General features: G+C 38.7%; 3 protein-coding genes and 2 long non-coding RNA genes across 10 annotated transcripts; 1 reads left to right on the top strand and 4 right to left on the bottom strand.

The window, feature by feature from the left end:
• The first annotated feature begins 28641 nt into the window (after nucleotides 1-28641).
• LOC113308609 (multiple inositol polyphosphate phosphatase 1-like) lies at nucleotides 28642-33482 on the top strand. 4 transcript variants are annotated; one of them, XM_026557071.1, is made up of 12 exons: nucleotides 28642-28833; nucleotides 29599-29686; nucleotides 29810-30115; nucleotides 30214-30372; nucleotides 30587-30727; nucleotides 30879-30935; nucleotides 31684-31774; nucleotides 32102-32206; nucleotides 32329-32519; nucleotides 32643-32684; nucleotides 32780-32867; nucleotides 33059-33482. In XM_026557071.1, the coding sequence occupies exons 1-12, from the start codon at nucleotides 28700-28702 to the stop codon at nucleotides 33127-33129; spliced, it is 1473 nt and encodes a 490-aa protein (XP_026412856.1). In that variant the 5' UTR covers nucleotides 28642-28699; the 3' UTR covers nucleotides 33130-33482. The 4 variants fall into 4 exon arrangements, with proteins under 4 accessions (XP_026412856.1, XP_026412854.1, XP_026412855.1 ...); XM_026557069.1 differs by having other exon boundaries at nucleotides 28643-28833; nucleotides 31636-31774; nucleotides 33059-33481; XM_026557070.1 differs by having other exon boundaries at nucleotides 28643-28833; nucleotides 31636-31774; nucleotides 33054-33481.
• An 88-nt stretch (nucleotides 33483-33570) lies between these two features.
• LOC113308712 lies at nucleotides 33571-34618 on the bottom strand. The gene is made up of 2 exons (XM_026557171.1): nucleotides 33956-34618; nucleotides 33571-33820 (listed from the first exon to the last, which is right to left on the bottom strand). The coding sequence occupies exons 1-2, from the start codon at nucleotides 34614-34616 to the stop codon at nucleotides 33759-33761; spliced, it is 723 nt and encodes a 240-aa protein (XP_026412956.1). The 5' UTR covers nucleotides 34617-34618; the 3' UTR covers nucleotides 33571-33758.
• Nucleotides 34619-36226: 1608 nt separating this feature from the next.
• LOC113313820 lies at nucleotides 36227-36954 on the bottom strand. Its single transcript, XR_003342057.1, has 3 exons — nucleotides 36828-36954; nucleotides 36689-36709; nucleotides 36227-36561 (listed from the first exon to the last, which is right to left on the bottom strand). It is a non-coding gene; the product is annotated as an uncharacterized LOC113313820 (long non-coding RNA).
• Nucleotides 36955-43573: 6619 nt separating this feature from the next.
• On the bottom strand, nucleotides 43574-46150 carry LOC113308666 (protein DETOXIFICATION 29-like). 3 transcript variants are annotated; one of them, XM_026557130.1, is made up of 7 exons: nucleotides 45882-46150; nucleotides 45261-45795; nucleotides 44559-44904; nucleotides 44228-44466; nucleotides 44003-44121; nucleotides 43799-43885; nucleotides 43574-43711 (listed from the first exon to the last, which is right to left on the bottom strand). In XM_026557130.1, exons 3-7 carry the CDS (start codon nucleotides 44639-44641, stop codon nucleotides 43643-43645), a joined length of 597 nt encoding a protein of 198 aa, XP_026412915.1. In that variant the 5' UTR covers nucleotides 44642-44904; nucleotides 45261-45795; nucleotides 45882-46150; the 3' UTR covers nucleotides 43574-43642. The 3 variants fall into 3 exon arrangements, 2 of the variants coding, with proteins under 2 accessions (XP_026412915.1, XP_026412914.1); XR_003339972.1 differs by lacking the exons at nucleotides 43574-43711; nucleotides 43799-43885; nucleotides 44003-44121 and having other exon boundaries at nucleotides 44337-44466; XM_026557129.1 differs by lacking the exons at nucleotides 43574-43711; nucleotides 43799-43885; nucleotides 44003-44121 and having other exon boundaries at nucleotides 44329-44904.
• A 589-nt stretch (nucleotides 46151-46739) lies between these two features.
• Nucleotides 46740-47506, bottom strand: LOC113308026. The gene is made up of 3 exons (XR_003339446.1): nucleotides 47357-47506; nucleotides 47223-47243; nucleotides 46740-47095 (listed from the first exon to the last, which is right to left on the bottom strand). It is a non-coding gene; the product is annotated as an uncharacterized LOC113308026 (long non-coding RNA).
• Nucleotides 47507-71769: the final 24263 nt, after the last annotated feature.

The raw sequence follows: 71769 nt of genomic DNA, 5'->3' as shown, positions 1-71769 counted from the left end.
ACAAGATATTGTGGAATCACAAACGATGAGACGAAGATGTTTGTGATCACGTTTTATATTGCCTATCAGAGAAATTAATCTCAAGAAAATATTAAAGAAGATAGTACTCAAACGATAGAATCGGTCAAGATCAGAACACGCAACTACAAGAGAAATAGTTGGGTCTGGCTTCACAATCCCAATGAAGTCTTTCAAGTCATTAACCTACAAGGTTTAGGAAAAGTTAAGGTTAAAGGAGAATCGACTCTAGCTTATGCAACTAGTAACATACAGAAGTGTGGGGATTAGGTTTCCCAGTTGCTAGAGTTCTCCTTTATATAGTTTTCAAATCAGGGTTTGCAATCCAAGTTACCTTGGTAACAAAGCATTCAATATTCACCGTTAGATGAAAAACCTGATTCAACCAAGCTAATATCTTTCAACCGTTAGATCGAACTTAGCTTGTTACACACAAATGAAATGTACCCTCATTTAGGTTTATGAACCATACCCAAACGTGTACACCCATGTTGGCTCAAGAATGGTCAACCGAAGTTATCCATATGATAACTCTCATATCGACCATGTTCATCTTATCCATAACTAGTTCAAATGACTCAAATGAAACTAGTTAAAGAGTCGTTCAATTGCTATATTCTCATAGAAGTATACAAGAACACAATCGAAACAAAATCGGTTTGATTCCCTCGAATCAATTCATGAACATTTTAGCCACGGTTTGCAAAGATTGCATTCCTTATTATATAAATGTTTAAGTTCATGTACACAACCGATTTTAGAAAGTAACCCACTCAAGTACGCAAACGGGTACGCATACTTGAGTAGCCGGAGTTGAGTTTGGTTACGCCAGTACGCGTACGGGTGCGCATACTTCAACATATTCCAAACTCCAGCAGATTTTCACGGACGTGAACTTTCCGCCGGTATGTGTACGGGTACGCATACTTGCCCAGACATCAGTAACCATACTTCAGGTTCCCGGTTTTGGACTTGTACACTAATTTGATTAACACACTATGCTTATATCCAAACATGGTTACATGATTTTAAACTCTTTATTTCAATCATTGAAACTTTCTTAGAGGACGTTATATAGTTGTTGTTCACAAACTATTTTTCGTCAAAGTGGTTTTCACGTTATTGAAATTATCATAATGAAACATTCCAAGACAACACCAAATGATTGTATCACACAAACCATGTAAGATGTGACTCGACAATTTTCAAATGATCTTATTCGGACTTTTGTCACAAACGTAAGATGAATTCGGCCGAAGCGAAAGCTTGCCAACACATATTCCGAGAAATATACAAGTGAGATAAACTCATCTCGAAATCTCAAATGTGTATAATAGAAAACTATATCGTAACACGACTTATGTCTCAATATAGGATATAGAGTAGAAATAGACTTTCCAAGTGATAGATAAGTTTCAGTCTCCACATACCTTTTGTCGATGAAGTTCCACAAGCTCCCCTTAGTAGTTCTTCGTCTTCAAGAGATGAACGCCGTGAAGTCTAAAGCTCAACTACACAATCTATGTCCTAGTTTCGATACATCTAAATAGGCTAGAAATCACTCATAGTTTTGATCACTAATACTGACAAACATGCTTGAGATAGCAACACATGCGAGTTCGACCGAGCAATGCTCTAACACAAACCCATATGGAGACCCGAACATAATTGAAACTTTAGCTTCATGCTAATTTACTTTTATACCAAACACAATTGAAACTTTTATACATTAATTGAAGCATATGAAATACATTAAACATCGTTCAAAACATTTTCAACTAAACTTTTTTTCTATACAATTTACGCTTAAGCAATACAAGTAAACAGTGCAATCATTAAGCTACTCATTTTTAGCTTCCACTTCCAACTTCCATAAATCTGCAAGGAATGTCAATTGGGGTGAGATGACAGCTCAATAGAATGCATTCCCTTTCTCAAAATAATACATGAAAACATGCCAACAAATCAAAGAGAATATTTACAACCAGAGTCTACATTGAAACTTCAAGGATTTAAATATATATATATGTTCATCAACTAAACTCACAATCTATCAAATCCTCTTAAATGCACGAGTATCCTCGGTTCGTGCCTCGCCTATCCGTGTATCCTCGGCACGGGACCGCTAAACTCACTTGCACGAGTATCCTTGGGTCGTTCCCCACCTATCCGTGTATCCTCGGTACGGGCACCGCCATTGAAACAAGTATATCCATTCATTTATAAATCAACAATACTTTTGCACGAGTATCCTTGGGTCGTGCCCCACCTATCCGTATATCCTCGGTACGGGCACCGCTGTCCGAACTAACATATCCATCCAATTTTTTTTGATTTTTTTATCATACAATAACCATATTGATATTCCAAACCATTTCATCAACAAGTTATAAGTTCACAACTCAACTAACGTTGTAATTCTTTTAAGCATTTCAACAAACACACTAACTTCAGAATTTTATTTTATGAGGTTCATAATGATAACTTGATACGATCGTCTTCAAACTTTAGATAAATATTCCTGATACCATCATGTATAATATATCCAAATTTTACATTAAACTAACGGCTCAATCAAAAGATATTGATTTTACAAACGCATCACAAAATCTAGGTAGATAACATCATTTTACCAAAATATTCACCATAAATTCATATTAGTCTCAAATTAAGAAAATCCAAATCACAATGAAAGATAAGACCTTTATCTATAACTTTTGTTAAGACTTAAAATCATTTTAACATGATTAAGACTTCCTAAGAATATCAAAACCACAGCAAATCGAAACTGTCCATAATTTCAGAAATCATAATCCAAACTAAAAGGAACATTCAACGGTGAATTTGCGTAGGAAAATTCTCAAATTTTAAAAAGAGATACCTAATCATGTTATATATCCACAGGAGAAGTCTGATCATCAATAAGAGATATATATTTATTCAATTAAATTACAGAAACCTAACAATACAAAGGCATACGAAATAAACATCAAAGATAAACACCAAAAGAGAAAGGGTTTCACATTCTACCTTAATTTCATTAAGCCTCTACTGATTTTCTTAATCCTTCTTCTCCAAAAATATCTAACTCCATCTTCCTCTCCTAGCTTTCTCTCTAATTTATGTTTGTAACCCCATTTCTTTTCTCCCGCTTTCCTTTATAAACCATACACTAATTCCCATATTAATACTACTCCTATTAATAATAATGCATCATATTTATTATTTCCTTATTTATTTTTATTTTTCTTTTCATTTTCTATTAATCAAAATGTTTATTTTATTATTTATTAGCTATTCTATTTCCACCCTAACTTGTACCCTTTCTTGTTCAAACAACCTAGCTAGACTAAGGCAAAGGAAACATCCTAAACCACATGGTTAGCTAATTTGGGTATAACCCGAACCGAAACCGTAACTAAAATTACTGGGTATTACAACTTCATCTAACCAGAGTGTATATCTTGTTTATGTAAATCAGATTCAAAGATTTATCTAACGGTGGATATTGATTGCTTGGTTCCAAAGCTATCTTAGCTTAAACCTAAAGCAACCTATGCTTTGAATGTCTATAAAAGGGGAACTTCAAGTAACTGGGATCTTTGAATCCCGACACTACTTTTTGGTATGTCCTAGTTGTAACTAGAGTCGTCCTCTTCCTAACCCTTTTAGGGTTTAGCGACTACAAAGACTTCATAGGGATTCGTTAAGCCAAGTCCGGTTATCTTTCCTTGATAACTCGAGTATCCTGATCTTGATCGATTGTTGAGTTGCTCACTCGATTAAGATATATATAAATCATCAAAGTTCTCCTCGTCTCAAATTTTGTTGATTCCACAAGTTTTATACTTGTGAGGTGAATAATAATCTAGGCTGCACTTCGGGTTTCATAAGTCGGGATTTTGGGGTTAGCTAGACTTTGTCTATTGCTATTGATTTTTAAACCACCTTGATCGAAATATTTTCGATCGTAAAGGAAATCATATACAAGCTTAATCTCTGGGAGGAAGATTTGGTTTAAAGTCTTCAATTGAGTTGAAGAAACTCTTAGTTGGTATGACGTCAGTTAAGCGAATCAATTGCGCGGAGTCCTGCTGGTATTCAAGAGGCGTAAAGAACGCGACTGTACCTTAATCAATGGGAGACTCGATTAGGGATCAACTACATTCCAATCCGAAGTTAATTGGTAGTAGGCTAGCGTCTGTAGTGGCTTAATACAATTTGGTGTTTAATCTGGACTAGGTCCCGGGGTTTTTCTGCATTTGTGGTTTCCTCGTTAACAAAACTTCTGGTGTTTGAGTTATTTCTTTTTCCGCATTATATTGTTTATCTTTATAATTGAAATATCACAGGTTGTGCATTAATCAATCATAATAGATACATCCGACCTAGTTTGTTGGATACGACTTGATTGATTCTTGGACATTGGTCTTTGGTACCGTCCAAGTAATCTCTTTGTGATTAGGTTCACGGATTTGATTCCGTAAACATTCTAATCGCAAGAGAGAGAGAGAGATAACTCTATATACTATTCCTTGATTAAGTTGAACTCTCAGAGTTGTATTGAGTTTGTCCATACAGATCACCTAAGAAAAAGTTGGTGATGTATTTGGTAGCCCGCGTTTTCATTTGAGATACATATTTCGAAGTCTTCAAAATGAAACGTGTGTGCAGTTGTTGATGGTGGTTTTTAGCTTAGGGTTAAAATCGTAAAACCGCAAATCTGATATGACGTCACTATGACCATTAGCACATTTATTGAATCGATCAGCATGCCTACGTAAGAATTACTGGGGTACCTTTTTTTTACATGGGTCATGTTCCACGGCAGAACCCTTAACATTGACTGACATCATCTATGCCAAACCCTAATTCTCATGCTACCGTGACAAGGCATGCCAACCATGCCAGCCGCACCACTGTGCCAATGGCATGCCATGCCAGCCATGTCTCTGCGCCAAGGCATGCCAGCCGCACCACTGTGCCAATGGCATGCCATGCCATCCGCACCACTGTGCAAATGGCATGACAACCACCTTGTCGCGCCATACCATGCTGGCCTTCCCTATGCGGCTACCAAAACGAAGGCGTGCGACGATCAACGGCCACCCTTCCATCTTAGATGCAAATCTTAGCCGTCCAAGGTCGCCAACCAACGCATGGTAACCTTGTCCCAACGCCAAAACCTTAGTTTTGGCCACGCCCAAACCGCGCCAAGGCATGCCGGCCATGCCACATGTGCCACTGGCATCACAGCCACCTTGCCGCGCCATACCATGTCGGCCTTCCCTATGCGTCTACCAAAACGAAGGCGTGCGACGATCAACGACCATCCTTCCATCTAAGATGCAAATCTTAGCCGTCCAAGGTCGCCAGCCAACGCATGGTAACCTTTGGCCCAACGCCAAATCCCTAGTTTTTGGCCACGCCTAAGCCGCGCCAAGGCATGCTGGCCATGCCACATGTGCCAATGGCATGCCAACCACCTTGTCGCACCATACCATGCCGGCCTTCCCTTTATGGCTTCCAAAACGAAGGCCTGCAACAATCAACGACCACTTTTTCATGTAAGATGCAGATCTTAGCCGTGGTTAACAACTAAAGCATGGCAACCTTTGGCCTTAGTTTGGTCGCGCCTAAACAAAGCGAAAACCCTAATTTTGGCCGCGCCTAAACTAGGCCATATTAAAACCTTACCGATCATGCTTTCATGCCACTGGCTACCAAATGAAGGGTTGCAATAATCAACGACTACCTTTCCTCTTAAGATGCAAAATCTCGACCGTCGAAGGTCACTACCGAGCCGGCAAGTCTCCCAATCTCAACTTGCCAGACAACAACAACATGCTACATGTTTTCCACGAAAACACTCGAGACATCAACACATGTCACAAACTGGGGGATGCTCATGGGGTATTGGTTTGGCGGTTTACAGCGTGCGGCGTACACTACGCCCGTTATAAGACAGTGTCATAAGGATGAGGCAGTTAGTAAATACAGGGAGTAATGGTGAAACACTTCTTTTATGGAACATCAATTCCAGGCGTTACCGGTTACCACCTCCTCCCATTTACTCATCCATTTTCCATTTCTTACAAGACCAGAGTACGTTTCACTTCGACTTGTATAAATAGGTATTACCTATTTCCACCGAACAACAAGTTCTGGTCAGGAGCATACAACACTCAGAAAATATTTGCTAGCTTTCCATCTGTTAGCTTCCCACTTTCTGATACAAGTCGAAACAACTACTCTTCCAGAATCAACTATTCTGGTCTCAACACTCTCTTCGCTTCCCTCCCCAAAACCAACCCTTCTCCTTCACTTTGTGACTGAAGCAATCTGGAACGACCATTTCTTGGTTCAAGATGGATTTGTACAGATTGATCTCTCGAATCTAAAGTACTCCCTTGCAGTACATTGTTTAGGGTTTAAATTCGTTTCTCACCCACACACCCGAAATTACCAAAATCAGCAGAAATCGTTTTCACCCTCAAACAATTGGTGAACACAGTGAGAGGTTGATCTTTCGGTCACGATGTCAATTTTCAATCCTCGAGCTCATACCTCGACCCAGACGACAGGACAGTAGGATCAAACGATCCGCTCAGGAATCGACGACTCAGCAACAAGGCGGCTCGATTACCAGTCGTGAAACGACAAGGGTCGACTGGGGACTTCCGAGGGGTTAGAAGCGTACGATCCGCCCAGGTATCGGCGACACGACAAGGAATGATTAGGTACTTTCCACAATCATGACGATGTTTCCCACGAAACTCGGTCTTACATCCGGAAGATTCCTTTTTCACCAGAAGATCCGAAAAACCGAGTAAGTCTTGCTAGACAAAATACATGGTCTACTACCTCAAGTCTTCACAGGGGAAACAAAAACCAATAGCCATATTTTCCCGTGCTTCATGCTTTCTACTATCGCACAACATTCATAATTTCATGACTCTCCTGGGGTACTCATGACACTTATGTTCATAACCAAAACATCATTATTCAAAAACGATTCATTCTAAATAATAATTCAAAACCCTCAAGGTAACATTTTTCTATCAACCCAAAAATCCAGGAAATCAAAACCATAAACTAGGCGTTTCATTTGCCTTTCGAATAAAAAAACCTAAAATAAGAAGTTCAGAAGACATAAATGCGTTCAAAGAAATTTTTTCAACAATGACTTGCTCTTCTTGGCAAGAGCCTCCTTCATGCTTTGGAGAGCCTCCCTCTTCAACTTCAGATTCCTGGACAAATTTTCGACTTCGACTTCCGCTTCCTGCTTCTTCACCATATCCGCAGAAGGACCTTCGACTGTTTCGGCCAGCAACTTTTCAACCTCAGAGAAACCTTCAACGAACCAAGGAACATTGGACTTCAAGTTTACATACACGTCACGATGGAACCTCCAGCTCGAGACTACATCCTCAGAAACACTATGACCGGTCACGTTGCACATGTCGTCAATCGAAGACAAAGCTTCCTCCACACGCTTAACCAACGCAAATCGACTAGTGATTTTCTTGGTCGTGGCAATATGTCTGTAGCTTTCCATATCTTAGTGTATAGCGCCGCTTGTTTGGCTGGCACGCCAAATCCACCGATCAACACATGGTCCGGATAAGGAACCGGGTATGGAGGGTTGAAAGTGGTGCCCGCGAATGCATCAGCGACCGGCAAGGGATTCCTAACGACAATTGCACCTGCGGCCACTGGAGTACTCTCCGTTGTCTGAGTCACAACGACGTTTTCATCTTGATCATCATCCATTTCAAGGTCGCCCGGTGCGGCTGTCACAGTTGGAGACAAAGATGTATCTCCACCAGTCTCCGTCTCAGGGCCATCTTCAGAAACGACTTCTCCCTATGATATCACGGATTAGATATTTTCCAAAGGGAAAGGAAGAGGGGAACGAAGAAAAAACAGAGACTCACTGATTCGCTTTCAGACCGACTAGATGAAGATTCAACACTATTGTCGGAAGAAATACTCTCGCCATCACTGGACTCTGAACTTTCATCCTTCTTGGGTTCTTCATCACCATGGATTGGCTCAGCACCGCCACCCTCCGTATCGAGAAACGATGTTTTCTGACTGCTTGCAAGTTTGGTAAAGGCGTTCACGCTGCTGAGACCCTAGGTAAGATACAAAGACGGATACTCAGAAAATAAACAAGGATATACGCGATCCAACTAAAATTAAGAGGAAAATCATGCGTACCCGCATATTAGACGAACTGAAAGTCGGTAGGGATGTCGAATCTGACTGGGAACCATCTGCATGGCTTTTAGACCTTCGCTCCTTCACTTGGGGACTCTCTGCATTCGGGATAACAGAGTTTCGCTTGGTCGAATAAGGATCCCTCAGAAGTGGGTGCTCCGCTAAAACCGCAGGAAAAGGCTTACCGCGACGGTTTTCTACCACATCATTCACGAATCCGTGGATAGCGAGAAACTTATCCTGCCAAAATATGTTATATTTGGAGGTTGTTGATGGATTTCGTTCCGCGAGCAGAAAAGGGATACTTTTACCCGACACAAGAACACTAACATCGAGAACAGTTGGAAACGAGTCTTCTGGAACAACCGGCTGACGAACGAGTGGGACCCCTTGGTCAAAACCCATATGCCGAGACGCCTTATCGATATTGTAAGAGACTGCTTTGCAAGATTCTCGAAAGAAAGAAGGCACATGACCGGGCGTGCAGCTTCGCATGAACACCATCTCTCCAACACTCATATCCTCTTTATCAGAAGACAAAGACATGCTCGGAGCAGGAGCAAAGGTATTGATCTAAGTTATGGATGCATGCACCGGAGTCCATGGACGAAAATTGACCGTGTGCGAGTTGTCAAGGAATCCAACCAGGTTCGAACCAATCTTTGGGCGCCTATTCGACCAGCGGAGTATCCTAGAGCCACCCCAAGACTCGGGAAGTAAGGCCAACGATTTTGGAGCATACCTTTAGAAGTGCTCCCATAGCCACGCTTGGAGAAAGGCGGCATGAATATACGAATCCACTTTCATGTAGCCATTTGAAGCGCACATGTCTGCAACCAGCAGATCCAAGTGTGTGTACATAGAACCAAGAAAAAAGCCGCCAACAGGGAGAACGACACCTTTTGCCAATTTTATGGCAAACTTGATAAGTTCCTGTCTTATCTCCTTCTTACCAGAGCCGTCATCGAAAATATCTCTGGATAACCAAAGAGCCAAGAACGCCGCGACATGAAGCATACTATTCTTCTGATTTGGCTCCAGCTCATCAGGAAACCACTGAGACACCCACCATCCATAGAAGCACCTCGTCTCGTTTTCTTTCTGAACGAATCTTTTTGATTTCGCAAACAGATCGGCGCGCATTTCTTCTTCATCTGCGGACAATTTGACATCGAGGTTTCCTATTACGGGAAGGTTCAGCAGTACGGCCACGCTCTCTAAGGAGATAATAATTTCACCCCACCTGCATATGGCCGTGTGAGTGTCCAGACACCATATGGAAATAAAAGCAACCAAGCCTGGAATATCTTTCCTAATTTGAAGCACTGCGGAAGCCGCGACATCATCAATAATCTGCGCCTTGGTCAAACTGGATTTTACACATTCCTGGCGCATCATGAATCACATCCATTTCTCAAAGGGACGCAACATACTCACACATATTTTAAAGTCAATGGGAGAAGCAGAATACTCTTTCCTCTGAAGACAAAACCTTATTACACCTTCTGGCCGAACCGACCGGGCCTCTCTTTCACTTTCCGGACCAGTCAGAAGAATCGACACATACTTGGGATGATTTTTCCTAATTGTGGCGGATGATGTAAAGAACTCATCGTCTATGTTTGTCTTGGAATTTCCAACATCTTTCGGTACAACAGAACTTTTCTCAAGTGACATCCTAACGAAAATTCTCTCATGCTACTTTCACCTTCGAAATAACTACAATGGAACAATACGAAGAGAAATTATTACGGAAAGTGCATGGAAATTATTTTATCAGACACGGGAGATCCATCCTGGACGTAAGCCAATTTGTTGCCAAGTTATAATGCGCATAGACAAAGAAATGGGGACTGACAGACCCTGCATCACCACCTCATGCCATGGTCGTACCCTGCAGCGGGAAGTTGGCACCCGGCTGAGAAGGGGCGCCCCACTATGGGAACCATGCACACGGCCACACCAGGAAAAGGGAGGAAACCCTAGAAGGTAGGTTTTCAAGGAAAGGAAATGACAGTTACTAGCTCATGCATGCCTACTTTGCACAGTAATTGGGACGACCAACATTACTACGGTATTCACGCCTAAATGTTACTACAAGTTCATGCAAAGCATATCTACGGTTAGGATTCATACCAACACAAAATAACAATATTTCTACAAGTTTATGAAAAAGTACGACTATGGCTAGGGTTTTCATTAACACAAGAAAACAAGAAAAACAAGTTAAAGAGGAAGTGCTGGTAGACATACCTGGGATTCGCTCGTCCGCTTTACTACTACCACACGGCCAGAACACAAAAAAAAAAAACAAAGGCGTGAAATAAAAGGAGAGGCCGACCCCCTTTTATAGGTGTAACACTTGGGAGTTTGGATAAGAAAAGGACTTCCTATTTGAGTCAAGTAAGGAAAAGAGACAATCGGGCCCGCAAAGACAAATCACCACCGTGCCAAGCCGACCGCGCCTTACCTTGGCCCCACCATGCCAAGCCGTCTGCGCCATTGACTTGGCCCCACCATGCCAAGCCAACAGCGCCTTGCCTTGGACCCACCACACCAAGCCATCAACCAAGCCCATTCTCACACTCGCGCCGTACCAAGTCCAAGCCAACACAATGCCTGCGTCTCCCCTTCCAAGATGCACCAACACCAAGAACTCGCCAAGCCAGCATCTCAGTATTCCCTAACTCAGCCAAGATGAGGCATGGCCAGACTAAGCCGACGATTTTCATCTCACCACTTCACGGTCTACACCTCAAATAGGATCTATGCAAGCCGCCAAACACGAGGATCATGAACTCTTCCTACCTCTCGAAAAAGGTTAGTCAGACCTTCTTGACCGTCTTTCCACGCCTTATCATTTCGATTTTTGTCCTTGCCTGTCACCATCTTATGCTTACCTCGCAACAAAGCTCATGTTCCGAGCTAAGTAGGGGTCTTATTGTTGATGGTGGTTTTTAGCTAAGGGTTAAATTCGTAAAACCGCACATCTGATATGACGTCACTATGACCATGAACACATTTATTGAATCGATCATCATGCCTACATAATAATTAATGGGGTACCTTTTTTTTACATGGATCATGTTCCACGGCAGAACCCTTAACATTGACTGACATCATCTATGCCAAACCTTAATTCTCATGCTACCGCGCCAAGGCATGGCAACCATGCCAGCCGCACCACTGTGCCAATGGCATGCCATGCCAGCCACGTCTCCGCGCCAAGGCATGCCAACCATGCCAGCCACACCACTGTGCCAATGGCATGCCATGCCAGCCACGTCTCCACACTAAGGTATGCCAACCATGCCAGCCGCACCACTGTGCCAATGGCATGCCATGCCAACCACGTCTTCGCGCCAAGGCATGCCAACCATGCCAGCCGCACCACTGTGCCAATGGCATGACAACCACCTTGTCGCGCCATACCATGCCGACCTTCCCTATGCGGCTACCAAAACGAAGGCGTGCGACGATTAACGACCACCCTTCCATCTTAGATGCAAATCTTAGCCGTCCAAGGTCTCCAACCAACGCATGGTAACCTTGGCCCAACGCCAAAACCCTAGTTTTGGCCACGCCCAAACCGCGCCTAGGTATGTCGGCCATGCCACATGTGCCAATGGCATGACAGCCACCTTGCCACGCCATACCATGCCGGCCTTCCCTATGCGGCTACCAAAACGAAGGTGTGCGACGATCAACGACCACCCTTCCATCTTAGATGCAAATCTTAGCCATCCAAGGTCGCCAACCAACGCATGGTAACCTTGGCCCAACGCCAAAACCCTAGTTTTGGCCACGCCCAAACCGCGCCTAGGTATGTCGGCCATGCCACATGTTCCAATGGCATGACAGCCACCTTGCCACGCCATACCATGCCGGCCTTCCCTATGCGGCTACAAAAACGAAGGTGTGCGACGATCAACGACCACCCTTTCATCTTAGATGCAAATCTTAGCCGTCCAAGGTCGCCAACCAACGCATGGTAACCTTGACCCAACGCCAAAATCCTAGTTTTGTCCACACCCAAACCGCGCCAAGGCATGCCGGCCATGCCACATGTGCCAATGGCATGACAGCCACCTTGCCGCGCCATACCATGCCGACATTCCCTATGCGGCTACCAAAACGAAGGCGTGCGACGATCAACGACCACACTTCCATCTTAGATGCAAATCTTATCCGTCCAAGGTCGCCAACCAACGCATGGTAACCTTAGTCCAACGCCAAAACCCTAGTTTTGGCCACTCCCAAACCGCGCCAAGGCATGCCGACCATGCCACATGTGCCAATGACATGCCATCCACCTTGCCGCGCCATACGATGCTGGCCTTCCCTATGCGGCTACCAAAACAAAGGCTTGCGACGATCAATGGCCATCCTTCCATCTAAGATGCAAATCTTAGCCGTCAAAGGTCGTCAGCCAACGCATGGTAACCTTTGGGCCAAAGCCAAAACCCCAGTTTTTGGCCACGCCTAAGCCGTGCCAAGGCATGCCGGCCATGCCACATGTGCCAATGGCATGCCAACACCTTGCCGCGCCATACCATGTCGGCCTTCCCTTTACGACTGCCAAAACGAAGGCCTGCAACAATCAACGACCACTTTTTCATCTAAGATGTAGATCTTAGCCGTCCAAGGTTAACAGCTAACGCATGGAAACCTTTGGCCCTAGTTTGGTCGCGCCTAAACAAAGCCAAAACCCTAACTTTTGGCAGCGCCTAAACTAGGCCATATTAAAACCATACCGATCATGCTTTCATGCCACTGGATACCAAACGAAGGGTTGCAATAATCAATGGCTACCTTTCCTCTTAAGATGCAAAATCTCGACCGTCGAAGGTCACCACCGAGCCGACAAGTCTCCCAAGCTCAACTTGCCAGACAACAACAACATGTTACATGTTTTCCATGAAAACACTCGAGACATCAACACATGTCACAAACTGGGGGATGCTCATGGGGTATTGGTTTGGCGGTTTACAGCGTGCGGCGTACACTGGGTCCGTTATAAGACAGTGTCATAAGGATCAGGCGGTTAGTAAATACAGGGAGTAATGGTGAAACGCTTTCTTTTATGGAACATCAATTCCAGGCGTTACCGGTTACCACCACCTCCCATTTACTCATCCGTTTTCCATTTCTTACGAGACCATAGTACGTTTCACTTCGACTTGTATAAATAGGTATTACCTATTTCCACCGAACAACAAGTTCTGGTCAGAAGCATACAACACTCAGAAAATATTTTCTAGCTTTCCATCTGTTAGCTTCCCACTTTCTGATACAAGTCGTGAAACAACTACTCTTCCAGAATCAACTATTCTGGTCTCAACACTCTCTTCGCTTCCCTCCCCAAAACCAACCCTTCTCCTTCACTTTGTGACCGAAGTAAGTCTAGAAGGGCCATTTCTTGGTTCAGGCCGGATTCGTACAGATTGATCTCTCGAATCTAAAGTACTCCCTTGCAGTACATTGTTTAGGGTTTAAATTCGTTCTCACCCACACACCCGAAATTACCAAAATCAGCAGAAATCGTTTTTACCCTCAAACAACAGTACATCAGTATTATCCCACCAAACAAACATCAATTTATTTTGATACTTATTCGCATCAATATAGTACATAGTACACAGTAAACTAATGGAATTTATTGACAATAATTTTAGGACCATGAGGTAGCTTTTGATAAACTTTTTAAACTTCGTACCTCATGGTTTTTGAGCAGCGGTATCTTGCTCAATTTTTGTTGATAGATGAACCTGAGATCTGGCGAAATCCGGACTGGAAAGTAGGTTGAAACTATTCTATTCATTCGAACTTGATTGTGTCATTGACAAGTAGTCCGGTTCTATTATTAGGTGTTTTTTTTATTTCTTTCTCACCTAATAACTTGAGATTGTGATATTTATATTGAGAAATTTAGAGAAGTAAAATAAGAATTCGAAGGATTTCTGGTTCTATTATTAGGTGTTTTTTTTTTTATTTCTTTCTCACCTAATAACTTGAGATTGAGATATTTATATTGAGAAACTTGGAGAAATAAAATAAGAATCGAAGGATTTTTAGTGATTTTTTATTTTGTTGAAAAGATTTAGTTTCGCGTGAGTTGAATGTTCAAAGGAAGGTATTATTCATAATGTTGAAAAACCTTGTCGTTTTTTGGCTGTTGTAAAATAATTGATTTCGTTGGAACTTGAGACAATTATTGAATATTGAGACCATCGTCTTGTGTATCTCCGAGATTCTCTTTTCCCACTATGAGTAATCGAGTTTACCCGCCCATGATCAAGTGTGTAATTTTTCCAAGTCCCGCACTAGACTTGCTCTAAACAATCTATAAAAAAAATATTCAAATGAAATAGCCATGTAACGTCAGTCCTGGTGCTTGTGCTAATTTGGCCAAGGCTCTTAATATGAATATTTTTTCTGACTCTATTACTTATTTAAGAGCTCCCCTCCTACTAGGACTGAATAAGTAGAAATCTTTTAATCCTATTGTTCAATCGTTTGAATTTCGATCGAATAATAGGAGTAGTTATTCACTAAATCAAGCTGGAAGAACCGTTGTAGTTACGTTTGTACTTAACTCTCTTCCAACTTATCAAATCGGTGGTTTCAAAATCCCCAAGAATTTAATTTCAAAATTAGACTCTCTTCAAAAGAATTTCTGGTGGGGCATAAAGGAAACAAAGGTATTTGTCCCATTTCTTGGATGAGTCTGTGTGTTTCTAAGTCTTTAGGTGGCATGGCCTTTAGAAATTTTGAAAATTTTAATCAAGCTTTAATAACAAAACTGGCTTGGAAAGTTTGTAATGAGTCAGGTGATCTTTTAGTAGATGTTTTGAAAGATAAGTACTCTAAAGATTCTGAGTTTTTGCACATTGAGAAGCTTAAAGATAATTGTTCATAGATACATAGAGATATCTATAAAGGTTTGGAAACTGTTAAATCTAACTCTTGCTAATCTGTTAGATATGGAACTAAGATTAAAATCTGTTTAGATAAGTGGGTATAAGAACTAAACATCCTTCAGAACCTGTTATGAATGCCAATCTTTCATCTTCTTATACTTTTGTCTATGAGTTATCCATTTCTGATTCTAGACAATAGAATGTTAATCTTGTTTGTAGTTTGTTTTCTCCTGACACTGCAGATAAAATTCATGTTATGAATATTCCTAGGATAAGAGTATATACCTTAATTTGGATGCCTGATAATAAGGGCCACGTCTCTGTGAAAAGCGTATACAAAACCCCGATGACTTCTAGAAATCATGGTCAAGCTTATCCTTCTCCCGTTTCCTCTAGTGTTTGGAATAAATTATGGAAAACTAAGATTTCACCGGAACAAAACTTTTCATTTAGAAATGCCTTAGAGACATTGTAGTTTATGTGATGCTTCTTTCGAAACAATTGTACACTTAATTCCTGATTGTCATTATGAGAGATCTGTTTGGTTAATTAGATATTAAGGTTGTGGTTTCAAATGTTATTCATAATTTGTTTTTTTTAGTTAATTAGGTTATTAGCTGGTTTACTGCATGTACTACTTATGCCAATAACTCATCTCATTAATCTAAGTATAATCTCTACCTAGTTATGATAACTACTTGGATAATATAGAAAGACCACTGTGCCGCCATTTTATCAACCTAATAGAACTAATATTATTGAGAGAATTAAAATTCTTACCGATCAATATTGTTCCATTTTCCTCCCTTCAATTTCACAGGATATAATAACTCTTTATATATGAAAACTTAATATCGGGAACCACCTGACGAGGGTTTTATGAAAATAAATATGGATGTTGGTTATAAAAAAAACAAATAAAGCTGGAGTTGGCGGCCTAACTATTCATAATTTTATAGAGGAATACTTTGGAGTCTGGGGGCATCATGTTGATAGAGATTTGATGAAAGAGTATGAAGTAGAACAGTTCGAATGTATGGCCTTAAAGCAAGCTATTTTTTGGGCTATATCAATGGAGTATGACAGTTGTTTGCCAATCAGATAACCCACTTCTTATTAGATCATCTAGAATGACTCTCAAGTGTTTATTTGTTATATATTGGTGGTATTTTATTATAATTAAATAAAAATTTCTTCTGCAAGATAAACCTTTATGGTCTTGTAATTTTGCTAAACGTCCTAGAATTGGCATGACATACCATTTAGCTAAGAAAGCAAGGTAAGAGGGATCAAGTTTCGAATTTTTTATGATGATTTTGCTAAAGTCTGGGAATTAATGAAGATAAAATTTATGTAAACCTTTAACCTATCTAAATAAATAATTTTTTGAACGAAAATGCTATATGACCAGCGGTTTAACAACTACTTAACAGCTGATTCCGATGTGGCCGTTACACATCAAGACATAGAGTTTTCCACGTCATCAATACTAAGAAAACAAAAGGGAACCAGAGAAACTTTCAATAAAGTTTTTCCTTGAAATTACACCATGGACGGGATACGATAGCGGAAGTTTTGATTGATTTTCTTCCTTTAGACTCGAACAATGATGGTACTCCATTGATAGTTAACAGAAGTTTTGATTAATTTCTTTTCCTTTAGACTCGACCAATGATGGATTAAATAAGAAAAATTATATGCATAACAGAGGGAGTCGATAAACTTCATTAATACCATGAAACTTGGTTGATATGAGAACCTAATATTGTTGCTGAGCTTTTGAATTGATTATCATAAACTGAGTTTCATATATTTTGTTGATGAAATATGTTATAATAATAATTTTCAAGGGTTAGACATTATGCCTATCAAACAAAGATAATTGTGATGTCATTTTCTGATTGTAAATATGATTATATATTTTCGAACAAACTTTAAATTACGACTGTAGCAAAATTCTTTCTTCAAGTCCTTTAAAGTTATACGTCAACTCAATTATAAATAACCCATAATCAACTCCCTCATGATTATCAAATACTCACATGTTCAGAAAGAGACCATTCTCGGATTTTGCACCAAAGAGTTAGCTTGAATGTCGAAATAATCTAGACCAATTAAGAACCCACAATTAGGGGATAGTCACACAAATTGGGGTATACTTTCGGTTATATGGGGCTGAATTTTTGTTAAGGGGTATTTTTTTGGGTGATAAAATGTCAATACTATCCTTTACCCTAAAAAAAAAACTAAAAAAGAACCTAAATTCTTTTAACTAGGTATCCTTACTCCTTTTTTCTTTTAATCATCACACTGCAATACCGGCTGGATTCTCTTCTTTTTCTCTCCGTCCATAATTCTTCATTTCATCGACAATCAACCACTCAGCGAAACGACTTCTATTAGAAGTTGGGTGGTTTACATTAATTTTTGTAATGTCATGACTCAATTTGTTAGTTTTCAAAACAAATTTCTTTCAAAAATTAGGTTTACAGCGTCACCGTCGGTATTGGGTAGGTTTGAAGGCAATACCGTTGGTGACTTTCGGTTTTAGTTTTTGCTTGAATATAATACCGACTGAAATAGTCGGTATTGTTCCTGGGTTGAGATCAATACCGACAGATTGAAATAAAAGATTAGAAGGTTTGAAGGCATTCCTGTCACAAGTCAACACCTACTCCAGATGGCAAAATTATGGACGATGAATCCTGTACTCCACATCCTATCCATAATCATTCCGGTACTGATCTTAAATTTGCAATTGCAATCAACGACGAGGATCACACTACCCACCTGTTTCTCTTATCCCTCACTTTCATGAATATGTTCCTTTTGGTCCTCAACCATAATCATCTGTAAAAGCACCACAAATCTGAAGACTAATGTGATTACAAGGAATCTCCCACCAAAGAGAACACCTAGTCTATCTGGATTTACATGATATGATAGGTCGTCTCAAAGATGAATATATGGATTTCCATGTATTGCCTATTGTATAATTTTGTCCATGAAATTTACTATTATTTGTTGTTCTGAATGGAATAATTAATCTCAAAGGGGGATATTCAAGGTTAATTTAGACATTACTAGTATTTTTTTGGATATGAGGATTTCCAAATTACTTCATAATATTTTTATTTTTTATTTTTTGGTATTCCCCAATTTGTGGTAGTATCCCCCAATTGTTGGTTCCTATAAAACCCTAGTTTCTCTTTGGAGATGAATTGGGGATACGATATTACTTAACTTGTAATTTGTTGATTTTTTGAATACGTGGACGATATGGGAAAGTAATTCACTCTCTCCTACACATAGCTTCCACCTAGGATCAGCTGTCAACTCGCTGTTAACTAGCTGGTCAAGTAGCAGAATCGTTTTTTGAATCAAAAAGAAAACGGGTCGTGAGTTATAAATCCAAACGTGTCACTATCCATCCACAAAAAACCCATCAAAATAAAAATAACACAAAAACCCCAAATAACAAAAGTAACACAAAAACTCCAAAGGTGTCACTGTCCACCACCAATCACCACCAACTAGTAACACCATTACTAATCAATGGTAACATGACAAACATCATCACTGCCACCATCCTACCATCACCAACCAGCAACACCATCATCGCCACCGCCACCACTACCACCACCAACCACCACCACCATATCCACCATCAATATATACATGCACTACCATCTCCACCAACCATCACCACCCATCACCATCAGCTTCATAACCATCATTGCCACCACTAACTACGACTACTAGCAACCAACATCACATCCCACTACAAGAAACTTCATCTACTGCAACACGTCGAATGTATGGCAAGAACCCATTTTTTGTGTGGCAACATCCTTTTGCCACACTGTGTGGAAACAAACCGTGTGACAAGAAGTTGTTGGCACACTTTTAATATAGTGAGGAAATAGATAGGTTTTATGCCACACCAAAAGGTGAGGCAATAACTTGAGGCAAAAAGCATTTTTCTAATTTAATTATTCTTTTATTTTCAATTTTATTTTATTTATAAATAGGTGTTATGCCACATCAAAAGGCGAGGCAATAACATGAGGCAAAAGACATTATTATAATTTGATTATTATTTTATTCTAAAAATATGTTGCCACACAACTAGTGATGCAATAATGTGCGGCTAAAAACAACTTTTTTTAATATATAATTTTAATTTTCTTTTATTTAAAATGTATTTTTGCCACACCAAAAGCCTGACTGCAGCAACAAAATGTCTATTGCAACATGTTCGCCAAAGCGTTCATAAACAGGGACGTTATACAGTAAAATTGTATTAAAAAAATCATTTTACTCGCATGAATTAAATCAGAACAAAGAATTCAAATTGAATTAAAATGAAAAATATATGTTCCAGAGTATGGTGATTCCAACTTTGACATAAGAAAAGATTTAACCAATCCCCAAGTAAACAAACTTCAAAGAAACTTTAATCTTCAAACTAGACCTATTCAATGCTAAATCCATCCCAGCCGTCCACCCCCAGGCCTCGCGCTCTTGCTAAACAGATCAAAACAAACACCAACAAGAAAAAAGAACATCACAGATCAAAACAAACACCAACAAGTAAAAAAAACATCATGGAATGTCAGAGAATCATCATGTCTAAAAAGATTGGGCTATAAGAGAAATATTAAATATAACATCAACATGCAAAGCGTAAATACCATACTAACATACCAACAATTATGACCACTTCACATGTTTGTTTGATACAGTCAGAATTAATTCTATAAATTTAAAATCAAGGAAAATGATACTTACAATCATTTTGAGATCTGTACAGTTGCTCCTCAATTCTGTTAGACTGCTCCGCAGGTCTAACGAGTTGCTCCTCATGTCTTAAGGATGATTCACAGGTATAACAAGATGTTCCTCATGTCTATAAGGCTGCTCCTCAGATCTGTTAAGTTACTCTAAAGGTCTGTAAGGCTGCTCCCAAGGTGAAAATAGTGGTTGCGCAGGTATGAAGTGGTAATCTGAAGGTCCTGAAAACTTCCCCGGATTCAAACGTCCCCTGCCCTGAAGCACAATCTAACATACTCCAACATTTTGTTCTCACACATCTTAGCCTCCTCATCACGTGCTTTTATCCGTGCCTCCCATTCTGCATCTCGTTCCCTGATTCGCCTATCAAAATCTTCATCCCGCTCTTTCATTCGTCTCTCAAAATATTCATTTATCTCATAACTAGAGCATGTCGGATATCTTTCAGCTCTTACACGTTTCTTCCTTGTTGTAGATACTACATTTCCATACGCTTCATCACTAATTGGTTGCTGGTTACCATCCTCATCAAACCCATTCTCATCCAACCCTTATTGTTTCCTCATTTGGACCTATGTATATCAGAAAAAAATGTAGGATAAAAGATCTTATCTTCTATGATAAGAAGTGTATGAACCTTACTAGAGCAGATACTTACTATGAAGCCTTGTGAAATTGGGTCCAAAGCTTTTCCAGTTTTTTTATTCACATGGGTTTTAATGAATACATCACCATCAGTTGGTGGGTTTCCTTCATTATCTTCAGCCTGTACAAATTCCATCATGTACAATGAATAATAGTAATTGAAAGAAAAATATGAAAAACTTCAGGCACTATCCTAGCATATGATATTCCAATTCTTGACAAGGTTTTGCAATTTGCAGTTAATCCATCCAGATGGTCAACAAATGCTACAACATGCGAAAAGAAAGACATGCATAAGTACAGTTACAAATAAAAACTTATAATTTTTAGAGGTTCATGTCTCCTTACTTAAATCCAAAAAAAATTGAAGTTGCAAAGTGAAAAATGGTTGTAAAGACCAAATTATGTATGTACCATTTCAGATTTGCATCGAGCGTGGTTTTTCCTGCTCATTGTGTGCTTTACTTGTTGGTAGCTTCTACTCTTGACATTTTATTCGGAATATTTCTTATGAATATAAAAGGCAGAATTAATTAGACATGATGTATAACCAAAACATAAACCCAGACATATAAGATGTGTGAACTTACTTGGTGTGTTGCATCAGTTTCCCAGAATGTCGCAAGATCCTTCCACTCCCCTTCAGTTAAAGCAGCTGGTTTATCTGCAAGACGTTTTGCAGTTGTATCGTGCCGTGTAAAGTGTTTTCCCTTCCATGTACCTTTCTTTCCCCTAAATATATCACCAGCAATAGAGAGGGTGGCAGTTTTATAACGTTCATCTACTATGAACAAATCCTGAAATAGACAAAAAATGATAACTTGTAGTGACTATATCTGTGAACAACTAACAGCTAAACACCTACAACTTTAGTGTCAAAATGGACTAACAAAATCATTGATGTGGCCAATCAACGAGTTCGTAACAATATTTATTTGATAACTCTACAAAATCATTGATGTGACCAGAAAAGTAATTTTAGCAGCATAACTTATTCACAAACATATTAAACCTCAGACATGCGACTTCATATTTTTTTCAAAATTGTTTGATCAACAATTTAAGTTCTTCAACTTAACTGGTTGAAAGCAACAAAAGCATGAGGAACACAAGGAATATGATAACAATCTCAATTACTTACATAAGACTAAATTTCTTAGCGATGTTTGGTTCTGAGTTGATGGCTACAAGCATACAAACATAGAGCATGGTACAAATAAATTTTGTAAAGTAGCAGTACGTGCTGCACATTCAAAATGCCAAACAGAAAAGATTATCATTATCATTATAACGTTTAAACAGTATGCGCATTTACCAACTCTTTTTTTTTTTAACTCTCCTAAACAAACTAAGAACAACACTCTAATCGAAAAACATCTGATTAAAAAAAACATCAATGGACCAAGTCCTAAAACACTGTCAGACTTTGTAGTTTGAGTTCAGTTAAAATTCCAACATCAAAAAAAAAGGATTAGTTAAAAAATTACCCTTCTTCAGATTGCATCTTCAGATCGAATGAAAAAAAAACCTACAAAACAAAAATTAAAAACATTAAAACCCAAATGAAGGAAACCCCGAATTGAAACTTTAGGGAGAGAAAAACTGAATCTGAAATTGACCTGCTATGAGATGTGAAAATTGACCTGCTCTGTGCAGATTCGAGAGAACGAGTTTTTCTTTAATTTCGAACAGAAGATGGATTTTTTTTTAGGGTTTGGAGAGATTTTATTCCATTTTGGAGAGAAAAATTGAATCTGTTTTATTTGAGAAGATGCGAAAACTTCGGGGGATTGAGCGAACTTCGGGGGCTTTTAGTGGGAATTTGATTTTCACGAAAATTTTAGAGGAAAATTTGGCGCTAGATTTTGTAAACAAAGTTTTAGGGTTAAGTTGCAGAGCTAGGAGATGAAGAAAAGTATGGGGATTTGGGGTTTGGGTGTGGAGGAGATGGGTCGATAGTTTTTGGTTTTGTTAACTATAAGAAAACACGTGGAACACCACCCCTTTTTTGTCAAAAGAAAAAAACACACGTGGTCCACAGGAAATAACTTCTTTTCCTTTTCTAATTTTATTGATTGATAAACAAAGCCCGTAAATAAAGTCCATATAAGAAAAAAAAAAGACATTAAAATAAGGGCTATTTTGCGTTCCTCCCCTGTCAAGATCGCTAATTAGCGTTTCCTCCCTGAATAGATTGAAATTAGCGTTTCCTCCCATCGTTAGCTTTTTCATCCATTATCCAGTTTGTTGAGTCAGCACTGGTGTCCACGTGGCAAATTAAATACTACTTTTTGCAGACTACCCAAACTAACCTCTTATATTTGCGTCAAATGTGTCAGTGTGAAAAAAATCCATTTAATCCGACGGGTTCAGTGACGATTAAATAATGAAGGGTCATCTAAATATTTCTTTCACGTAAGGTTTAAAACCAAACTTATATCACTTCACGCGTTGTACCAGAAAGAGAGAAAGAGGACTGAAGAGACGAAACAAATCCCCAAATCCGTTATCGTGAAATCCTCAGGTTTTGATCGATTAGAATAAGATTTTGATCAAAATAAAGATGATTAGAGCGAGGGTTCTCCCGGATTTCAACGATTGGATTTAATTCATGGGAAAAAATCCATTCTGATCGGTGGATGTCGAGACGTTTTGATCCAATTGAGCTATCGGCTCTTCAATTTCATCTTCAATTCAGTGGTGTGTTAGTCTATTTTCACCGCAAGTTGATCTCAGACGAAGAAGAACGCGAGTTGATACCGATTAGTGTTACTTATTTTTTCATGCCGTGATATTATTATACCGATTTCATGATTCATAGGAGTCGGACTGCTTATAAAAAGGGTTTGTTTGAATATTCACTTCTATTGATATGACTTTAAAATTTAATTTATTTTTGTAGTGGTGGATTTTGGTAGATTCTGAATTGGGTGTTTTGGGTGTTTTGATTCTTGATTTTGATATACTGGGAATTGGGGGTTTGAGTTATTTCGCTGATGTTAGAAGACTTGGGAAATGTTAGAATAGTGTTTAAGCTCAGCAAAAATTGATAATTAGAAATCAATGGTGATGGTGGGATTGTTCAGAGTTAATCGATGGTCTGTTGTTAAACGTGAAATACAGAAACTGAAAGACGCATCGGAGCTGAAGAACAGAGAATATGATTTATTTAATCGGAGAAGATGGGTATTTTGGGAAGATGAGGAAACACGTGTACAGTTTCTGCCACGTGTGCACAAGTGTTGACTCAGCTAACCGAGCAATGGATGGAAAAGATAACGATGGGAGGAAACACTAATTTCAATCTATTTGGGGAGGAAACGCTAATTAGCGATCTTGGCAGGGGAGGAAACACAAAATAGTCTTTAAAATAAACTTGGCCTCTTAGATTCGTGTATGACTTTATATTTTTGTTTTTGACTTTGCATTATTATTTGACGTGTTTTACATAGTACATTTTCAAGAAGCACATTTTTTTTTTTGGAATTATGTTGCACGGTATAAGAGTTTTATACGACAAATAACAAATCACCGATTTATATTATAAAATTTTATTTTCGAACGGCGACTTTCGGTGTTCATTAAACCGAAAAAGCTAGTCACAAAATCATCCAACTGAAATTGAACACATTCGGAGCCATAGTTAGCAAACATTGTTTAATCAGTTTTCGACGTATCTGTTTGAGGATTTCGATCTACTATGTCATTTGATTCGCGAAATCTGAAGTAAATTCACTTGTAAAACGGAAAATGGAAAGCTAATTGATGCTGATTGTAAATCGGAAAGGCTAGTTAATATTGAGTGCAGAATTAAAATTACACTCAAGAGAAATTGAGTGTGTCCAGAACCTTAACTGGCAAACCTTGTCTAATCAATTTTCAATTTATCTCTTTAGGGATTTCGATTTGCTAATTCATCTGGATTGGAAAAACTGAAACTAAGTCACTTTTAAGTCGAAAATATTCAAAGCTAACTTTCTTGATCGTAAATTGAAGTTAAACAAAAAACCGAAAGCTAGTTAAAGTTGACCGCAAAATTAAAAATACATTCAACAGGTATTAAGTGTGTTCGGAACCATAGTTTACTTATCTCGTTTAATCAATTCACGAGTTATCTCTTCTAGAATTTATATATACCGATTCATGGGAATTGGGAAAACCGGAAGTAAATTTACTTTTTTTTTTTTTTTTAGCAAAATCATTACTCAAAGAAAACAGTTACATAGAGTTGTCCAACTCGAGAATTGAGTGAATACATCTTGGAGGGTTTTCAGACCACACTTGGTAAGTTTTGGAAGTAAATCCACTTGTAACACGGAAAATTGTTAATTTTAGCAATCGTGATCAATTGATCATGATTGGAAATTGAAAGTAAATTGTTCACAAAGCTCGTTTAATCGATTCTCGAGTTATCTCTTCTAGAATTTGAATATACCGATTTATCGGAATCGTGAAAAATGGAGGTAAATCGATTTGTAACCTGGATTTTTTTTTAATTTTCTTGATTGTGATCTGAAATTGAAAGTAAATTCACTCGAAACTTAATAGGAAAATTGAAAGCAAATAAAATTTAATTGGAGAATTTAAAGTAATGCAACCTATATATTGTTCTGTATCTTATTCTCGGTCACTTAAATTAACCTGCACATGTTCATTCAGAGTCTGAATTGCCTAATAATATTCCTTCCAATCAAACCTAAAATAAAATAGGAAAAACATCAAATAAACAGTAGGGTTCAATATTAACTTTCACTACATGTTAGACGAGATCATCGCGTTCACAATCACTTAAATAGTCACTGTGATCACTATCACTGTCATCATCATCTCAAACGTCTCTATCAGCGTCAGTTGTACTTCTAATAACCTGTTCTCCTTCAATTTCTTTTCGAGTCCAGCTCACGAAGTCTTGGTCAGTTTCAGCTGCACTGGTTGAATGATTATCTGTGTGGGATAAATCATCTTGGATGGGCTCAACTTCCGTTGTGCCCAAATTATAGTGGTCCCTTGCCTGCATTTTAAGTACAATTCGGCGGTTCTTGTCCTTATTGTCCTGGAGATAGAAAACTTGATGTGCTTGCGCTTCTAGAATAAAAGGTTGAGTTTTGGCTATAGTTCTTGAAAAATTCAATGATGTAAACCCAGATGCATCTCGCTGCTTCTTTCTTGACTCGTTGATATCCCACCAATGACATTTGAATAAAACAACTTGGTTTCCATCACGATAATGTAACACCACGACTTCATCTAATCTACCGTAACGTCACTCTACCTACAGGCACACAAGACCGCAGAATTAGAAAAGGTAAAAAATGAAGTCAAAATTACAGAATTAAATTTCACTAGTTGAATGTTTTCAAAAGCATATTTCATGTTTATAATTCAAATTTTACCAAGGATTGCCAAGATTAACAAACTAGTTGCAGAACTGGCTGCTTTTTATTCTAGTGCAATTGCAGTTTATAAGCAGAGTACAAGTGAATTCAAGATAAACCCCATCCTAAAATTCCTCATTTCGCAAATTCGACAACTGAGTTTCACTAGATAAACCTCAAGGATAGATCTTCCTGTACCTGAATTATAAAGTATGGCAATACGATTCGTGAATATGATTTCTCAAAGAACTAAGAATTGAATTTCACTGAATTTCCAAACCTGAAATAAAAGAAAGATTCAAACTTTGAGAATTGTTAAACCTAACAAGACCAGCCGACACAATGAAAAGGCAAAAATTGCCCAGGTGAAGCAATGTACAAAATTAATAGTTGAGATTTGTGGATGAAGAAGATTCACTCAGACAACTGAAGGTGAGTAGAACCATGGAAACAAAAAAAATGAAAGTTCACATCACATAATTCAACTTGAATAGCTGTGTGTCTAATTGACATGAAACCACCACCAAATGAAATACAAAATGAATCCAATGAGTAGGAAATGATTATCTTCCTTCCCTTGAGTTTGCTACCACAAAATGTTAAAAGCCCATTAAAGCACTAATGACGTAGAATTTGATGAAAACAATTTTGTTTGGGGTTTTTGTATCAATTTTTAAAAATTTCAGGTTTTTGTATCAGTTTTGTTTAATATGGAGTTTTAATGGATCCCAACATTTGAACAGAGTTTTTTTTTTTTAAACAAAGTGAGGATTCATTGATTAAACGCTCTAAAGAGCAAGTACAGACCTCACACAGACGTAAAAGACAAATGGCACCGTACTAATGACCAACATACCGATAAAGATTTAACGAACAACAATTGGTAATCCCCAGGGAACTTGCAATCCACACGGAAACCCGATACAAAAGATCGAACGATACATTAAACACCAGTCTCGAAAGGTATCACTAACTAGGTCCAATCGTCAAAGATAGTAACACAAAGAAAGCCAACATAAAAAAACCAACATAAGCAAAGACAAAGCCGCCAACATCAACGAACAACAGCAGAAGGCAACCATAAGCAACCCACAACAACTCCACTCAGTCCAATCCAGATAGCGGAAATATCCGACCCGTGAACCGCCCCGCGACCCGGCTCGAATAGAGAAGCGGTTGGATTAGACCCGATCCAAAAAAACTAGAAAACCCTAGCTGCAAATCTTCGTGAGCAAGAAGAAGAACCATGACCTTTCTTCACCAAGAAAAACTAATCACCACCACCATCATACATGCCGATGATGAAAATCAAAGAAAATCGCAGCTGTGACTGCAACCCACCACCAGAAAATTTCAACCACACAAAACATACTCCCATCTCAAAACTGAAGGATCCCATATCAGATGCAACACCCAACAGTGAAGGATAAACTTGAAAAAAAACGAGAGGAATAAGCAAGAACCAACATCAGCTAGATTAAACCAGAAAATCGAATTCACAACAGGAAACAAGTGCATGAACAAAGATGAAGAAACCCAATCACCATCCTCAAATTGCACAGCACCACCACTTTCAATTCAATTGAAAACTATTTGATTTGGAAAAAACCACTCACTCAAAACCAAAAAAACTAAAAACAGAAGCTCCTAATAGTATATACAGTACCAAGAGAAACTCAAATCCATTCCCGAAGGACCAGATCTAAGTTGGTCCGAGTCAGAAAAACAAAAATAGTTTCTGCTCTTTTTATCGCCGCTGTTTCTCTCTCCTAAAAGATAAGGACAGAGTCCCTTATCTAGAAGGCTATTATTGGGGCGTCACACTCCAATAGAGGGGCTTCACTTGGATTCTTAATGTGCAAAAAATTGGTTATGGGATATCTTAACACATATACAAAATGTCTAGATTACCCTATAATTAGAAGTGATTTTACGTCCAGGTTTCTTTTAATTCCAACCGTATAATTTTATTTGCATGTAATTTTACGTCCAGGTTTGGATTAGTTCCAACCGTAGAAGCTCATTTTACGCCCAGGTTTCTTTTAATTCTAACCGTAGAATCCGATTTTACGTCCAGTTTTCTTTAAGTTCCAACGGTAGAAGCGATGTTACGTCCAGGTTTGGAGATTTTACGTCCAGGTTTGGATTAATTCCAACCGTAGAATTTTATTTGCATGTAGTTTTACGTCCAGGTTTGAATTAGTTCCAACCGTAGAAGCTCATTTTACGTCCAGGTTCCTTTTAATTCCAACTGTAGAATCTGATTTTACGTCTAGGTTTGGATTATTTCCAACCGTAGAAGTGATTTTACGTCCAGGTTTGGATTATTTCCAACCGTAGAAATTTATTTTACGATTAGTTTTTCTTCACACAAAAATTTTGTCCTAGAATTCATCAAGTATACAACAAAATTCGTTAATTTAATTTTTATCTAATTAAATTAAACTAAAATTAACTAAATAAGAGTTAGTCATTACAAAATTATTTGAGATAAGGGGTTTTTGATATTACTTATGGATGACCCGTTTTTGTCCTATAAGGTGACGCCCTAATAATAGCCTTCCTTATATATTTCAATTTTTTTGAAAGGAATTTTTGTACTCTAAATTTGGTAAAAAAGAAAAGAAATTCAAAATAGCCACGCGGCAGAGTATCGTAGATATTAGCAAAGGGGCCATTAACGCTCTGAAGTACCTGATTCACGTTCTTTTAATTCAAAACGAGATGACCAAATTTCATTTTCTGGTTCTGATCGGAATGGCTAATTTTCTTTGGATGTTCCTCTGTTACGTGTTCTTATTGAAATCAGACACAGTGGAAGGATTTGATGTTCGAAAACATCTCTCTACCGTTACAAGGTAATAATCCCCCTTTTGTGTTTCACTATACTTTCTCAATTTTTCTTGAATTTTGAAGTTTGATTAAACTTTTCAATAAAATTCAAGATTTGTCTGTCTTTGTGAAATGTATGGATTTATAAGATTGAACTGGAAGTAGCTTAATGAACACTGAGAGGAGGAAATATTAGGGTTAGGACAATCAAGCTTTAATGTCTTTTGGCTTGACACTCTTTAGGCACTTTGTCTGGTTTGATTGAAGACACACATTTCCATATATTTATATAGCATGTTCCTAAAGAACTAAACAAGTATCTTTATACTGGGCCTGTACATACTCGTCTATCAAGTCAGGAATGTTGCTCTCCGTCATGTGAAATAAATTAAGAAATCAGGCTAGTTAGAGAATATTGTTTTTGTTGCCACCTTCTCTATCAATATGAAATGGCAAGCGAGGTTGGCCTTGGCAATCTTTATCTTTTGTATTTTCCTTGAGGTATTGACTTGGTTCATATGGTGAGCTTACGACCTTGCGCAATGCATTTAGACCCCATGTGATATCACCTTATTTTTTCCAATAAGAGTTTTTTTTTAACCTGTTTGTTTGTTCTCTTTACTGATACAAAAGCTGATTGTGTCAATTGAAGTGGATTTATTGACAAAAATGGTGTAGATAGGCCAATGTTTGTATGTGAACCTAGTTAGCAGAAAAACGAAGTTGAATTATTTGTGTTCTATTCCAGTTTGAATTTAATTATTCTCATCTGGGTGAATTATAATCTGCAGCTATGCTGTTGGGAAAGAACTTGCTAATGATGGATTTGTGTCATCTAGTATCCCAAATGGATGCACTCCTATTCACTTAAATCTTGTGGTAATCACAATTCAACTATTTACACTATGAGATCTCTAGTGATGGTCTAGCTATGGTATATGTAATTTGTAGATTTAAGGAATTATAATAATTTTTAACATCAATGTCTTTTTGGTTGTGTAGGCAAGACATGGAACTCGTTCTCCTACCAAGAAAAGGATTAGAGAGTTAGATAGATTGGCGAGTCACTTGGAAGATTTAGTGAATGATGCAAAAGATGCGGCAGAAAAAGGCAAGTTAGCTCTTGAAAGAGTCCCTGCCTGGATACAGGGATGGCAGTCTCCTTGGAAAGGAAGGAAAAAAGGCGGAGAGTTGATTTCTAAAGGGGAGGATGAACTATATAATCTTGGGATTAGAATCAGAGAAAGATTTGGAGATTTATTCAGTGAGGAGTATCACCCAGACGTGTTCACTATAAAAGCAACTCAAGTTAGACTCTCTTGTTTTTGTCCTTTTCGTTCACCTTTTTTCATTTTCTGTTCGTTGTAGGAACCCATAATAAATTTACATCCCCTTTGTTGAGTCAGGTTCCTCGGGCATCAGCTAGTGCAGTGGCATTTGGCATGGGTCTATTTGCGGAGAGAGGTAATCTGGGACCAGGGAAGCATCGAGCATTTTCTGTAACCAGTGAGAGCCATGCAAGTGATTTATTACTGAGGTTTTTTGATACTTGTGAAACTTACAAGGTATGCATGTGTGCAGATGTTCTATTTTCTAGCTCTATGAGACATCTGATTCCCAAGTTAGATACTTCTATGTGTAGTAAAAATAAGCAGAGTTTGAAGAATGGTCAATTCAGTACCCACAAATCTTGGAAGTTTTTAAGTTTATAGATCTTGTTCTTGGTTGGTACAATAATTTTCAAAGCAGTTTCTTTACTAACCTGGATTTCAATGATAGCAATACAGGAAAAATCAGGAACCTACTGTCCTAAAACTAAAGCAACCCATCTTGGATCAAATTTCCTCTGCCTTAGTGAGTCGGTACCAGCTGAACTTTACAACACAGGATGCTGCTTCCCTCTGGTTTCTGTGTAAGCAGGTAACTCCTCTCTTATTTTGTAGCATATATTTTCATGTTTATAAATTTAAAACATGACCACATAAAAAACGACAAAATTGTTAAAAAGAATGTTAATTGTTTCAAAGACGGTATATTTTCTCAATTATGTTGGTTGGTTTTCTGCTGTTAGGAAGCATCCTTGCTGGAGGTAACTGATCAAGCTTGTGGCCTCTTTACCCCTTCTGAGGTATGATACCGAGGGTGTTCCTGTTGATTTAAGTAACATCTCATGACTAAAACAAGTGAATTGTCGATCCTTACTTATTATTCTTTAATTATTATTATTGTGATGTATAGAAGTGATTGAAAATGCATAATATACATGCTTTCTGTTCAAGAACTAAGCCACTTTGTGGTTTTCTCTATAACAAAGCTGCATATAAATCATGCTGTTTATCTTTCAATCCCATACCCAAAATAAATCGGGTTAGAAAAGCTAGCTTGCTGGTTATAGTTTAATTCGAGCCAAGAGCTCAAAGGGATAAAAACCAAAATAAATCGGGTTAGAAAAGCTTGCTTGCTGGATGTTGCAAATTCACCAGGGGTGATTGGTTTTCTGTCCGTACAAAAAAGGCATTACCTAGCGGGCAATTTTCATTTTCTGTTACTTTTGGTATTCCAATGTCCTTATATTTTCATTTTCCACTGATCTCTTCAATTATCTTGCTTGCCTAAGTACTTAAACCTCTGTTACTTTTGGTATTCCGATGTCCTTGTATTTTCATTTTCCACTGATCTCTTCAATTATCTTGCTTGCCTAAGTACTTAAATTTTTTAATTTTGAACTGTGTTGGTTATCTTGACTCTTGCATACAGTACACTGTGCAGATTTAACATATGCTTTCCAACACTGTACATTTTAAACGGGAACGTCTTTCTACTTTTAGGTTTCTTTGCTGGAATGGACTGATGATTTGGAGGTATTCATGTTGAAGGGTTATGGTAAATCAGTGAATTATCGAATGGGATTACCACTGCTTCGAGATGTTGTTGACTCCATGGAACAAGCTATAAAGGCTAAAGAAGGTAATAGTATACGATCCTCTAGTTACTAATTTCTTAAAAAGCAGCACAATTCTGCTCTGGCAGACTTTGAGTTACTTTCTATGCAATTCCTCCTTATAGCTTGAAATTGAAGTTTCAATTTCGATTAGAGGGCAGCTTGTTTATTTCTGGAAGTATGGCACCACATGTCATTTTAATACTAGTATGATCTAACTATTTATGAAATATAACTTGCATTTCCTTTTTTGCCTCACAACCCCAATTTTCTTACACCCTCCAGTCAGATCAGATGTAAGGTGCACCATGTTAAAGTATATGGCTCATAATTTTCCTTTCTCGGTTTCACAGAGCACCATGTTGCTGGCACTTTCGAGAAAGCAAGACTACGATTTGCTCATGCCGAAACTGTTGTACCATTTTCGTGTCTGCTTGGAATCTTTCTTGAAGGAGCTGGTAAAGTTTACATCTTTTCTACTTCTTCCATGAACCAATTAATGTCGCCTGACCTTCTGGTGCATAACATCCTTTTTGGCTTTTGCGCTAGACTAATGAGTAGACATACTTTGGATGTTCAGAGTTGGCAAGATTAAAACACGAGCAAGCCTTGGAACTACCTCCAAAGCCTCCTCAGAAAAGGAACTGGAGAGGTAGTGTGGTGGCACCTTTTGCTGGGAACAATATGCTGGTTTTGTATAATTGTCCGACCAAACAGACATCCAAGTATTATGTGCAAGTGATGCATAACGAAGTTCCAGTTCCCTTGCCAGTAAGCTGTATCTGTGACTTTGTGCTGAATTTTTCCTCTTTTCAGCTAGACTTTGATATCATTGCTAGTTCTCTATGTTTTGCACTTTTGATTGTTTCTAAATTGATATATTGTATTGTGCAGGGTTGTGATGGTTCTGATTTTTGCTCATTTGAAGTTTTTAAGGTATTACTTCTTATGCTATTGAACTCCCTGAAGTGTCTTTCTTGAATTCACCATTTAATTCTTAATCCTGAGAAATCTGCTCAACTTTTTCACAGGAAAAGATCGTCAATCCCCATCTGCAGCACAACTACAATTCAGTCTGCAGTGCAAAATTAGAAGAACCAGAAACACTCTCCTTCTCTAGTAAGTTGTCCAAATTGTTCTCATCACTGTTTTCGCTGAAGAAATACGAAGCAGTTCTCCACAAAACTAAGCTGGAGTTATAATTTATGAATATCAAACTTCTTCCTCTTTTACTTTTCTTTTTGCTATTTTTGAATTCTCATGTTCGGAACATGTCCAATACTTACAGCCAATTCTGCTATCTAGGGAAGTCCTTGGGGGTGCACAGACAGGCTTATTGATAGACTTGTCAACTGAGAGCTGGCTCAATCTTAACTTCTGAGAAGTCTAATTGAAACAAAATTTTGTAAGGTAGGGGCTTTTAATCATTCTAATGCTCTAGTTTATGTTTTAAAAGTTCGACGACGAGTTATACAAAACGTTTTCTGAAATGTCATTAAGAATTTTGTGTAATTCTAATGCTCGTCGAGTCTTGTTTGTTACTTGGTCTAGATGTAGTAGAACTGTAGAAGCATACTGTTTGTATAGCAATGCAACTTTTGTAGGTGACCTGTTTACTGAAACAAAGTATAGAGCTTCTAGATGATTTCAAAAAACTGGTTTTCTTATATCCAAATTTTGGTGCAAGTGCAATTCTGGAGGATAGCAACAATGTAATAGTGGAGTATTAGAAATGAAGTTTTCAGTTGTATCAAAATAGTATAGAGCTTCTAAGCAAGTCTGAAATCTTTTGGTTTTCCACTTTAGGCCGTAGTACTAAGCATCAAAAAACAGCTTAAAATGTCATTCAAACTTGAGCTCCATAAACTTACAGAAAACAAGAAATTGTAAAAATATCGTTACACAAAAAATTGATCCAAAAATATGAGTAACACAACAAATCCCCAGTCTCTCTTGAGTTGTATTTTGACATGTCAGTGGATTGGCTAGTTACGGTCACTCTTTCCATCTCTAGTCATGGATGATTGAGTGAATCATAATGGAGGCTTCATCATTTCCCGGGTCATAGTTTTCTGAAACAAGCAACAGAACCTACTTAAGTTAATAGGAAGAAAACACAATTTATTTCTAACAGCAAGGGAAGCAACAATAGACAATGCCTAGATGAGAATTTCAGAAAACCATAAAGCTGTAGAGAAAAAAAGTACCTTCAAGGTTGGAAACAAGATTGCTAATGATCCCACCATTACTCTTTTCCTCTTCCATCTTGACATGTTCCCCATTTCCTTCACTGCTAAGAGCTTTATCATGCACTCCTTCTGCTTCACTCGTTTTCTCCTTCCCTACTCCAGCTTCCTGACTGCCATTACTTTCATTCTGATGGAACAAATTGGTTATGAGATTGTTAATGATCCCACCACCACTACCAGCACTCACCTCGACTTCCATATGCTCTTGATCTTTTCTTTCTTCAACATCAGTAACTCCTTCAATATTGTTATGATTCTCCTTCATTTCTCCTTGATCTCCCTCAGCAGTACTAGACTGAAAGATATTTGAGATGAAATTATTGATAATTCCACCACCCATCTCAACATCTACACTACTATTATTCTCTTCATCTTCTTTATAATCAGCTTCAGTTGTTGCTGAAAAACCGTTACTCAATCCTCTTGGTAATCTTGGACTAGAAGGAGTAACCAAGTTAGAAATAAGATGGTTTACAATACCCCCACTTCTCTTACTCCCTTCTTCCTCTTCTTCTTGTTTACTTTGTTCAGTGGATGGTTTCATGACTTCACCATCATCCATTTGGTTAAAATCTTCAGTTCCTGTTTTGAGTTCAGTCTCTGTTATGCTATCCTCCATTGCTTTCTCCTTTTCTCTCTTTAGGTCTTTTTCCTTTTTAACCCCTACAATGTGAAAATGGTAGGAGAGGGAGGAGGGACGTTTATAAAGGGTAAAGTTTTGAGGAGACAGATGTTTAAATTTTGAGTAAGAAACTCTGCTCTGTATACACGTATTTCAGGGAAAAAAATATGTCTATCCAGACCATTTGAATGATGACATTTGGAAGATGGCCACTACGTCCAAACTAAAGAGCTCACCCTCACACATACCTAGATTTGGTCGGTTGAATGTAAAACGTTTTTTCATATTTTAGTACCAGTATCCTAGGAGGAGTCTGGAGTCTGGCAGTTAAGGTTTCAGTTAAAAAATCAAAATTCTAGTGGATGGAAAATGCTTTGTCCGTAATCGAGCCATTTACTGAGTGCCACGTGTCTTCGTCATCTATGGATGATGCATCTGAACCGTCGGATTACAAGATCTGACAAGAAACGAAACGCGGTCGAGTTTTTATTCTCCAAGAAATGAAATTTTGAGTAGCTGATTTGCAGAACAAAACCAGATGAGAATGCTTCGTCCAACTGATACTAAGAGTAAGTTTTAGGGCAAGTCCAATGGAAATAAGCAAATAGTTAGACTTGTTGGGCATTTTCCCATGTTTAAATTTAGCCAATCGGACTTGCCCTTTTGTTAAGCAGAAAAATGAAAAGAGTGATCCAAATGAACATACAAATTTCTTATCCTCTAAACAAAGAGGTAGCAAGTAATAATATTAGGAACAGGATCCCTTGACAAAAGGTTTTGACAAAACCTTTTGACAAAGTTTAGTAACCATGGGATTCAGTGTATCTAACGTCCAATTATGTGAACGATGTGTCACTTAATTACGTGTTTGGGTTATTTAGAAAACAAGCAAAGTTTTATTGCGTGAGTGAATATAGGAAAGAATATGCAGTGGGAAGTTTCAGGAAACAGATCAATGACTTTTCATTTTCACTTCTGAAAGTAATCAAGGTAAAAAATCAACGATTTTCTTTTCCTTTTGCAAACAATCAACAACCTCTGATGATTACTTTTTCTCTTTCTTAGGATTTCTAAAGAGTGATAAATCTAGAACCATTTTGTAACAGTAATCCTTTGTTGCGAACTTGAAAGGAAATTTCGATCGGTAATAAGGGATTGAGTAATTAATCCAGTGTTATGAATAACTAATGAAAGTCCTACTCCTTCCTCCTATGTTCAAGTTTTGGAAATTTGGACGATCCAACATATACTATCTTATTTGGTCAAAGAATTCAGACGATTGAATTAAAAGATTCATGACAAAGGAATAATTCCAAGCTTTCATACTTGAAAAATGGTAAATCAAGGAGATCGGTAGTATGGGAAGAAGGTGTATGCATGCACATTAACTGAAACATGGTTAAATATTTTTCAGAATCTTTCTCCATTTTTATTTTTCCATTATATAATTCCTATATTTAGGTTTAGATCGATGTTTGCTTTTTGAATTTGAACGAGCCAAACAGATACTAGAAACAAATTAGTTGCCATGTCATCTTAAAGGTCGGGCGTTAGATATATCAGATCCCACGGTTCCTAAGTTTTGTTAAAAGCTTTTGTCAAAGCCGTTTGTTAAGGGATCCCGACCCATAATATTATTATGAAATCCACAAGACTGAAAGTGAAACAACCACTACTATTACACAACTGAAATAACCAACCGGACGCACACAAACACTATGCAGCCATGAATAACATGTAACAACACTTGAAGCTCAAGTATTGCTAATCACAACTACTTTATTTTAACACCAAAGACAAGTACAAAAGCTACCATAACAAGATCATTTCAGGGATTTTCGACATGTAAATAATCCCTCATCTTCATCATTTCCTTCATTAACACTTGCAGTCGGTACAAGTGCAGTTGTTGTCTCCACACTTGCATCCTCCCTCGAGGTTTCTGCATCCATGCAAGAAAATTATCACGTCAATCGATTTCCCAGCAGAATATATACATGTCATCAAAGAATACTATAGCTAAAATGAATAGTCAAAAAAAATATCATCCAAAGTGTTTGAGCTCATACTCCTTTGCAGCGGACTTGCATCTGCAACAATAAAGGAAACATAAAGAACCATTTTAAGTTTCAACCAAAACAAGTAGAGTAAATTTTTTTGGAGCTATTAGTAAAACTAGCTAGAAGAAGAAGAAAAAAAGAATCTTACCCACAGCTGCAGTTAGTGGCACAAGAAGTACAACCACAAGCCATTTTTGATTATATGAGTTTGTTTAGGAAACTTTGAATGAAATGAGAGTTTATAGAATTCAGAGAGTTTCAAGTGTGTGTATATTCAGTTCAATCCATAATCAGTCCTATTTATAGCCAAAACACTTATGGTGGACTTGCTTAGTCTTGTACTATTAACTGAGAGGCAGTAGTAGTACTAATTACCTGCTTGCACTTGTACTACCATCAGATAAGCTGTCTATTCACCCAAATATTATCATATTATGTCAACTGTGAACCCTTCTCCCCTCTGGTTCTCTCTCTTTTTCCTCTTCAAAGCATATATGATATATCCAATGATGGTGTTTTGAGTATCTAAAATGTAGTGCCACCTGTAATTTTTTGAGACTAAAACAATAAAAAAATTCTCCCAAGTTCTTTTTTCTCTGTTAAGATTTTGCTTATATCCGAACCATGTTTGTACATTGTAAGGAACATATAGTACTTTCAACTACCACGAGAAATGGTTATCATTTCTTATACGGTGACTCTTTTACTGCCATATTATTGTTGAGAGGTTTCCTAATCTGGAGGCATCCGTAGCATGTTTTTTTTTTTTGAAAGTTACTTGCATTTCAGACCAACTAATTTTGGGAGTTAGTAACCCTTACATCAGTTAGAGTAGAGCCATCCAATGTCAGGAAATTATCTACCACCCTAACATTTGATTTATCTACTTCTATTGCATTCATAATACAAGAAGGTGGATTCTTCCTCCAAATGAGGATATCCCTAAAAGACTTGGCTTCCTTTGCCAAAATATCTGGCACATTGTTTGCAATTCTAGGAACAAATTGAAAACCCAAAAAATTCTGACATAAATTAAAGGTTCTTCCGACTTCATCCAAAATAGATTGATCCTGCCATTCCAGTTGAGAAGCTTTCCCCTTCAAGTAGTCAAAAAGGTTCTTGCAGTTGCCCTCCACTATGAAATCTCTCAGACCTTCTTCCACTGCCCATTGCGCTCCTTGAAGAAGACCTAAGGCTTCCGCTTCTTCAGGGGTAGTTGCTGAGATTGATTCTGCCTTGCCGAGTGTAAAGTCTCCTGCATCATTCCTAAGAATTAAAGAAAAACCTGCAGTCAAGTTCAAAGAAACCCAAGCTGCATCTATATTGAGTTTAGACTGAGACTTCCTAGGTGGCTGTCATTTTTGTAAGTTGTTTCCATCTAAAGGAGATTTTCTAGAAGGGATATTGTCCTTATACCAAAATTCAAGGAATCTTTGTATTTCTAAACTTGTCTGTGTACTAGATTGTTGTTTCTGTTCAAAAGTTCTATTGCATATTTCTTTCCAAATAAACCAAGCCGTTGTCAGCATGATTCTATAGGAAGATTAGGTTTTTTTTTTCTTCATCCCTTCCCTCACAATGTCTAGAAACGATGATGTGCTAGGAAAGTTCAAAGTAACAGGAGATGGCTCTTGAGCCCATACTGTCTTAGCATAAGGACAAGAAATAAACAAGTGTTCTACAGACTCAGCCTCATTACATCCAAAAGAGCAGTTTGGTTGGATATCTTCCATAAACTTAGACAGTTTCAAATTATTTGAAAGAGATCCTTGTAAACACTTCCAAGCAAAGATTTTAATTCTTTGTGACACAAAGAGTCTGGTTGCCCTAAATTGTAGTGGTTTACAGTTTTTTCAGTTAACTTGGTGTACATAGATTTCACTGAGTAAATGCCAGATTTAGTAAGAAGCCATCTAAGGGTGCCAGGCTTATCTTTAGCTATTCTAGTGTTAATAATCTTCTTAGCTATTGGCTCAGGGAATAACTCAAAAATTAAAGTAGAGTTCCACTTCTTTGTGATAGGATCAATCAGATCTTTCACAAGTGTTAAATGTGTGTTAGTAGTGTTTCTAAGGCTACGAAGGTTGTTTTCCAATGAAGCAACCCATCTGTCATTCCAAATATTGGTACTAAGCCCATCTCCTATTTCCCAAATGCTGTTTTGTTCCACCAAATGTATACCCTTGCTTATACATTTCCAAATCTAAGAACTTGTAGTAGTAGTTTTGGCTTTGAAGGCAGAGCTATTTCTGAAATATCTAGGCTTTAGTTGAGTAGCCCATAGAGCATTAGGCTCAATCAGAAGTCTCCAAGCCAACTTGGTTATCATAGCTAAGTTAAAAAGATGAGCATTTCTGAACCCTAGTCCTTCCTTACTTTTTGGCTTGCAAAGACAGGAATAAGCTATAGGGTAATAAACCTTATAGTTTGTTTCCTTCCCCCACAAAAAATCTCTTTGTAAGGAGTCAATTTTTTCTGTGATTTTCTTTGGTAGAATGAAACAACTCATTTGAAAGCTGGCCATACTAGCCAAAATAGACTTATTGAGAATCAGTTTACTGGTTTGGGCTAAGATTTTTCCCATCCATTCTTAAATTTTTTGTTCCATTTTTGCCACTAATCCTTCAAAGAGCTTAATTTTGGCCTTACTAAAGAAGATAGGGGTTCCTAAGTAGGTATCCTGAGGATTGATTTTCTTAATTTTTAAAATTTTACTGATCATTCTCTGATGTTTTGGTTGAACCTTCTTACTGAAAAGATTCCTGATTTCTCAAAGTTAATGACCTGTCCTGAGGCTCTTCCAAAAGAGTCAATAAGAGCAAGGATATTATAGCATTCCCTAAAATCAGCTCTAATAAAAAGAAGGCAATCATCAACAAAAATTAGGTGTGAAATAAGACTATTCTTAGGTGTAATTTTGATTCCATTAATGAGTTTTTCTTCTTCACTAGAAAGAAGAAGTCTAGAGAAGATTTCCATGCAAATTATGAACAAGTAAGGAGTAAGAGGTTTTCCTTGCCTAAGACCTCTAGTGGGTTTAAAGTAATTTCCAGGGCTACCATTAAGTAAGACAACAATAAAGGAGGTTGAGATGCATTGGTAGATGAGGTTACAAAAAAAATTATCAAAACCAAAAGCCTTCATGGCTGAAATTAAAAAGTCCCAGTCTATTCTATCAAAAGCCTTTGACATATCAATCTTAATGCCCATCCCATCATGTTTTACTTTATTTTTCTTAAAAGAGTGAATTATCTCTTGCGCAATGATGATATTGTCAGAGATTTGTGTTTTAGAAAGAAAGGCTGCCTGGAATGGGGAGATGATACTGTTCAGAAGAGGCTTTATTCTATTTGATAAGATTTTAGCAGTGATTTTGTAAGTGATGTTACATAGACCAATTGGCCTAAAACCACTAGGATTAGTGGGGTGCCTACTCTTAGGTATAAGAAAAAGAAAAGTTTTATTAAAATCAGGATGCAATCTATCAGCGGTCGTCCCATTGGTATGTTATACCCACTTTACTTTTGTTAAACTAAAAGATATGAAAGTTATTGTTTGTGGGAAAATGTTTATTTTAAAGTTGAAGAACTTAGAAACAGATTAAAATGTGCACACATGACAACATTTGAGACTCAAGAGTGTCACTTATGTAGTGTGTACTACTACTACTACTATTCCTCTTCTTTATTATTAGCTTCAGTTGCTGCTGAATATACTGAGTGCCGCATGTTGCTGTCTGTCATCCATTGATGATGAACTCTAAACCATCAGATCACATGATTTGGCAAAAGAAATGAAATGCAGTCTGGTTTTCATACACCCAAGAGATGAAATTTGATTAGCTGATTTGTAGAACAAAACCGGATAATAATGTTTCCATATCCAACTTATACTAACAGTAATGGAACTAGATGTACAAGGTTGCTGGAGGGGTTACAAAATTCCACTCCAAAATTCCTTGGAGCTATTTTAAATCACATTTGTTCAAAAAGATTTATGAGTACAGGCAGATCAGAAATTTGTAATATGGGTAACCATTTACTTTGGAAGAGACGCACAAAAAGCTCAAAGTTGGTTCAGTTCAGTGAATCATCTTTTGTTCCTCGCCTGTACTCACATCCTCTGAAACTCTCTTATGAAAAACCAATATGTGTGATTGAGCATAACCGCTCACAACTTGTTTGTGTTCTTGGTAGAACTATTCACAAAGGTCTGACTTATGTATTGGTATGACTTTTATTAGTGAAACCGATCTTAAGTAATCACCTGAGATGGTATGATCGGTTTTGGGATTTTATGTCTGACCAAATATGGGAAAGGGGAACCGATCCTAGTAAGAGGTGCAGTACATCACAAAGGGGAACCGATCCTTGTATCGGGTGCAGCAAGGTTTATAGCAGAAAGGAGAACCGATCCTATGGACATGTGCAACACGTTTTTAGGCAAAGGGGAACCGATCCTATGGACATGTGTAACACATATAAGTTAGGTACCATATATATGTGGGGAACCGATCCTAGTACCTATTCAACCGAATTTTGGAAAGCTAGTGTGACTATGCACAATACTTACATGGAAGGTAGAACCGAAACTTGTTTTGGTAGAACCGTTAAACCCATGATTGTGATTGAATGTTTGTTTGATCAATCACCTAGTTCTTGAAAGTCAGATGAACCAATTCTAAACTTGTTTGGAAGTGTGGAAAATCGGTTTCAAGGTTGTAAGTGTGAAAGAGAACTTACAAACTAAGGATGTCGACATACTTTGAACACGTACTATGAATGTTTATTTCTTTAATTGTTCAAAGTTATTCCTTAATATCTAAGGGAAGAGAATCCCAGAATCGAAACATAAGTAAGTTAAGAATCTTTTAATTAAGGTTATTAATTTCATTTTGTAGGAAAATATAAGAATTAGTAATGTGCATTTACTAATTAGATTTTCCGAGAGATTTCAATCATTATTTTTGGACAGAGCATTTTCAGGAATTATGGAAACGGAATTTGTGCTTTAATGAATATCTTGAGAATATTTTCGGTTTTGGAAATTCCTTGTGTCCAAACTTCCTTGTCTATAAATACTTGATTTTGCCTTTCTAGCAAACTAATCCTTCGTAACAACAGACTTCCTCTTTTGTTGTTGTTACTGGTGTAGCCGCCTATTCGGAGAGGAGAGTAACCTAAATAGGCGAAATCTCTTACGGCCGCTCAGTTTAAAGTCTTCTTTGGGAATCGTTGGTGGGAAACTAGATAATTGCGGTTTATATTTTGTTTTCGATTGATTTGATTGACTAACGGTGGTTGAAATATGATTGCAGCTAGTTTGTTTATGCTTGAGAATCTTCTCTTCTGATATAAGATTCACTCAAACTAGTTCAGAGTTTCGACATGGATCTTTAGACTGTTGTTAGTTCTAAAGACGATCTTGTGATAATCCATTGTTAACAGACTCCGTTCTGTGCGTGATTGATCACAAGAGATTCAAGTGATTGTGTGCAGGTTTTTATTGAAGATTTAAGAAGATTTGAAGACAAAGAAGACATTGAAATCTGACTTGGGTTTATAATCTTTGGTGTGCACAATACTTGTTTCGGTAAAAGAGGATCCAATTAACAATCAATTTATCCTTGTGATAGAATGGATTGATTAATTGAGTAGATCGACATCAACACAATTCTTTGGATTAAGAGTGTTGTTGGCTTAATCTTAAACGATTACTTCGGTAATTGAACATAAGATAGATCTAAGGACCTGACAAAGGAGTTTATGTTAAGATAAGCGGAAGAGCCTTTGTCCGACTCATATCACTTGGTTGAAGAGAGTTGATACCAAACAGATTTTTTGTTCCTTTACTGTTTGGAATACGAACCAAAGGAATTGTTCCAAGTACGTGACTTATTTATAAGTTGGAGGCGTGGGAATACAGACGGAACTAGGTGAACCATAGGTTTAGTTGCTTGGTCTCAACTATACGAAGTTAGGTGTAATTTTGTGTAGCGGCTTAATCCTGAGAGTACTCAATTCTGGACAAGGTCCCAGGATTTTTCTGCATTTGCGATTTCCTCGATAACAAAATCTTGATGTGTCATTTACTTTACATTTCTGCATTATAATTGTTTTATTATAATTAAAGTAAATTACACAAACGTTAATTCCTATTTACTTGATAAGTTAATCCTATTGTGTTTGGTTAAGTCCGAACCTTTTTATCAAGTAACATACTTCGTTGTTGTATTGTGTCGATCTCGTATCCATAAACGATCACACGACGTGTGAACCGATTAGTTGTATTGTCTCGACTCAGTCCATAGACAATCACTTTCGGAGAAAGGACTTGTAGGTAGGAAAAGTTTTAGCTTGAAGTATATTTGGGTATCCTCGCCTTTTCAAGCTGCATGTTGCTGCGTCCCAACCCATGTCCTATGCTTAATAGGCTCTATGGCGACTTTACTTGATCCCTCATTTTTCTCCCAAAATTTTCGCCCATTAAGTGCCACCTAAAGGGTTATTAAGAATACTACTGCGCGTCCTTATTTTATCATTTTATCATTTTATCAGCTCTCAACTGCCACCCCAATAACAAGGCTCTTTTGAATACCCCTTGTATGGGTCAAAAAAATGAATAAGGAAATAACAAGAAGAAAACAGGGCGAGCCAGCAACCAAAAATTGCTTACAAATGTCTATATACATCTTTTACAAAGGACGGCGTATGTATTGCACTCTTTTCGCACTTGTAAATCAGTTAGGGTGTTTCTTATAAAACATTTGGCTCTGCTTGAATTTTAGATTTATAATTTAATTTATAAGTCCTGCTAGAAATCATTATTAACCGTATCGATTTTTCAAACAATGTCTTTGTTTTTCATTTTCTCATCCCGTAAAACTTACCTCTTTTGCTCTACAACATGATCTGAGAATGAAAAGTTAAGAACAAATATTTAAAAAAAAAACTTATAGTTGATTTAGTGAATCAACTTTTGTTCCTCCCGTGAACCAACATCCTCTGAAACTCTATCTTTGGATAATTGCACCTGAAAAAACAATTCAACAACCGTAAATACAGAATGATATAACCAAATGAAAGGAAAATGGAACCATGCACCATGGGAGAAACTCACCTCTTTGTCCCGGTCCGCACGACAACACATAACTATGATAACGATTGTCTGAAGACCTATCCCAATTTGTGTTCCAATCCAAAGTCCCTGCATTCGGTATAAATGACATCCAATATAGAATCAACTTAAAACAATGCTAGTATCTTAGAATGGAAACATCCGAACTTAAAGATAAATTAAAAGACAGCTTAAGGATGAGCATACCTCTAGACCCCAATCTAATTTGAATCCCATAAAAATAGCTATGGGCAGCGCAATGAGATAGTAGGTTGTGATATTAACATAGGCTATACTAGCCTGCCAACCAACTCCAATAGCCATACCTGTTAATTTAAATGTGCATACGAGTGTTATAAAAATCTCCTCTTTGGATTTTGCACATTCATCATTTGAGTTCTCACCAATTGCTTTTGAGTTTGGCATACGAACCTGTTAAAACGGTTTGAACGGCACAGAGGATGATTGATATACATAAATACACCGCTACATTACTAACTTCTTTCATAACAATCATGTCATCTGTAAAGAGTTTTGGGAAATCTTTTCTTGTTATCAAGATTAGGATAGCAAAAGCAGTCTGTGTGACTAGAGCAATTGAGACTGTAACCCAAACAGAAAATTTTGCAGCAGCTGCATTTCCGTCTCCCAATTCATTAGAGACCCTTACACTGAAAAAGATACAAAAGATACGAGTAAACTGCAGACACATAAATATCAACTGAAATTGTGAAACCTTATTCCATTAAGTTCAACGGAATACCTGACAGCAGCAATGTACCCAAGTGGTACCATGTATATCCATCCTTCAACATTCATACTACAAAAGTAGAAAAAAGAAGACATTCAATACATTGATATCCTTAATAAAATAAAATAATAAAGTTCTGAAAAATGAGAATTGCTTTTGTGCAAAGAGTACATACCAGATAGCAGATAAATGAGAATTGTTATTTGTATCAACCATTAGAGAATTCTGAAAAATGAGAATTGTTATTTGTATCAACCATTAGAGTACATACCAGATAGCAGCAACATCAACTTTAACTTCAGCATTTTTAAGTACTCCGGCAAATACGATCAAAAGCATATATGCCCAATACTCCAAGCTGTAAAGTAGCCCAATTATATCAGAATGGATACGAACCAGGGGCGGAGGCAGTTTAAAGCAAGGGTGTCCAACTGCACACCCTGCCAAACTGACTCCCAAGCCCAATTCACGGCCAAAGATTTGACACATCCAATATTAAAAAATTTGGGTTAAGTAGCAGCCACTTTACATGACTGCCTGCCAAATTATTAGCAAATCAACTACAATACGCGCTGGCGTGTTACTTGTGGGGAGACGATTAGACTAAACAATGTCATCACGTTTATTTCTACCTTATACCACCATTGACTTCTCATAATTTCTTTGTTTTCTTTTCTAACAAAAACAAAGCAAAACGAGGGAGAGAATACTAACCAGAGCATGACAGCTGAGGCCAGAGATAACCAGAGAAAATCAAGTAACTCAGTAAAAGCCACCATGAAAAACCAGTCCAAGAGTCCTTACAACTTCCGGAGACAATATAAACAAATTGAAGAATGACAACCAAGACCCATGAAAAATTCAAAGAAGCTGCTGCTCCAACCAAACCCCATTTCATAACACAAAACCAACTTAATGGAACATGAATTACGAAAACTCCAAATGATATCCAAGCTAATGGCATTACTTTACTCTGGGCTTGTAAAAATCTCTGCATAGGAAAATTCAATGCATACATGTATAATTGTGGTATCATCCATATAGAATATGTACCGGCTAATTCTGCAATCTCCTGTTTTTGGCCTAAAACCAGTAGAATTGGTGTTGCAAATACTGAGATTAGTGTTAATGGTAATGCTGTTCCGAGCAGAATGACCCATGATCTCTGTAAGTATATCCCTAGAATTGTTAGTTTTCCTGCTCCATAGGCTTGTCCACATAATATTTCTAATGCACTTCCCATACCCAACTGCAAAAAAGAAAATCAAGCAAGAGTCAACCGAGTGCGATAGATAGATATAGAGAGATGGTGAGATAGAGATAGAGAGGGAGTACCATGATCCCATAGGTGAGCCCAGAAATGACCAAGTTTTGAAGACCAAAAGCAGCAAGTTCAAGTGTACCAACATGACCAACCCATGTTTGAGTGGTGAAAGCAAGAGAGAATTGAAATATTGCACTTAATATGCACGGTCCTGCTATGTACCACACCATCTTAGATTCTTCCCAAACTTTTCGACCGAAGGATACTGGATCAGAATTTTCATTTCTGTTTGTTAACAAAGGAACTGAGTAGTTTGAAGCTGAATCATCCATGGCTGAAAGAAATCTCTATCTCTCCTTAAAGTTTCCCCAGGTTTTGTATTCATCTGACAACCCACCTCGTTGACGAAATAGGCTATGGAGAGAGTTCTGATCAAAAATTATTAGTTTGACCAAGCCATAGAAAATTACCAACGTGCTATTAGTTGGCATTTGGAAATTCTTTAATGAAGATTACAACCTACAAGTGACTAGTTGATTCCTAATTTAGGATAACAGAAGCGGTCTGTGTGACTAAAGCGACTGAGACCGTAACCAAAACCTAAAATTTTGCAACTGCTGCATTTCCTGCTCCCTATTCATTCAAGACTCTAACACTGAAAAAATACATAAGAAATGAAAAATCACTGGTACATAGACATCAACGGGAAAGCAAGTGTTAACAAAGGAATATATATCGGTTCACTTTGTGCTTGGTACTTTTGTATATGTTGATCACCCAAAAAATATTGTGTTTAACTGATTTTGGTAGTCATGCGCATGGTTGGTTTAGCAGCGTTTGCTATTTTTCTCATTCTTGTTTTTGCGCATTCACATGCATGCTCACATTTTAACAGGTTTTGGAACGGAATGACAGGCGCATCGCACAACTGAATTAATAACAGGAGTAAAACAACAGGTTTTTGCTCGTAATAGTATTATGAAAACCACAGGACTGAAACAACATCTCCCATCACCACTTTTACACAACTGAATTAGCAACATGTACACAAACACTATGTAGCCATGAATAATATGTAACAACCCTTGAATCTCAAACATTGCTAATCATGACTACTTTATTTTAACAACAAAGACACCCACAAACGACACCATAGTATGATCATTTCATCAGGGATATTCGTTGACATGTAAATAATCCCTCCTCTTCATCATTTCTGCATTAACACTTGCAATCGGTACAAGTGCAGTTGTTGTCTCCACACTTGCATCCTCCCTCGAGGTTTCTGCATCCATGCAAGAAAATTATCACGTCAATTGATTTCCCAGCAGAATATATACATGTCATCAAAGAATACTATAGCTAAAATGAATAGTCTAAAAAAGTATCATCGAAAGTGTTTGAGATCATACTCTTTTGCAGCGGACTTGCATCTGCAACAATAAAGGAAACATGGCAAACCATTTCAAGTTTCAATTAAATCAAGTATATTTCTTGGAATTATTAGTAAAACTAGCTAGAAAAAGAAGGAAAAAATAGATCTTACCCACAACTGCAGTTAGTGCCACAAGAAGTGCAACCACAAGCCATTTTTGATAATTTGAGTTTGCTTACGGAACTTTGAATATAATGAAAGTTCTTTGGATTCGGAGAGTTTTAAGTGTGTGGATATCAATTCAATTCATTTTAGTCCTATTTATAACCGAAACACTTAGGGTATACTTGCTTAGTCTTGTACTATCAACTGAGAGGCAGTACTGATTACCAGCTTGCACTTGTACTGCCATCAGATAAGCAGTCTATTCACCTAGGTATTATTATCATATTATGCCAACTATGAACCCCTCTGCTTCTCTCTCTCTTTCTTCAAAGCATTTCCAATGGCAGTGTTTGAGTATTTAAAATATAGTGCCACTTTATTTTCATAGCGTGTGTGGGTACAAATCTGCTTTCGTTTTCTGCTTCTCCAGAAGTAGAAGTCAGAAGCAGAATTGTTTTGTTTCATAAGAAGCTGACTTTTCTGTTTTTAGAAGTCGTTCTGTAAAATTATTGCCAAACTGACTTCTGAAAAGCAATTTCTGAGTAGTGTACATAAAAAAAATTCTCTCTGATGTGTTTTTATCTATTAAGGTTTTTTTTCTTCCCATTTTTTAATTTCTTTTTAATTTTGTAAAATAAATTTCTTATTACACCAACAATGACTATAGATGGTTTTACGAGTACTGTTTCTTAAGATTTTTACTTGGTACTGTCTGTGGACTGTGGGTATAAAATCCAGTTGAGTTCTGCGGATTTTCTTTTTGGATTTCAAATTTCTACCAATTGGGTGTTTTGTTAAATTTCAGATTGTTAAGCTAAAAGATATTAAAGATTGTTTGTGGGAAAAATAATTTATACTTCAAGTATTTAAAAACTAGATAAAAATGTGCACACATGACAACATTTGAGACTTGAGAGCGTCACTTGTCCACATATTCTTCACCTACTCCTCTTCTTTATTATTAGCTTCATTTGTTGCTGAAAATACATTAGTTGATCCTCTTGGTGAACTCCACTATGAATGCTTATTTCAGGCGAAATACATGTCTAAATACACCACTTAGATGAGAACATTTGGTGGATTAATTAGATACCCACTGTAGTCTGGCCGGAAAGATTCTAGTAGAAATCAAAATTCTAGTGGATGGACAATGCACCATTTACTGTGTGAACACAAAGATTATTGTCATCTGAGTGTTCATAAATAATACACGCAGACTCGTGACAATATAGTAAATAGGCTGCGCCTGAGGGGGACGAATCGGTTATGTTGAATCCTTGACTCAGAGTCCTAAAACTCTTCCTCGTCTCATCAACTACAATCATTGTTCTTAGCTCGCATAATAAGATAAATAATGGATGAAGTATAAAAACGTACGAACATGATGTACCATGAATATCGAATCGAATATGTAAAGTATAAATGCATGAATATAAATGAAACGATTAACTTATATGATTCAACACTCAGATCTCTGTCTGCGGGTTTGAGTTTTTCATTATATGTACGATGGTTACAGAAATAGTCGAATGACTTTGAGATTAACATAGGCCTGCGTAGCAGGAGGAATTTCACTTACACTTTCTCTATCTCTCTCTGTCTCTCTCCTATTCTCCTCTCAATATTCTCGGATCCCCCCTTCACTTGGGAGAGAGGGGTATTTATAGGGTGGTTACGTGGGGTCCACTTCTGAAGCCCGTTATAACCTTATCCTCTTGTGTCTTGTGCCGCTTACGCAGAAGTCTTCGTGTTCTCGGCTCTCTCTGCGCGTTCCGTTTGAATATGCAGTGCTATCTGTGCTTCCTCCACAGGCTGACTGACACGTATGTTGTTTGAGGGTATTTAATGCGGGTAGTTGAGATGTCTGTCCGCGGTAGACAGCTGTCCTCTGCCCCTGTCTTGTCTGCGTCAGTCGAACTATCTCCAGCCGTAGATCTTAGATCTTTCTGGGGATAGGATAAAGTGACTCTTGGCTGTCCATGTGTGATATCATATCTTGATGCTCTCAGCCGCATGTCCTCCACGTGTGTCTTTGTGGACACGTGGCGGAAGATGAAATGTGTACCTACAATTTGCCCCTTTTCCTCCTACTGGGCGTTTATTCGAAGTGGGAAGAAAAAACGTGTTACTCTCTTCATCTTCTCTTTATTATTTTCCTAGATTTTAGGGCACATTCCCCACTATTTGCAATAACTTCTTCTTGGGTAGTGGGGAAAAACGTGTTACTCTCTTCATCTTCTCTTTATTATTTTCCTAGATTTTAGGGCACGTTCCCCACTATTTGCAATAACTTCTTCTTGGGTAGTGGGGCGATTTTATTTCTCTTTGCATATATATATGAGAAGGAATGTGAAAATTCTCTAGTCATAAATTTCATTCCTTCTCTTTCCTCAGAGCTTTTATTTTTTGTTCTCTGCTTTTGTATCCTTGTTATTAATTGCTGCTGCTGCTACTGTTGTTCCTCAAAGCTTTCTGATGCTGCTGTTGTTGTTCCTCAAAGCTTTCTGCTGTTGTTGTTGTTGTTCCTCGAAGCTTTCTGCTGCTGCTGCTGTTGTTCGTCGAGGCTTTCTTCCTGATTTTTCATTTATAGGTAAGTGGTTTTACTGTGTTTGATTATCTTTTGATGAAAAATATATCCGTTTTCTGCTATTTCTATATGTGTTTGTGATGGAGAACATATATATAGATGTGTGTATGATTGCCCTTGTTCGTTATTACAAACAGTAATGATTTCTTCCTTCGTGTATGCTTGCCCCTATTTGTTATTTCCCCTTTTTATTTAGGGTTTGTTCTTATTTTCCATCTGGTTCATGATTATGAAGAACTGGATGAAATTGGGTTTTTTGATTTTCGTTTTGTCTCCGCGGAAATCTGAAACTTGTTTGTGTATTACGCAGACATGACTGACCGTCCGCGGGTTTCTTATCAAACTCCACCGCCGAGTCTGCGTAGAGATCCTGATGTTTCTCCGCCTGGTGGAGGTTCGTCTAAGTCTTCCCAAGGTGATGCCCAGGTTCATAGGGTTTCGTCTTCTTCTTATCAGAGGTACTCATCTTCTAATAAGGGTAAGTCGCAGAGAGGGAATACGCAGAAAGGGGACCGGCCAAAAGAGGCTCCTAGTTCCCGGTATGCTATTTCTCGTCCCTTTGTTAATCCGCGTGATGATCCCAAGAAAACGCGGGATGTCCCGCCTCTTCGGTTAGTGGCGCCTCCTTCCGCGTCTCAGCAACATCCTCTACCTCCCCCTCCAGTGTCTCAACCCAAGGGGAGGTCTTCGAAACAAGTGGTTTCGAAGACTGAGGCATCTAAGGTTCCTCCTAAGAGAAAAGCTTCCGATAGAAATCCTTCGAAGGATTCTGCGCCTGATCCCGCGGAGGAGGAAGATATTTTTCAGAAAATACGCAGCGTCGCTGTTGGGGAGAAGAAAGTGACCTTCAAACATATTGATCTGGAGGTTTTTAAGGAAAATCATGGTCTTCAGCTATTCGATGTTCGTTTGTACGCTGCTGATGATGATATTACTTATGAGATGATATCGACTTATAAGTTTGATGAATTTCATCTGCTGACCATGGTGGGGGCCTTTGAAGCGGGTCTTATGTTTCCTTTGTACAAGTCTGGGGATTCCTTTTATTATGATGTGCTGGCTGGTCGAGAGGGCTCTTCGAAGAACACTCACTGCCGCTCTATTTCCCAACTTCATGGGAATTATCTTCGTGCACTGAGGGAGTGTTGTCTTCGGAGCAAAGCAGAGACAATGATGACCCTTTATGTTCCCAAACCTGAAGAAAGGGAGTGGTATACGCCTGAGAATTTTAACAAGTCTTTTGGTGACTATGTTAACAGTAGGAATCGTAAACCGTGGAGTGTGAGTCTTCTTAATATTGCCGCTCCACGTGGTGAGATCCGTCTTCTAAGTGAAGTAAGTGGTGCTAAGGTGAAGTACGTCCCGGGTACAGAGAAGTCTACTAACAAATTGGTGTTTCCTACTCGTGAGCGGATCAAGCGTGATCATGACTATGAGTGGCACGCGACTGTTATGGAGGTTGTTGGTCCCTGGGCTTGGGGGTGGGTTCCAGGTCCGCAAGGATGGCGTCCTACCGCAGATATCCAGATACCTGAGGCTCCTCCTGCTCGTTATGGGAATTTCCGTCCTTGACATTTGAATTTTGAGGGCATGAATTTCCAATATGCCCTCGATGTTGTTGATGGAGATGATGAAGAGAAGTTCCGCTGCTGTGACTCACGAAGAAGACTACTGCGGTTGTCAAGGTAAGATTCCATATGCCTTGTCATTCTTTAGTTGAGGCAATTTTAATTCTTTTCAAAGCCAGGGATTTTTATTCTTATATGCTTGTCTTTTTAGGAGACGACAGAGAAGAAGAGGAGATAAATCCCAAGCAGTCCACCACCGCAACAATCGAGGAGGCAGAGGTTCATGAAGAAGTTATCAGTCCTGTGACTGAGTTGGAGGGGATGAAGGATTATGCGATAGGGAGGAGCGCTGGATACATCCCCTCCATGTCATGATGATGAAAATTGTTGAAGGGAATATACCGCTGGTGGCAGCGGTATTGGTGGTGAAATTAATCCCGCAGTGTCCATGTGTGCTGGTGCCGAAGATAGTCCCGCGGGTTGCAGCGATATGTGGTGATGATAACATTTCTCTTGGTGATAAGGGTGTTGGTGGTGAAATTCCCGTTGCGTCCCAGGAGTTTTCCTTTGGCCGGATTTATGCGGGGGATGGTTTGATATAAACGCTGCCCTGGGCCTGGCTTCTGAGTTCACCTGCTTTCCCCAAACGATGATTGGGATGTGCTTGGTAACTTTGGCAAGGCGGATGGAAAGGGCAAGGGAGTCGTGAATTCTAGGATATTCCAGAGGGGAGCGTGCTAGAGATCTTCCATATTTGGATGCGGGAGTGAGTGAGTAGCCTCGAACTCTGCGCTAAGTTCACAGACATGGGTGGGGCCTCGGTTGGGTCTTCTGGAGATGATTTCCTCAGTCATGATCTTGAGGGTGATGATGCCATCTTAGCTTGGTTTCAAAAAGAAGAATTTGATGTTCGTACCCAATCCAGATCCTGTGGTGGAGGGTGAGAAGAAATCTGATGCCTATACCCGTAATATGATGCAATTGTCTCCCGAGGAACAGGTCGCATAAGCGTGGGATAAGAATCTTCGGGCCTTGGAGGATACTCTAGTGATCGACGCTCCTCGACTGTTGCTGACATGATGGCCTTTGGCTGATGGGTATCAGTATGGATATCACCAGCGGATGTTAGAAGTGAGTTCTCGATTCATTTCGCCTTGTATCGATATTTAGAAATTTTAGTCTGGGTGTTCTAATTTCTGATTCGCAGATGATGAGGAGTGAGCATTGCAACCACATGTTGTACCATTTTTTTAAGGCCAAATCCCTCAAGTTGGAAGCTAAGCTTCGTCTCCGGGAAGAGGAGCTTACCGCGGTTGAGGCTGTTATCTCTGATAGGGATAGAGAGATAGGTGAGTTGAAGAATCTCCTCAAGTCTAAGGAGCAACAAGGCAAGGAGGAGGAGAAGCTTCGCTTGGAACTTGCTATGGCTCGTAGTGAGTTGGAAGAGGCTAAGAAGAATTCTTCGGATGTTACAGGTTCGATTATCTGTTTTCTCTTCCTTGCTGTTGTCCTTTACTGTAATTAGTGTTCTGTCTGAGTCTCCCTCCCCCACCCTATCTTCAGTGGGTGGAGTTCCCGAGTTAGTATGGCTTCGGAATGAGCGGCAACGTCAAAAATCTCGCATCGCAGAGTTGGTAGAGAAGATAAAGAGCGAGGCTGATAAGTGGAATGCTCGTGCCGATGAACATAATGCTCTGGCAGAGGAGTGGCGGGGCAGACGAGTCCAAATGTTTGATATGCAGAACAAATATAACAATGATCGTCGTTTGTTTAATGGAACGTTGTTGTGGACGCGTGATAATCTTCGTGAATCCCGAGAACATGTCTCATCTTTAGAAGCTAAAATCAATCTCTTGGAAGAAGAATTGCGTCAAGCTCGTTCTTCTCAGTCTTCTGATGTTAGAGATTACATTCAGCGTCTTGCTAGGGAGAGAGATGACGCTAGGGCTGAGGCTGGCGCTCTTAGCAAAGCTTTAGCTGCGTCTAGGGCGATGTGGTACGCCAAGCTGAGTCTGAGAGGAATCTTGAAGTAAATATGTATCGGCTCAACAATGGTCTGGAGGAATTAAACAACGAAGTCAACCATCTTCGTCATTTGGATTCAATGAAACAGGTAGAATTAGATGCGAGTCAGTACGCTCTTTCAACCCTTCAAGCGGATTATAAGAAGTTGTCAGATGAGTATGACTTTCTTGATGAAGCCCGTGATGCTGTTGTTAACGAATATGAAATAGCTTCGGCGAGAGTCGGTATATGCTTATTATCGAGTGTGATTCTGTAATTTCCTGGACCTAACCATCTGCATTTTTCTTTTCTTGCAGAGCTCCAGGGACAGCTTCGCACTGCAAATGAAGAGCTTGCGAAGGCTCAATCTAAATTAGCGCATCAGGAAAGCCAGATTAATCATCACAAAGGTTTAGCTACAGCAAGGGACGAGGCTCCCAAGCCGCTTCGAAGGAAGTGAGTCGCCTTTCCTCGTTGTTGTCGAAGGCTGAGATGATGATATGTTATTACGTACAAGGCTCGATGTCAACTAGTGGAAGAGACTAACAAGATTCTGGACAACATCGAGTATGATCTTAAGACCGAGCATGGCCTTATCAAGGGCTATCCGCGCCGTGAGAAACCCCCGCCTCCTGTCTGGTTCTTCAGGGCCTTCCTCGGGTGGGAGCGTACCTTCATCGCAGAAGGGGAAGATGCTAAACCTGCTGGTGGGTTGAACTATCCAAGTAGATTATTGTAGAAAGTTGATCTTTGTTGATTATAAGGCTTCGTGAGATTCCTTTTGTATTTTCTTGTTCCCGCGTATCATTGCCAAGCCTGTAATCAACTTTTAATTAATTGATCATCGTTTTAATTTTTATCTGTGTTGTCCGATTTCCTTTTTAAGTATTGTTACGGTTAATTTGGAATATAACTGAATGTAATTAAGGATAGCGAAGTGTTTGAGTGCGAACCCGAAGATATGTGTATCTTCGTGAACGTCTTGAGACTTGTCACCCCGCTGGCTAATATTGGGCCAAAGGATTCCCAGACGGTGGGGGTCGGGGCAGCGTTCTAGGATATGAGTTGTTTGAAATGTACATTCATTCCGTCAACCCGCTGCCATAAGATTGGTTGGGTATCTCTTTCTGCTGGATGTCTTCCCCATGGTCCTACACTTATAGACGCTGATAGGGGAGTCCCGAGAGATTGTAGGTGACTACTTTCCCCAAGTAAAATAAGACAATAATTAACACAAGTATTTACGTGGTTCGACAGCAGAGTGTCTACGTCCACGGGTGAAAAAGTGTCTATTCAGTTTGTTGAGTTACATTTGGAAAAATTCCATTGATGGAACCTCTGAGGTAGTAAATAGCAAAAAATAGGAGAATGAAGTATTGTCGCGGAGGTCAATTCTCTATATTTACAGGTGTAGGGTTCTCGTGAGGTGTTGTATTTACTCGCGGTCGTCTTGTTACTATGTTGCTCCATGTATTTTGAATATTTTTTGACTAAAGTTTGCTTGATTGATAGGTTGAGGTTTGCTACTCCTCTCTCAGAGATAGAAACATGTCGATCGCAAGCATCGTTTTCTTCTTCTGGTGCTCTTCACGCAGATGCAGGTATGCGTTGCTTTCTACGGGTAGTATGGCTTGAGATATTTTGCATTCCATGGGTGTCTGAGGATCTCCCCTTTTAGGTTGCGTAGATAATAAGATCCATTTCCTGCAAGATCGTGTATGAAGAAGGGTCCCCCCATGTTGGTGCTAATTTTCCCCACTTCTTTTCTCGTTGGTATTGGGGAATGGTCCTCAGCACATACTGCCCTTCTACGAAATTTCTAAGCTTAACCCTCTTATTGTACTCCCTTGCTAGTTTCCTTTGATATTTTTCCATTTTTTGTAGTGCTGCCTCCCTCCTCTCTTCCAGATCATCCAAATTTTCCAACATCATGTCCGCTGTGAGGTTCTTCTCCCATGCTTCAGTCTTCGTAGTTGGCATGATTATTTCTGTTGGGATAATAGCTTCGGCTCCATAGGTGAGTAAGAATGGGGATTCTCCCGTGGCTGATCTTCGAGTTGTCCTATAAGCCCACAAAACATTGTGTAGTTGCTCGCACCAACGCTTCTTGTATTCGTCTAACTGCTTTTTGGGGATGAGTGCGAGGGTTTTGTTTGTGGCTTCTGCCTGACCATTGCTTTGAGGGTAAATTGGTGTTGACTTGTTCTTTCGAATTTTGAAAGTATCGAAGAGTAAGTCGATGTTTTTTCCCTGGAATGCTTGCCATTATCAGATACAATCTCAGCTGGTATGCCAAACCTGCAAATGATGTTTTGAAAGATGAATGTGAAGACATCTGCATCTCGGATCCTTGCCAGGGCTTTAGCATCTACCCATTTGCTGAAATAGTCCATGGCCACTATCAAAAATTTTCTCTTCCCTGATCCTTCGATTAGGGGACCCACGATGTCTATGCCCCATTTTGAGAATGGCCAAGGGTTGTCTACTGGGTTCAACATTGTTGCGGGTGCGTGGATTTTTTTGGCGAAACGCTGGCATTCTTCGCATCTTCGTGACATTCTTGCAGCGTCTCGTATCATTGTTGGCCAGTAATATCCTTGAGTTTTCGCCTTATCTGCTAGGGATCTCATTCCGCTGTGATTACCTGCGTCGCCGCGGTGTATGTCTTTCAAAATCAAATGGCCTTCGGATCTGGATAGGAAGCGTAATAACGGTCCGAGAAAAGATTTTTTGTACAAAATTTATTCTCTCAGATCATATCTTCCTTCCTTTGACTGTATTTTTCTGGCTTGCTTTAGATCCGAGGGTAGTATTCCTTCTTTTAGGAAAAGATGAATCTCATATCTCCAATCTTCTTCTTTGCTGAAGTCTTCATCTTGGTCTGCCTTAGTCATGATGTCGTCTTCTTGGAAATCATCCGCGATGAATTCTCCCACGTCATCATATGCAATATCTTCTTTTGCGTTGTTCCCTTGTTGTGCAGCGCAGAATTCTTGAATATCAATTGAAGGCTCGTAAATCCTGGTTACTTTGATTGCTTTGACGTCCTCGTTTCTGAGCATCGATGATATGTAGGCCAGAGCGTCCGCGTGCCTGAGCTCCTTCCTTTCCAGGTGTCGGAATTTGATGTTTGGAATTTGTGATGCCAGTGTTTGCACCAATTCCATGTATGCTGACAATGTTCTGTCATAAACATTATATTGCAACCCTATTTGTCGGATGACCAGCTGCGAATCGCTTGTCAGATGCACGTCAGTTATATCCATTTCTATTATCAACTGAAGGGCATGCACCACTGCTTCATATTCAACTATGTTGTTGGTATGCCCCTTGAATTCTAACCTGAAAGCATCTATGATCCCGTCTCCTGTTGGGGTGGTGATTACGATGCCTATCCCCGCCCCTTCTTTATTTTTCGATCCATCTACGAAGACTTCCCATTGCCTAGGATTTTTTGGTTCCAAGATGTCTATAGGGTCTTTACCTTCGTCCATTTCTGGTAGTCCTGCTTCCTTCCATCCTTCGATGATGACTTCTTCGTAGTTATCCAACGGTAAGTCTGCTAGGAAATCTGCTAATACTTGTGACTTGTGAGAGTGCTGTAGCTCATGGATGATATTGAATTGATCTAGGTGAGTATTCCATTTTACGATTCTGCCTACTTTCCCTGCGTTTTTAAGGACTGCTTCTAGCGGAGCTTTGCATGGGACACGGACGTAGTGAGTCAAAAAGTAAGTTCTGAGTTTCAGGGTTGCCCATACTAATGCCAAGATGAGATGCTCGATCTTCGTGTAGTTCCTCTCTGCTGCGTTCAGAGTCTTGCTGATGTAATAGATGGGCTGCTCTATCTTCGTGTTGGTTTTAACCAATACTGCGCTGACTGCATCTTCTGTTGCTGCTATGTATAGTGCCAACACTTCATCGGGGTCTTATTTTTGTAGTATAGGGATCTCAGCTAGGTATTCTTTGATATTTTGAAAGGCTTCCTCGCACTCTGCCGTCCATTCGAATTTGCTTCCTTTTTTGAGAATGTTAAAAAAGTGCTTACATCTATCCGAGGACCTGGATATGAACCTCCCCAGCGCAGCCAGTGAACCATTGAGTTTCTGAACCTCTTTTAAGTTCTTTGGGGATGGCATTCTTACGATGGCTTCAATTTTAGTGGGATCGACCTCAATTCCTCTCTTCGTCACCAAATATCCAAGGAACTTTCCGGAAGTTACACCAAAAGTGCACTTCTCTGGGTTTACCTTCATGTTGTGCTCCCTCATTGCTTGGAAAATATCTTTTAGGTCTTGGTGATGATCTTTGCGCAGCTTGCTTTTGACGAGCATATCATCCACAGATACTTCCAGTGTACTTCCAATCCACTGTTTGAAAATTGCATCCACCATTCTTTGGTAGGTTGCCCCTGCGTTTCGAAGTCCAAAGGGCATTCTTACGTAGCAATAGAGGTCGTGCAGTGTATAGAATGTTGTATGTTGCTGATCTTCTTCTGCTAGGAATAATTGGTTGTATCCAGAATATCCATCCATGAATGGCATTTCTTCGTATCCTTCGACTGCCTCGACAAGTTGGTCAATGCTTGGCAGTGGATAGCTATATTTTGGGCAATCCTTATTAAGGTTGGTGAAGTCGATGCATATCCTTACTCCGCCATTTTTCTTCGGTACGATGACCATGTTAGAGATCCATGTTGGGTACTTAACTTCTTTGATGAATCCTGCGTCCAGTAGTTTGCGGAGTTCCACTTCAACTGCTTGATGGTATTCTGGAGCTACTTTGTGCACCTTCTGCCTAAAAGGGGGGGGGTGGTTTTATTCGAAGTTCGTGATGAACTAAATTTGGGTCAATTCCCGGCATGTCCCCCAATTTCCAAGCAAAAATGTCCGCGTATTCCTTTAGAAGTTTGATTAGCGCGGTTTCTCTTTCTTCATCCATCAAGGTGCCTATTTTGATCATCTTCGGGTTTCCCTCAGTCCCTATGTCGACTTCTTTAGCTGCTTCGACGGGTGTAAATGTGGGTTTTGGTTCCCCCAAGAGAGGAACATTCTTTAATTGCTATTTGGTAGGCTCTCCGTCTTCTTTTGTCGCGGAGGTGCTTGCTTCTGCGCTGCCCGTGGTGCTTACGTTCAGAAGGCTTTTTCCGGAGATTTCTTCCAGATATGCATCTATGGTTATCTTCTTATTTTTGGCTCTTCGGGACTGGTGCTTCTCTTCCTGCTCATTATTGATCTGATTCTGTAAGGTCTGACATTCCCGCGCAGTTACTTGGTCTCCTTTAATTTCCATGACTCCCAGAGGTGTTGGGAATCTGAGATATTGATGGTAGGTTGCAGCTACTCCCTTGAGCTTGTGAACCCATCTTCTTCCGATGATGGCATTGTAGGGTGAAGGTGCATCTACGACGCTGAATCGAGTGTCCACTTTCATGGGCCCCGCGTCTACTTGCAAGACAATGTCCCCTAGGGGTTTGTAGATGCGCCGTTGAATCCGTAGATGGTGTAGTAAGATGACAGCAGTTGCTCGTCATTGAGTTCCATACGCTTGAACGTGTCATAGAACAGAACGTTGATCGAGCTTCCTCCGTCGATGAGAATTTTCTTGACATTGCACCCTGCTATTGGGAGTGTGAGGACTAGAGGATCATTATGGTCTTCCATGTCTTCTTCCACATCGTCTGCATCGAAAGTCATGGGCGCGTTCATCCATTGTTTGTGCTCGTTTACCTCTTTCCCATCGATCTTATAAAGCTCACAATAATCTTCGAATTGTTTTCTCAATCTCTTCCCAATCTGGGCGGTTAGGGATGGTCCTTGAATCTCTGAACATGAAATCGCGTTGAGGGTGCGGTTGCCTTCCAGTAATTGAACCTGTTTACCTCTCTTGGTTTTATCTTCGTTATCAATCTTCTATATATATATTGCTTCAGGTCTCCTGTGTCGATTAGTTTTTGAATCATTATCTTGAGATTTTTGCACTTTTCTGTTTGATGACCGTTGAAACAGTGGTATTCACAGTATTCCTTGGATTTTTCTGATCTAGGAGGCTGCTTTCCCTTGGACCATGGACAATCGAGGTTCTCTCTCCCCTTGATCTCTCTCAGGATGCGTGAATAACTGGTATTCAGCTTGGTATAGACTTGATCTTCAAATTTTCGATCATCTATTCGTCTATCATCCCTTCGTTCTTTCCTTTCTTCGTTGGGACGCTCTTCTGTGATTCCTCTTTTGGACCCGCTGGCTTGATCCACGGAATTTGTGCGTGTGGGACGTTGAGTATGAGCTCTGGGATTTTCACGCTGAATTTCTTCTAACCTGGCATGATTTTCTATGATTATCCGGAGATCTCCTTCGGTGGTTGGGATGGTTCCGTGGATCTCAACAAACAAAGGACTCATCCTGTCCATCCCCCATTTGTAGCAGTTGATACTAACCACGGGGTCTACGTTACCAATAACTTGGCAAATCTTATTCCATCTATCAGTATATTCTCTGATGGTCTCTTTGTATTTCATCTCCAGCGAGAATAGCTTGTCCATTCCTGTATTAACAACCTTGTTGTACATGTATGTTGCTAGAAATTTTTCTGTGAGTTGGTCGTAGGAGTCGATGGAGTTTGATGGAAAGTTATCAAACCATGACAACGTGGACCCTTTTAAACTTGATGGTAAGTATCTGCACAGTATGGAGTCTTCGTTATCCCAACGGGCCATCATTCGATTATAATATCGAAGATGAGCCGCAGGATCAGTTGACCCGTCATACCAATCGAAGGCGGGAACCGAACACTTCTGCGGTATGGAAGCTCTGGCCAAGTGTTGCGTCAGCGGGGTAGTGTTTGCTTCATTCATCACTTGTTCTAGTCTTCCGCCTCCCTGCCTAGTCTTTAGCTCCTTGATTTCTGCCAGCATCTCAGCACGCAGATTTTCCATTGCGACCTGGTGTTCTTCATGAATGGTAGATTTCGCTCGTAGGAGGGTGGTACCGTCATAGTAGTCCGAGTTCTCAGGATTGTAATTAGGGTCTGATCTTTGGATGCTCCTTGCTCCTCTTAGATTCAATGAAAGTGGGTTGTTTGCGACCACCATTCTTCTGTCTTGATTAGGTGCTAGGGCCTTGGAGTTAGCTTCGTCGCGTTGGTTTTCTACCTCTGCGCTATGAATGATTATTTCCTTGAGCGCTTGGTTCTCTTGTGCTAATATCGCCACAGCATCTGCGTATGCCTTCTGGTTCTTCCTTAATTCTATCAGCTCGGCCATCATCTGAGAGGAATGATTTGACCCTTGATTTGGTGTTCCTGCCCGCAATTGTTCATCAGCGGCTATGGTTTGTTCCTCATCCACGATCTGTATCACTGGTTCTGGTGGGTCTAACCGTGTACCTTGGGACCCCGACGGTTGTTGTGCGGGTTGACCTGCTATTAGAAGCGGTTGTTTGGATGGAAAGGGTATGTTATGTTCGTTGGTTAAGGGCATCCCATAGAGGGGTTGTTGTATTCCTGACTCTGATACGACTTTCTGATGTTCCTGTAGTTTAGCGTTGGCTACTCTGGGAGCTCCAACTTTGGATCCACCATCTCTTGAAGCTCCAGCTCTTGAAGCTCCAGCTTTGGCTGTCGCGGCATTTACTGCGTTTGCTGCGATGATGTTGGCATTGATGGGGGGCGTGCTTTCTGCATTATCCTGCACCCTATCCGCTTCCTTTAGCTTTTCACCTCTCTGCTTACTCCTGGTTACAACTGGGGTTGTCCTTGGCGTCTCTTTTGACGAAACTTTTGCCTTCCCGACATCTTTGCTTTTCTCCATCTTTTAATGTTTTCCTGAAAGAGAGAGAAAAAATCACGAAGACAATGGGCCCCACGTGATATCTATTAGCGTTTTGAGTTCTCAAAGGTGTAAAATCTTGAAAATACATAAGGCTCCCATCTATCTAGATGACCGCAGATCTGTTCGAAGTTTTGATTTTCAAAGATGTGAAACTTAGAAAACGCATGGAAAATCAGATCTACTTAGATAAATGTGGATCTGTTCATAGTTTTGATTATCAAAGACGTGAAAACTTAGAAAATGCATGGAAAATCAGATCTACTTAGATAAACGTGGATCTGTTCATAGTTTTGATTATCAAAGACGTGAAAACTTAGAAAATGCATGGAAAATCAGATCTACTTAGATAAACATGGATCTGTTCATAGTTTTGATTATCAAAGACGTGAAAACTTAGAAAATGCATGGAAAATCAGATCTACTTAGATATACATGGATCTGTTCATAGTTTTGATTATCAAAGACGTGACATCTTGAAAATGTATGAAAACGCAGATCTACTTGGATAAACGTAGATCTGTTCGAAGTTTTGACCTTCATAGATGTGAAAACTTATAAAATGCATGGAAAATCAGATCTTCTTAGGTAAACGTAGATCTGTTCATAATTTTGGTTTTTGAAATTATGCACGGAAAAAACCGTAGTGTTCCATGCATCGTTATTTTCAGAGAACGAAGCCTGAAACAAGTCACAGGAGAAGATAAATCTTTTACCGGGATGAAGATCCCTGTTTCTAGCGCCAGATTGTGAACACAAAGATCATTGTCATCTGAGTGTTTACAAATAATGCACGCAGACTCATGACAATATAGTAAATAGGCTGCGCCTGAGGGGGGCGAATCAGTTATGTTGAATCCTTGAGTCAGAGTCCTAAAACTCTTCCTCGTCTCATCAACTACAATCATTGTTCTTAGCTCGCATAATAAGATAAATAATGGATGAAGTATAAAACGTACGAACATGATGTACCATGAATATAGAATCGAATATGTAAAGTATAAATGCATGAATATAAATGAAACGATTAACTTATATGATTCAACACTCAGATCTCTGTCTGCGGGTTTGGGTTTTTCATTATATGTACGATGGTTACAGAAATAGTCGAATGACTTTGAGATTAACATAGGCCTGCGTAGCAGGAGGAATTTCACTTACACTTTCTCTATCTCTCTCTGTCTCTCTCCTATTCTCCTCTCAATATTCTCGGATCCCCCCTTCACTTGGGAGAGAGGGGTATTTATAGGGTGGTTACGTGGGGTCCACTTCTGAAGCCCGTTATAACCTTATCCTCTTGTGTCTTGTGCCGCTTACGCAGAAGTCTTCGTGTTCTCGGCTCTCTCTGCGCGTTCCGTTTGAATATGCAGTGCTATCTGTGCTTCCTCCACAGGCTGACTGACACGTATGTTGTTTGAGGGTATTTAATGCGGGTAGTTGAGATGTCTGTCCGCGGTAGACAGCTGTCCTCTGCCCCTGTCTTGTCTGCGTCAGTCGGAATATCCCCAGCCGTAGATCTTAGATCTTTCTGGGGATAGGATAAAGTGACTCTTGGCTGTCCACGTGTGATATCATATCTTGATGCTCTCAGCCGCATGTCCTCCACGTGTGTCTTTGTGGACACGTGGCGGAAGATGAAATGTGTACTCACATACTGAGTGCGAAGGGCCTCTGTCCCCATGGATGATGAATTTTAAACCATCGAATCACATGATTTTGTAAAAGAAATGAAGTGCAGTCAGGTTTTCATACACCCAAGAGATGAAAAAAATTATGTGCAGTCAGGTTTTCATACACCCAAGAGATGAAATTTGACTAGCTGATTTGTATATTTTTTTTTTGAAACCGAAAAGAGATATATTACTTAATTAGAAATACATAACACCAGGCTAACTTCCTCATCCTTATAAAATCAGCAAAATAAGCAGGATTGGTATTACAAAAAAAAAGATGCTCTTTCGGTTCTAGCTTTATTAGCTAAGTTGTGAGATGCATTGTTGCATATTCATGACTGACCTGACTTACATTGTTGCCTTTAATTAACTGGGGGTGTAACCCATTTTTTTCCAGGCTCCTGTCAGTAAAACTGTACTCGTCAGTGTCAGTGATGTTTTACAAGATTGTGCAGCCAAACTATTAATGTTTCTTACGGTGGTGAAATTATTAGGACTTTTGTGCCCAAAGACTCTTTCACACATGTTCTTCCAAATGTACCAGGACGTTGTCATCATTAAGATAATGGCTTCATCATTTTCTGAAGTTTGAGAAAACCAACTATTTATCCAAGAAGTCATTGTAGTACGATTCCTTTGAATGTTATATGTGTTAACATTCATGAGAAGACATACATATCTTGTATAGTCACAGTTGATAATTAGATGTTCTAGAGTTTCCTGTTCAGCATGACAGTGAGGACATAGGGTATCAATATCCTTTTTGTATCTGCTAAGTTCCACTCTTGTTGGGACAATGTCTTTCATACATTTCCAAATGAAGAGCTTTATTTTGTGTGGAGTTTTAATCTTCCACGGTTGTTTCCAGTTTTTCTTTTTTGATTACCCGTTGTTGTTGATAAGCTTGGTATGAGTTTGTTGTTAAGACCTTGCAAGCTGATTTAATTGAAAATATTCATGTTTTGTTTGGTTCCCAATCCAGAGTATCACTACCATGTTTCCCCAGATATATATTAGTTATCAGAGTAGCTGTATGAGGAGGGAACAATGCTTGTATTAAAGGAATATTCCATCTCCTTGGGTTATGCAGCATTAGATCGCAGACATACTCAATTCTAACTGGATCAGTGAAATCATCTTTGGGAATAAGAGGTTCATCTAATCATATAACCCATTTTTCATACCAGACTAAAGTTTTGGTGCCACACTTAACATTCCATCTGTGGTGTTTTCTTACATGTTGAAGACCTTCTTCTATTCCTTTCCAAACCCAAGAAGAATTTCGATGTTATTCTTGAAGATGAAGAAACTCACAGTGAGGAGAGTATTTTGGTTTTAAGACTTTTACCCAAAGCTGGTCAGACTCAATACAGAGTCTCCATGGAAGTTTAATAATCAAAGCCACGTTGTATTGCTCCAGATCACTAAAACCTAGACCTCCATCGCATTTAGAATAAGATTTCTTGCTATCAAGTTTAATCCTTTACTGTCTTTGTGACCTCACCAGAATCTTCTTTGAATGGTATTCAGCTGATTGATTGTGTGTTTTGGAATTTTGAAGTTACTCATGCAGTAGGATGGGATGTAGTTTATGACTGATTTTACCATTGTAGTTTTGGCTGCTTGATTTATAATCTTAGAATTCCAACCTTGAAGTATATTTTCAAAAGCTTCATTGATGGGTTGAAATGATTTAACCTTATTTTTAACTAGTAAAATTGGTAGACCCAAGTAATTGTCTGATGAGGATAGTTGTTTAGCCCCTAATGTACGGACAATGCTTAGTTTTTCCTCAGTAGAAACATCACCTTTGATGAAGGCTGCTGACTTTGCAAAATTTATTGATTGTCCGGAGAGGTTACCAAATTCTTCAAGAATATAGAGAATCTGATCAATATTCCTCTGGTCTGCTTGAAAAAATAACTAGCAATCATCTGCAAATAACAGATGATTGACTGAAGGAGCATTTTTAACTACTCGAATACCTTGTATTAATAAATTTTCCTCAGCTCTGTTAACATTTCTTGTGAGGAATTCCATTGCAACGATGAAAAGATAGGAGGAAAGAGGATCCCCCCCCCCCCCCCCCCCCCCCGTTTTAGTCCTCTTGTTGGAATGTATTCATCGCAAGAACTAACATTCAGTCTGATGGAGATTGAAGTTGTACTTATGCGTTGTTGTATAAGTAGCCTCCAATCCTCTGAAAAGCCAAGATTTTCAAGCATTTTGTTTATAAAGCTCCATTCCGAGCGATCAAACGCTAGACATATCTAGTTTTAGAGTTATCTGAGATGATTTCTTCTTAGATTTCTTCATTGAATGAATTATCTCATGGGCTATGATGATGTTATCATTTATGAGTCTTTTAAGAACATAGGCAGCTTGGGTTGGAGAGGTGATTTTATGCATGAGAGGCTTCATCCTACTTACCAATAATTTTGAGATAATTTTATATGTGATGTTACAAAGGCCCATAGTCATTGAGAGTAGTAGGATGTTTTGTTTTAGGAATTAAACTGATAGAGGTTTGGTTCAGGATTGAAGGCATCTGTTTTGTTGAGAAGAAGTTTTGCACTAAACCTGTGATGTCATTTCCAACAGTTGACCATTGGGTTTGAAAAAAACCAGTTGGGAATCCATCTGGGCCTAGAGAGTTCCAACTCTTTAATCTTTTAACCACATCATAAAATTCCTCTTTAGTCAGCATTTTCATGAGATCTTCATTGTCTGAAAGAGATATAGTTGCATGAATATGGGTAAAGGAAAAATTATGAATATTTGGCTCAGTTGTAGAGGCAATGTCAGAGAAGTCATTAGTAAGAAGTTCAACTAGTTCTTCTCTAGTTTGATACCACTTTCCATTTGTGTCTCTAAGAGCTGTAATTTTGCTTCTTGAATTTCTTCTATTTGCTAAGGAATGAAAATATGAAGTATTATGAGTTACATTTACGCTCCATCAATGCTAATTATATTATTGGCATGTTTGGGGTGATGAAAGAAATAAACAATTAGTCCTTTGTACTGCAGGCATTATGTCTGCATCCATAATCCAACTGATTTGTAATATAAAAAATGATGATAATGTTTTACATATCCAACTGATACCAACAGTAATACCATATTTGTTTACTCCTGATTCATCTGGATCTGAGTCGTCTGGATTTAACTGAAATCACCTTACTTGAGTCAGATCTGACCCAATATGTTTATTTTGAGTCAGATTTGAATCAACTGACTTAAAAATATATGAGTGAGTGGTTTGGTCCCATGATTCAGGGGTGTTTTTTTACTTGACTCAAACGGGTCCGAATAAGGGGTAAGGTCCGAGTCAGAGGTCGAGTCAGATCTGACTCAAAATTGAAAATAAATGTGAAAAAGCGGGGGTCTAACAACCACACCCAATATTTCGTTCGGCAATCTGAATAGAAAAACTCCAATATACTTTTAAGAGAATCAACTAGACAGTCATACTCAATCTAGAGAAAAGTATATCAAAGAGTTTATATCTCAATTTCTCAACTCAATATGTAATCATCAAATAGGAATTTGCGAGCCTGTTTGAATAAGAGAAATAAATGGAACGGTACCAAAGACCAATGTTCAAGTGTCAATCAATTTATATCAACAACCAAAGGCTGGACTATCTAATTGATTTGTTAGAGCATAGCTCGGTCAATCTCGCATACGTTGCTATTTCAAGCATGTTTGTCAATGTTAGTGAGCAAAACTATAAGTCTTGATTTCTAGCCTACATAGCTAAGTCTCGAACAAGGATAGAAAAGTGTAGTTGAGCTCAAGGACTTCATAGCGATTCATCATACAACGACGAAGATCTATGAGACAAAAGTCGTATGCTATATAGACTAGATCATACACATTTGATATTTCGAGTTGAGCATTCATTGCTTATCTTTTATCTCGAAATCGTGTGTTGGTAAAGCGTTTCGCTTTGATCAAGTTTATCTTCACCTATTGACGAAAGTCATGAAAAGTTTCAATCACTTTGAGAATTGCTCTGACGTGAATCGGTATGTGAATAACGGCTACATAGCGTCCTCTGTGAATGTCTCAATGATTGAAATGAGAGTTTAGATTACATAACCATGTATTCTTTGAACCGAAGTTTTCGAACTTTGTTGATCAAGATAAATCGGGAGGATTGTGGAATTGGCTTGCCAAGTCCGCGAACCTATGTGAACTGTCGGAAGTTCTCGACCAAGAATTTCTGCTGAGTTTGGAAAACTCAACCGATTAACTTAAGCCCGCGAACTTGTTTGTGAACTTAAGAGGTTATGATCTAAAGATGTGCTCTGAACATGAAACATTAAATTACTAAGGAATGCTTTATGCAAACCGTGTCTATAATGTTAATGAGCCGATTCAATCGAATCGAATCATCTTTGTTTCAATTGTGTCTTGTGTAGTTACACAAGATCTCATCGCAATTGAACAACTCTTTAACTAGTTCATTTGAGTCAATTGAACTAGTTATGGTGAAGAAGAACAAGGTTAATATGAAATGTTCATATGGTTAACCTTTTGGGTTACTATGTTGAACCAACATACACGTACACGTTTGGGCATGGTTTTCACGAACCTAGTAAACGTCTACCCAAGTGTGTGTGACAAGCTAAGTTTTTGATCTAACGGTTGAGAAATATTAGATTGAATATAAATCAGGTTTTCATCTAACGGTGAATAAGGATTTCTTTGTAACTAAGGCAAAACCCAGATTTGAAGGCTATATAAAGGAGACATCTAGTATTGTGCAAAACTAATCCCCACACGTCTGTGTGCTACTAGTGCGCCCGCTAGAGTTTATCTCCATTAACCTTTGATTTTCTTCTCTAAAATCAGGTTAACGACTTAAAGACTTCATTGGGATTGGGAAGCCAGACCGATACTACTTTATCGTAGTTGTGTGATCTGATCTTGCATCTTCTATCGTACGAGTACAATCGATTGATTGGCTTGAGATCGTGAGATTTCTCCGATAGGCAAGATAAAGGAGTCACAAACATCTTCGTCTCACTGTTTGTGATTCCTCGACAATCCGCTTGTGTAGTCAGGAAGGATTGTAGAGAGGTGATTGATTAATCTAAGTTGTTCTTCGGGAATATAAGAACGCATTATCAATTGGTTCCTGTTCACCTTGATTTTATATCTTAAGACGGAATAAAACCTAGGGTTTATCTGTGGGAGTCTGATTTATCCTTTTATAGACTTTTCTATGTGAGACAGATCTGTTTATTATCAAGTCTGTGATTTTGGGTTACAACAACTCTTGGTTGTGGGTGAGATCAGCTAAGGGAATCAAGTTCGTAGTATCCTGCTGGGATCAGAAACGTAGGAGTTCAACTATACCTTGGATCTGTGGGAGACTGATTGGGGTCCAACTATAGTCCAGTCCGAAGTTAGTTTGCAGTAGGCTAGTGTCTGTAGCGGCTTAATACAGCGTGTATTCAATCTGGACTAGGTCCCGGGGTTTTTCTGCATTTGCGATTTCCTCGTTAACAAAATTTCTGGTGTCTGTATTATTTCTTTTCCACATTATATTTTATATAATTGAAATAATACAGGTTGTGCGTTCGTGATCATCAATTGGAAATCCAACCTTCGGTTGTTGATTGATATTGATTGATCCTTGGACATTGGTCTTTGGTACCGTCCAAGTATTCCTTGTATTTGCTAAAGACTCGCTATTGTTGTTAGCTTGAAAAAAATCAAATCAAGAGAGAGATATTAACTCCTTGAGATACTTTTATCTAGATTAAGTCTGACTGTCTAGTTGATTCTCTAGCAAAGTATTTCGGAGTTAGTCCATACAGATTGCTAAGCGAAATATTGGGTGGTGTTGTTAGACCCCCGCTTTTTCAATTGGTATCAGAGCAGGAAAACACGATTAAGACCTCATCAGTGTGTGTTTGTAGTGATCTTACTCTATGGACAAGAGTACTATCTATGATAACGCAACATCAGTTTAGGGTTATTCAGATAACCTTCAGATATCTGAAACCTTTGAGAAAAACTCCTCCTCGTCTCCTTCTGCCGAATCTGCAATCCACTGGAAAAAATCTCTTGATAAACAGTTGGATGATCTTTCAGATGACAATGATTCAAAATAAGAACAAAGCATTGATGAGGAAGTTTCTTACTACATCATGTTTTTTAATCGTGAATTAAAAGAAACAAAGACAACTGCTTCCCTGAGAAAATTCATGGGTCCTATCTATCAAGAAAACATAAATTGAGAAAACTCTTCAAGAGTTCTGATGGTGGATACAAACTATTACAATCTACCGTTAAAGATCATGAAGAAGAGGTTCGCTCAAAAAAAAACTGAATGCGATAATCTCCTTCGTAACCTCGGTGTGTTAAAAGAAAGGCTTGACAAAACTGAAGCAAGATATGAATCTCAGCGTAAATGGTTCAAGAACAAAGAACATCAGTTTCTTACCAAAGAAAAATCCTTGAAAACTGAACTTGCGGCTGCGTTTGAGAAGGTAAAATCTCTGGAGGAAAATCTGAAGAGATTCAACACTAGCTCTACAAAGATATCATCTATGGTTGGAGCATGTAAAGAACATCGTGATACACGTGGTTTGGGATATAAAGGTATAGACATTCCAAGCACAGGTAAGATCAACTTTGTTAGAGACGTTAATAATTCTTCATGTGAAAGACCTGTGTCATCTTGCAAGAACAAGGATTCTACTCCAACAAAGTCTCCTAGTAAGAGAGCCACTGAATATAAATCCTTTCACTGCTATTTCTGCGGGAACAAAGGACACTCTGAGCAAAGGTGTCTTCTTCGGAAAAGGAATGAAAAACTTCGTAACATTCTTACATGGATGTCTAAAGAAGTTGTTAAACATGTATCACAGATTGACAGAATCAAGGATTTTCGCTATCAAGGGATGAAGTGTGATAAAGTTGATTCTTTCCATGTTCCTTCGAAGGATTTCTACAAAGGAAGAAAAAAGAATGGAAAAAGTCTAACGGATCTGTTAAATCAGTCTGAAAAGAGAAAAAGGAACAGAAGGAAGAAAAGGTCAGGTTCCTCTAATTCTCTCAAAAAGGACTGTGAATCCAAGACTTCCAATTCAGACTTCTTACATGTCAACAATCGAGTCTCTGATCTGAAGATTCATATAAACAAACTAATACGCAATATCAAGAAAACATGGAATGCTGTTAACCCAGGTACTTTTAAGTCTTCTCTTGATAATGCTTCTTCCATTAAACCAGGTAGTTTGCTAAATATCGATAAAAAGGAAAAATAAGAAGTGAATAATGATGAGCAACATGCTCATCTTATTACGCCCTAACATGTTCATGATTGCATTTTTTTATGATAATGTTAAAAAGGGATGCTCATGATTCTCAGGATTTTCATCTTGAGAAAAATTGTCAGGATGATTGTACTGCATTCGATGTTACTTATTCCGTTTGCACCTCAACATATTTTTCTCTTTCTCTTTGGGCTTCTTTGGTCTTTCATAGGCCCGTCTCTCTAGTACACGCACCAACCCTCACGAACGTCTTGTTTCCTAGGGTTTGATAGAATCCCTTATTTTTATAATGTGTTCCAGAAGTGCAAAAAGATTTTCTAAAGTCTTTTCAGTACACAATGGACGGAAGCAACAAGTTTGATGATGTTGAGCTTTGTCCTATTAATATCTCGTGCTTTCATGCTCTTGACCATGAAAACGAAGACAAACTGCCAGTTCAGATTTCTTCACAACTGGTAGGAAATCTTCTTGGAGACTTCAAGGTCGTTCTCGAATAACTTGGTATCGTAACACGGAATCTAAACTACCTAAAAGACGAACTAAGGAAGGCATCTGAGGAACTCGTTCTTGTTCAATCCCTGGTTGCAGACATGATTTAGCTTTTCGTCTGATCGTGGTTCTAGTTATATGCCTAGTATGTCTTCTTTTTGTATTAGTTGGAAGAATAACTAGTGCTTTGAATAACGATGATTGTGACTACACATAACTATTTTTGTTTTCATCTTCTTATGTTATTTTTTTAGGTTTATTGATATTAGATTCTGAAAATATTTGGAGGATGATGTTATTGCAGTATTGTTCTTTATGATTTTGTGATATTGCAATTTGTTTATGGGATATGTATTGTTTACGTCCGTGAACTTGAAGGTCCTATATTGCGGACAAAAGTAAAGTCGTTCATGAATTAGTATTCGTATTGATGAAAGGATGAATGGACTTTTGACAATTACAAAATCTATGACTTTGCAATCTATTATGTCGTTATGATGGAAAATAGAATAGATCCTTGTATGTTATCCACGGTATTGATCTTCATTGATCCATTTTATCATGTTTTACCATGAAGGCTCCATTGTGTGTCTTATGTTGAGCACCTTACAACTAAGTCGATTTACCTTGGCTTTGTTGGTTGTTCCATAAGATGCTATATGTCGAGCATTAGGAACTACATTAATCAACTAGTTTGGTTATTTAGTTAGTACTCCATAAGTTTTCTTTCTTATGTTGAGTACATGTACGGTTAAGGTTGTCATATTCTATGATGAACTTAGTCGGGGTTCCATAAGTTCTCTTATGTTGAACCCAAAATAATTAAATTAATTACTTCGTGATTAGTTTGGTTGTTTGTATTCCAATTAGATTAATTATAGGTTCTCTTGGAATTAATCTAGTTGAGTTTTCATATATTCCACAAGTTCTTGTGTTGGGTATATGAAAGGCTACACTATCATGTTATTTGGTTAATGTAGT

The sequence above is a fragment of the Papaver somniferum genome, chromosome 9 (genome assembly GCF_003573695.1).
Source record: "Papaver somniferum cultivar HN1 chromosome 9, ASM357369v1, whole genome shotgun sequence".
In the NCBI taxonomy this organism is placed as follows: Eukaryota; Viridiplantae; Streptophyta; class Magnoliopsida; order Ranunculales; family Papaveraceae; genus Papaver; species Papaver somniferum.
This window is presented reverse-complemented; position numbering and strand designations above follow the sequence as displayed.

Bases quoted from the DNA above. Each gene is read 5' to 3' on its own strand.
- LOC113308712 (XM_026557171.1), bottom strand. From the start codon at position 34,616: ATGGAGGATAGCATAACAGAGACTGAACTCAAAACAGGAACTGAAGAT. The intron at 33,821-33,955 runs GTACTTTTTTTC...TGCTTGTTTCAG, and splicing joins TCTTGTTTCCAACCTTGAAG to AAAACTATGACCCGGGAAAT.
- LOC113308609 (XM_026557069.1), top strand. From the start codon at position 28,700: ATGACCAAATTTCATTTTCTGGTTCTGATCGGAATGGCTAATTTTCTT. The intron at 28,834-29,598 runs GTAATAATCCCC...TATAATCTGCAG, and splicing joins CATCTCTCTACCGTTACAAG to CTATGCTGTTGGGAAAGAAC. The intron at 30,936-31,635 runs GTATGATACCGA...TTCTACTTTTAG, and splicing joins GCCTCTTTACCCCTTCTGAG to GTTTCTTTGCTGGAATGGAC.
- LOC113308666 (XM_026557129.1), bottom strand. From the start codon at position 46,142: ATGGATGATTCAGCTTCAAACTACTCAGTTCCTTTGTTAACAAACAGA. The intron at 45,796-45,881 runs GTACTCCCTCTC...TCTTTTTTGCAG, and splicing joins GGCTCACCTATGGGATCATG to TTGGGTATGGGAAGTGCATT. The intron at 44,905-45,260 runs GTTAGTATTCTC...GCTACTTTACAG, and splicing joins GCCTCAGCTGTCATGCTCTG to CTTGGAGTATTGGGCATATA.